This window comes from Nelumbo nucifera, chromosome 4 (genome assembly GCF_055504915.1).
Source record: "Nelumbo nucifera cultivar China Antique chromosome 4, China Antique-T2T, whole genome shotgun sequence".
In the NCBI taxonomy this organism is placed as follows: Eukaryota; Viridiplantae; Streptophyta; class Magnoliopsida; order Proteales; family Nelumbonaceae; genus Nelumbo; species Nelumbo nucifera.
In genome coordinates, this window is record NC_142652.1 from 55568025 (window position 1) to 55640113 (window position 72089).

At 40.5% G+C, this 72089-nt stretch overlaps 1 protein-coding gene across 2 annotated transcripts; it reads left to right on the forward strand.

Annotated features, from left to right (window-relative positions):
* Positions 1-12855: 12855 nt before the first annotated feature.
* LOC104610136 (hydroxyproline-rich glycoprotein family protein) lies at positions 12856-50626 on the forward strand. Of its 2 annotated transcripts, none has more exons than XM_010276624.2 (4): positions 12856-13959; positions 14051-14200; positions 32177-32362; positions 50181-50626. In XM_010276624.2, exons 1-4 carry the CDS (start codon positions 12928-12930, stop codon positions 50259-50261), a joined length of 1449 nt encoding a protein of 482 aa, XP_010274926.1. In that variant the 5' UTR covers positions 12856-12927; the 3' UTR covers positions 50262-50626. The 2 variants fall into 2 exon arrangements, with proteins under 2 accessions (XP_010274926.1, XP_088759179.1); XM_088903053.1 differs by lacking the exon at positions 50181-50626 and adding an exon at positions 48520-48715.
* Positions 50627-72089: the final 21463 nt, after the last annotated feature.

Genomic DNA, 72089 nt, shown 5'->3' on the forward strand with positions numbered 1-72089 from the left:
GGAGTGGAAAGGAAATGTGTGTTTATTCTCTAGCATCTTTGGAATAAGATAAACCAGAAAAGTTTTAATAATGCCTTAGTCCTCCTCTAATTGTTTTAGAAAAGGCATTTAATCCTCTCAAGAAAACCACAAGCATATTAACAATCCTAGTATGGATAAAATTGTTAAGATTTGGAAGACTATTTTGTGGCTATTGAGAATATGCAATAGCCTCTTTGTATTTGGGCACCCAAGTAAGGGTGAACTTGTACTTTCATCCACATTATAAACTTTTAGTTTATGGTGTGAATAGAAACTTGAGACACACCTTCATAACATTTTTTCTTTTTTCTTCTCCCTTCTTCTCCTCTTTTCTCTTCTTATTCCTTTGTTTTTAGGCTTAACCTTATATAACTTGGTATCATAGCTCATATGGATTCAGGATAAGCTTCTATTGGTGTTTATAACCCTATAAGCAATCTATTGACGTCAGGCCGCCACTGGATGATGTCAACAACATATACAAGTGGCAGCAACCATTCTTGAAATTGGTATGGTTCAAATCACCCTAACTTTATAGATATTTTGGTATGGGTTTCACCTTCATGCAAAACCTTTGTAATTTGTTACGAGTTTTCCAAAAGAAAATTTACAAAAAATTCAACTTCGAATTTAAGGTTGTTTTATCACCTTTAATGGAGTGTTTCTCCTTCAAACCAATTTTATCTAGCTCATTTTTATATTTCTAGGAAGATGGGAAGTGGTCCAATCATTTTTTGAACCCTAGAAATTTTTTGGGGTTTTTTCTTCTTCCTATATTTTTCCCCCTATACTATTCTTGGAGTTGTTGCCTTTTAGCCGTATGTTGGCTCTTCCTTTGGCCTTGTTGTGTGCTAGTAGTGCATTGGAACTCTTTGTGACTTTTAAAATTATTCTTAGTTAAGGAATGAAAGCTTTTAATTATGTTCACTTGGTTCCCAGAGTGCTTCCAAAAAATGTGTTTACCTTTAGTGGCATGATAACCACTTTGAAACTTAATAGAAGAAACTTCCCAGAATGGTCCCAATCAGCTAAGCTCATCATTGGGAGAAGAGGTAAGTGGGGTTTTATCACTAGAAAGGAAATCAAGCTTAAATTAGAAGACCTAAAGTTTGTTAAATGGGAGCAAGACAACTTGATGGTAATGTCATGGCTAATTTGCTCCATGCAACCACATATAGCCCACAACTATTTGTTCTTATCCACTACATAAAGGATATTAAGGATAGGGTCACGACTACCTATTCTTAAGCCAAAAACATTGCTCGAATTTATCAACTTTGTAGGGGAGGGAATTGTAGTTATATATCTCTCCTCCTAACAGTCCTTATGGGAATAAACAGATCATTTGGAGGCCTTAGAGTGGAATGATCCAAAAGATGGGGAGTAGTATAGAAATAGACTTGTTCATGGGTCGGGTAGCCCAATGGCCCGCACCCTAGTCGGGCTTGGACATGTAATTAGGCCTACGGGCCCAAAACACTAAGCCCGATTGTGTATCGGACCGAGCTTGGAATTTGTCAAAAAAGCCAGGCCCGAGCCCGACTAGGCCCAACTCATTTATATAATATTTATTATAATATATACATTAATAATTTAATATATACACTTTTTATTTTTTTCTTTATAATTTCTCTCTCTATTCAACCACTTCAGCAACGGAATGAGTTGTATACTTTGGGCTCGGTCCTTAAAAAAATCTGTTAATGCAAAGTGAAAGCCCGGCCCGAGCCTAGCCCAGCCCAGCCCATGAACAGGTCTATGTAGGAAATATGTTGAGAAGGAACATGTTAAACTCTAAATTTGACTTTACTCGACAATATATCCTAAATGCAAACATTGTTTCTCTTGCTGCTACCTACTCCCTAATGTAGGGTGAAGAGTGTAAGATAGCAACCATGGTTGAAAATTCTGCTTTCATGTCATCTAAGCCCAAGCAAAGCAATAATAAGTCTATAATCATTGAGATGTCTGATGATGTAATTTGTTAATATTGCAAGAAGCCCAAGCATACTAAGGATAAATGTTAGAAGCTTCATCCTCACTTGAAGCTTGAAAAGTTTAAGACATAAAAGAAGGGCAATGCACACTTGGTTGTAGTTGGTAATGATGTTTAGCCACATGTTCCTATTACTTCCTCTCAGGAGTCTTCTTATCTAATAGATAATTTGAGAGGCCTTTTGTTGCACTTGGAGAAGAATGGGACATCTTTTGGTTCTAGTAATCCTTCCAATGGATATACTAAGTTAGGTATTATACTTGCTTGCCTCTCCACTAATAACCCATGGATTGTCGACTCTGAGACTAGTGCCCACATAAATTGGTATGTTTTCCTCTTTTTCTTCCTACACATTGACCACTAGGAAAGGTAAAGTTACAATTGTTGACGGATCTCGGGCCCCTATCTCTGGTTTGGGTGAAGTTAAATTTGTCCACAACTTTTCCTTAAAATTTGCCCTTCATGTTCCCTAGTTGCATAACAATTTATTATTTGCCAATTCTCTTACTAAGTCTCATAACTATTTTATGACTTCCTACCCATTGTGTTTTTCAGGACCTGAGCATGGGGAGGACAATTGAAAGTGAACTCAAATTTGAGAGAGTCTACCTTTTTTATAAAGCTCTGGAACAAGGAATGTTATGTCAAGTTGAATCCTTTACAAGTAAAAAATTGTGTTTTTTGCAACTATGGCATTGTCGTCATGGTCATGTATTTTTGGTTTTGTTAAAATTTTGTTTCCAAAGTTGTTTGGGTCGGTATTAAACTTGAGTCCTAATTGTGAAGTTTGTCATTTGTCAAAACAATATGGAATCGCATATTTTGCAAGTAATAGAAGAAGCAATGTTGCCTTTCATTTGATCCACACTAATGTCTAGGGCCATATACTATTCCTTGTATGGAAGGTTACAAGTATTTCATTCTTTTCATTGATGATTATTCACGACACACCTTGCTCTACTTGAGGTGGAATCGGGATGAGGTTCCTAAAATTGTCCAAAATTTCATGAATATGGTGGAAACACAGTTTGAGAAGATAATTAAAATAATAAGATCTAATAATGCAAAAGAATACTTTGAAAACCAACGACAAGTATTTCTTGAAGAAAAGTGAATCATCCACTAGAGTTCATGCACTCCTATTCCAAAATAGAATGTGATTATTGAGAGAAAGAATAGGAACTTTGTTGAAGTTACTAGAGGGTTGTTGTTTCAAACTCATGTTCCCACTAGAGGTGTAAATCGGATCGGGCCGCCCGCGGCCCAGCACAGCATGACAGCCCACGGGCTGTGCCAGGCCTGGCACAATGGTCCGTCTCGTGCTAGGTCAGGGGTTCAAGGTCCACGGGCCGGCACGACACGGCATGACTGTTTGTACCATGCCGCCCGCGGCCCGCGTGCCGGCACGGCCTGTCACGGGCAGGCACAACACAGCCCGCAAGGCCCATTCGCAAACAAGTCGTTGCCCTCCCCCCCCCCCCTAATGGCTAGTTTCAACTTTTTGGGGTTTTTTACATAAATACCCCCCTAACAGCTATATAGGGGGGTATTTATGTATTTTGCTTATGGAGGGGAGAAAAATGACACAAATGCACCCCAACAGCTATATAACAAATAGTTTGGGGGGCTTTTTGGGTAAAGTTATAAATAACTTTACAATGACCAAAATACCCCTCCCAACAACTAAAAAATAGTTAGTTTTTAGGGTATTTTGGGCAATTAAATTATTTTCAATTCCTATAAATAGCCCTATGGCCCTATCCTCCACCATTCTTCTCATCACACCAATTCAACAATCAACACTCAACAATTCTCTTATTCTCTTAATCTCTTTAGTATTCCCTCTCTCAGTCTCTCATACATTCCCTACAATCTGAGTGAACTCTGATAATCTTATAGTCTAATTGGCTAATTGTCTGATTCTCCAAGTTAGCAATTTGGGAGGCTTGGAGCCTTGGACGTTGTCTCGTTGAAATCAAGTTGGGATTCTGAACCGACAATCCAGGATAAGTCCAATTAAATTAATTTTACTTTTTTAGAATTTGAAAAAAAAATGGCCAGCTCTTCCCAAAACCCCAAGTTTAGTAACCCAATTTGGAAAATATTTAAAATAGAGGATGTTTAGGGGAAGGGGAAAAGAGCAATTTGCCAAAAGTGTAGAAAAGACTTTAGCTATTGTAGCAAGGGTGGTAGTGGCCATTTGACTAGATATTTTCTCACACATGAGAAGGAAGAAAAAATAATCCACAATTTAAATGAATTGTTGAAATAATGGAAAATAAATTTTAAAAATATTGGGAGAAGTCGAAGAACATTTTTCGCCGCCAATCCCACCATGGCACATGATCCGTAATCTACTAACCCCTCTTGTTTCTACAGGCTACAGTTCCATCAGAGTCTTATTTAGTTGTTTTAGTGCAGGACCTGCAGGTACCACTGTACCAAGGTTGGCTAGATGCAATCATGAATCATGATGCATAATATACATTACAACTTTACGATTATAAGACAAAGGAGGGCATGATACTACTTCATACACCGGATATTTCACCTGAAGCAGATGATGAAAGTGTTTGTGAATGCTTTCATCATAATGTATATGTAAATTTTGTTTAAATTGTAAATTTTAACAAATAACCCATAAATTTTTATTTTTTTCAAATTTATTTGCCATTAATGTAATTTTGTATTTTCAATTTGTAACTATATTGTATTTTTTATATTTTATTAATTTATTCCAGTTTCATATTTCATTCATCCAAGTATGAAGTATGAAGTATCCAACCATTGTATATTTCAATATTTGTATGCTTTGTAATTTGTATCATTATTCATTCAAATTTAAATGAAATAAAATTCCTATTTGAATTCTTTTATACTTTTATTTATTCGGTAATCGTAAATTCGTATCTTGATATCCATTTAGTCTAGCCTGGTTTGGCACCGGCCCATGGCCTGCCCTGTGGCCCAGCCTGGCATTGCCTGTAGCACAGCTCGGCCCAGGCCTGCGGCACGGCACGAGCCCACACGGGCCTGGGCCGTGGGCCATGCCGAACTGACCCCCATAATTTTCACCAAGGAGGGCGGCACGGCCCGTGACGACTCACGGACTGCCCACGGGCAGTCCACTTTACACCTCTAGTTCCCACTCATTTTTGGGGAGATGCTATTGAGGCGTTTGTGTATCTCATTAACTTACTTCCATCAAGGAGCCTCAAACTTCAATCTCCTCATCAATTCTTTTTTTCTGATGAACTACCTTTCTTTCTCCCTCTTAGGGTTGTTGGTTGCCTTTACTTTGTTCATGATATGAGTCCCTTAGACACAAATTTGATCCTAAGTCTATCAGATGTGTTTTCTTTGGTTATTCTCCTATCCAAAAAGGGCCATCACTACTTTGATCCTTAATCTGAAATGAGATTTGTTTCTAAGGATGTTACATTCATAAAGTCCTCCACCTTTTTCCTGTCATCTCATCCTTCTCTTTAGGGGAGAATGTCAATGAAGACTGGATTCCCTTCTGTCTTCTTGTTTTGGACTCATCTTCTACTTCTAATCCATCTTCTATTACCATTCCTCCACCTCCTCCTCCCCCTCTTGTGTATCGTCCTCGGTCTTGGAAACAATTTTTTATTAGGTGGTAGAAAAAGGTGGCTCCTATTGCTGAATGTTCATCACAATTTGAACACCCAGACTCAAGTAACCTTGATTCTACTCTTCTTAAACTTACTGATGCTCCTATCATTGATCCTAACATTGATCTTCCATTGCCATCTACAAGAGAAAGATAAAATGCACCAACTATCCCATCACCAATTATGTCCTATCATTGATCCTAACCTTGATCTTCCAATGCCATCCGCAAGGGAAAGATAAAGTGCACCAACTATCCCATCACCAATTATGTTTCCTATGATGCTCTTTCACCCTCTTATTGTGCTTATATCTCAACTATCTCTTCTGTTTCTATTCTTCATAGTATTACAAAAGCAGTGCAATCACCTCATTTGAAGCAAGCTATAAATCTAAAAATGGATACCCTTATAAAGAACTTGACTTGGAGCTTATTTCTCTACCCAAGGATAAATCTATAGTTGGATGTAAGTGGGTGTATACAGTCAAACACAAGATTGATGGCTCTATTGAAAGATATAAGGCACAATTGGTAGCCATAGGGTATATCCAGACTTATGGCATTGATTATCAGGAATTGTTTGCTCTAGTGGCTAAAATGAGTTCTATCCATGTAATTTTGTCTCTTGTGGCACACTTCTCTTGGCTTTTATATCAAATGGATGTGAAAAATGCCACTCTTAATTGGGACCTACAGGAGGGAGTTTATATGGACTTGCCACCATGAGTGAGCCTTTCTAATAGTAAGGGAAATGTTTGTCGCTTAAAGAAGTCCTTGTATGGACTTAGGAAATCTCCTAGAACTTGATTTGATAGATTTAGAAGACCAATGTTGATAGTTGGGTTCTCTCAATCTCAGGCTGATCATACTTTGTTCATAAGAAGGCATGATGGTTGGGTGACTAAGCTGATAGTTTATCTAGACCATATTATTTTGATTGGAGATGACATCTCTAAAATTTCTTAGTTGAAATATTTTCTTGCCTCTAAGTTTGAAATCAAGGACCTTGGTAATCTTAAATACTTTTTTGGAATTGAAGTAGCAAGATCAAAGAAGGGTATTTTCATTTCTCAAAGAAAATATGTTTTTTGATTTGTTCCAAAATGTTGGAAATTTGGTGTTTAAATCAATTGGAACCCCAATTATTCCTAACCACAAGTTGATGCCATAGATGGTGATGTTCTTCCAGATAGAGAGGTCTATCAAAGATTGGTTGTCGTCTTCTCTATCTATGTTTGACAAGACCAGATATATCCTATTCAATCAGTGTGGTTAGTTAGTATATGCATGAGCCCAAAACCTCTCACATGCAAGCTGTCAATAGGATTCCACTTACCTGAAGTGTCTTGACAAAGGAATTTTATACTCCAATCATGTGCATTTGAAAATTGAGGTCTTCATAGATGCAGATTGGGCAGGGCCAATGGATGAGAGAATATCTACTTATAACTATTGTGCCTTAGTTGGGGGCAATGCGATATCTTGGAGGAGCAAGAAGCAATATTTTGTTGCTCACTCTAGTGCATAGGCAAAATACATGGCAATGGCTCATGGGGTTCCAGAGTTGCTGTAGTTGAATATCTTGATAACAGAAATGGAATTCCAACAAAAAATGCTATGAAACTTTACTATGACAATTAAGCAACTATAAATATTACTCATAATCATAATCAACATGATCACAAATCATATTGAAGTGGATAGGCATTTCATTTGAGAGAAAATTGATAATGGAGAATTTTGTTTGCCATTTGTAAGATTTGAGGATCAACTTGCTGACTGCTTACTAATGGTCCATTTGGTTGCTAAGAAAGAATGGGATGAGAAAGGATGAAATGAGAAGGGATGGGATGAGAAGGGAAAATTTATTTTTCCAATTTTGAATCATGTGTTTGATTGTTGATACAAAATATGTGAGAAAATTAATTTTTTTAGTGTTTGATTGGTGAGAACTGAAATTTTAACCAGGGAATGCTTTGAAAATCTTTATGCCATTTGAAGATTCAAATTACAAATTGGATCCTTCCTATTTTGCTAATGAAATTCCTGAATTCTGTTGCATTCTAAATGCTTCTTTCAACCAAAACGACAAATATCGACTTTGTATCTCTGCAACTCCACTCAACGATTGATGGTATCCCTTTGTGAGTTCCATTTAGGTGTACTATGGGATGCCTTTCGGGAGAAGAAGTAGGCCTTTTGATGGTTAATGGCAGTCATGACCATTAGTTTCAGCATCAGAATGGTGTACTACAAGATGCCTTTGGGGGACAGAAACCCAACCTTCAATCTCTACTTGAGTGTCACCTTCAACCCCTTATCAAAGCTTCACCTTCAATCTCTACTTGAGTCACAAAGATCTTTTTCCAGTGGGTCCCCACTCAACAAGCTATGACTTTAAACATTAGAAACAATGGCTTTTGGCCGGCAAATGACCATTTCTTCCCAACAGCACAAGGAGACCGGTGGCACAAAAAAATGGACTAAAAAATAGTCACTAGACATCAATGATCATGGATTTGGTCTTACCTTGGTCGGATATTGCCAGGAATGTTGTCGGAAGCTTGACCATTGTAGATGCAGGGAGGCGATGAGAGTTGACTATGGAACTTTAGTCGAAAGACTCGATACTTTTTTCCATAACTTTCTCTTTCTCATTGGATCACACCATTTCACCACGACCCCGTGTCCTTGATTTTGAGAAGTGGCATCACATAGTTTCCCATCTCATCTTGACAAACAAACCTGGGAAAAAAAGAATTTAATGGGAATATTCCTATTTTCCCATCCTAGTCACACAAACCAAACGTACCATAAAGGATTTCACAAGTTGAAGTTCGATAGTAACCTAGGCAAGCTGGGCATGAAAAATATTTATGCTTAGCTTGAGGGGTGTGTTTAGAATATGCAATATGATGAAAAGGCTTTTTTTATTTTTTATTTTTTTCATTTCCTCTCTATATTTGGGCGCCCAAGTAAGAGCAAATTTGTACTTCTAATAACATTATAAACTTTTAGTCTCTAGTATGAACAGTAACTTGAAACACATCTTCACAACATTTATTCTTCTTCTCTTCTTATCCCTTCTTCTTCTTCCATTGTTTTTAGGTTTCACCTTAAACAATAGTGTTAACCCTTGAACATGGAACAATAAAAACAAATTTTTATACTTCCTGTATTAGTAGTGGTATCTACTCAACAACCAGTATAGGAGAAACCAGCTTGGTGAAGTAGTTGACTTTAAAGCCAACAACATTAACACCACCATCAACATTGCCAAAGCTCGGGCTGCATGGGAAGCCCACAGCCTAGTGCTAAACTTTAAATATCACTCCAATATCATCAAGGGATACTCAAAGTTTGTGATATCCTCTTGCCTTCAACAAGTGCTAGGCTCACCATGGAGATTAAGGAACATCATTCATGATTTCCTAGAAATAAAGGATCTACTTGGTAAAGGCTTAATGCACAACAGACCTATTCACAGGCTTACCCCATTCAAATTTTGGAGAAAGCCAAGCCCGAGCTTAGCCCACAAACAAGTCTACTATATAGAAACGTGTACTACAAGTTGAATTAAGCTTTCATGAAGATAAATCAAACGTGTAAGGGTTTGTATTTCTTAATCGTTGTGATCTTCCTTGGTCTTTAGCTTTCATTTGTTCTAATTAGGGGTGAGAAAAATAAACCGAAAAATTGAACCGACCAAAAAAAGCGATCGAAATTGAACTGAAAACTCGGTTAACCGAATCGGTCGGTTTGGTTTTGATTAACCTTAAAAAACCAATGGTTAACCGAATCGACTGGTATGTTATATTTTACTTTATTATTTTTGAAAATCGAATAGGCTTCTCGGCGTTCTCGCTTTCTCTTTTAAAGTTTTAAGTACAATCCTTTCTCTTTTTGACTTTCTGTTGTTTTCACCTTTTTCATGATTTCCTATTGTAGTCTGCTACAACTAGCTAGTCAACTACAACTAGCTAGTCAACTTTTCAAATTTTCATGATTTCCTATTGTAGTCTTGTAGATCTAGTCTTCTATAGCAACGTGCATCCCCATGAAAACTGCAAATACCCTTTTCTAATCTTCCTCTCTTCGAATCAAATTAAACGCCTTTCCCTTTCTCTATCACTCTCAGTTCTCCATCTCTCATCTCTCTGGTTTTCTTCTTCCCAGACTGATCGACGGCCTCCGAGTCTCCGACTGATGACCTCTGGGCTCCGATCGATGACCTTTGAGTTTTCAATCTCTCGTCTCTCAATTCTCTCTCTATCTCTCTCAGAGTAAACACCATCCCCTTTCTCTCTCACTCTCAGTTGTTAGTCTCTCATCTCTCTAGTCTTCTTCTTCCCTAGACCGACCGGCGGCCTCTGAGTCTCCGACCGACGGCGTCCGAGTTCTCAGTTTCTCGTCTCTTACTTCTCTCTCTCATCTTTCTTCTTCTTCCCCAATGGGAAAAAATCCCAAATCGATCGACAACCTTTCTATTTTTTTTTTTAATTTTGAGTGCATAAAAAGCCAAAAAATTGAACCACAGTTAACTGGTTGCATCGGTTCGATTTCGGTTTGAATACTCAAAAAACCGATCAGGTTGGTTCGGTTCAAAAAATAACCCCACGAAACCGAACAGTGAGCACCCCTAATTCTAATGATTTGTGGTGATGTGCTACCTCTATCTTGTGTAGCTCCCTTTGGGATTTATAAAAAAGGTAAAATGTTGAGACCTCTCTTGAAGTTTGGTAATTACAATCACATCCCCTAAACTTTTTGACGTTGCAAGTAGGCCCTCTTTGTTACACTCCTCTAAAAGAGACATGAAAATATCCAAAATACCCATGTAGTTACTTTGGCCAAAATGTTTATTTTCCGAGTTTTCCTTACATATGAATCACTATCCCAAACTCTTCTAATCTCTTTTCTAAAATTGATTTATTTTCTGAATTTGCCCTTCATATCAATTGCTTGAAGGTAAAGCTACAACTTTAAATTCTCTTAAGTTCTCTTTTTTTTTTTGTTTTCATAAAGTTTGTATTGTGTTTTCAAGAGAAACCAGCTTTAATAGTAACTTCATGGGTATTTTGGACATTTTGTGTCTCTTTTTAGAGGACTTTAGGAATGTTGAACTGAAGGGATGAGAGATCCATCCTATGGACGCCCAAAAGATTGCAGAATAAGGGGCGAATTTCAAAAATTTTTCTCTCCCTTCAACTAGGAATCGTATTCCCCATTTAGAAAATCATATTTTCAAGGATCAATTCTGAACCATAAACTGAACCAGATCTGAACCAAAAGGAGTGAGAAGGATTATACTTGATACATAGAAGTAATATCTCCCAACGAAGGTGTTCACGCCCAAGGAATGATCCAAAGACTGCTCCCACTGAAGATGGCGCAGTGCAGGTGGAGCAGAATCAGCAGTGTTCTTCTCCAAGAACTCTGTCCTTCGCAAGAATCAGCAAGATGGTACGTGAGCACAGCTTCCTTTCAATCATTTCTCAAAGGACTGATGTCAAGATCCAATCTTGACTTCTCCCACAAGTGGAGATCGAACTGGCAAACAAGGCGGCAAGAACAGGGAGGCGGCAAGAGAGTATTTGTAGGGAGCAGAATTCTCTCTTCTTGATTTCAGCACTAAAGAAAACCTAATGATCTGTGTGTGTTTTAGGCTGCCGCCCCCTTCTTCTTTTATAATCTTAAAGGGATCAGCTCCTAATCAGATTAGGAGTTGCTAATCCAAATCACATTTGGGTTAGAAGTCCCTTTAAGTGATAAGGGATAATCCTTATCTTATCTAGAGATCAGATCAGCCATCTCCTAATCTGATTAGGAGGTTTCCAGATCTAAATCTTATTTAGATCTTGGACTCTCTAAGTGGATAGGGTCTAAGCCCAATCCTATTAGCTGATCCACTTCAGATTTCGCCCCTTTATTAACTAAATAAACAGTCCAGTTCGAAATGGGCTTTAGGCCCATTAAGCTTATGTGCTCATTTAACTCTCTTAACTGCTGCCCAGTTGGGCTTCCTTGTATGGCGTGAGACCCAAGCATTGATCTACACATCAGCCACATGGATTCGGCCCAGCCTTTGTTACAAGGCCTGGCCGAATACACTGTTAAAGACAATGCACCACCTGAAACCCATCAAATGGGCTCTACGGGCCCAACACTTACCCTAAGAGGTCCCTGGGCCAAGCCACCTTGTAACACCCTGGGATTGTGGGCAGATGCAAGATTAGCCCATCAGGTATTATCCTCAATGGTCTTACACTTAACCTCTCAGCCCATAATGATCATACACTGCCCGACAAGAGAGGACCTCTCCCTCGGCTGCAAGGAACAGTGTTGCACTCTCCACTCATATGGATCCCGGGAATTAAAACCTTCTTGCAAACATTTTAGAAACCATATATATACTTTTATATCTTATATAAAATATATTTTGTAAAACAAATCTCAACGGTTGAAATCAGCTGCCGGCAGTCTTGGTTTCCATCAGTGAGAGTGCATCCCCGATCATTACCTTTGTCCGACAAAGGGGCTGATCCTGTCACTATGATCACCCACTCAGATGAATTCTCAGACTGTCCCAACATACCCAGGTTTTGACCCCCGCTAAGGATCTCATTGATTGGTACATCAAAGATAGCCAATCCGACACTTAGTGCAGTATCATAATCAAGTCTAGGGGTCGGGTGTAACTTTCCAGTTTTGCCCATCAATCTCCAAGGTCCAGGGCAATACTGGAAATTTGGTCCAGTTCAAAGATTCAATTAATCCTACACTGTATGTGCCTAAGGTCTCACCCTGGCAGCTGAGACAGGCCACCCCAACCGACTTGGTGGCACTACAGTGTTAGCCTTGTCAGGATAGGTCTCCCCAGACCGACCCACTGACTGTGAACATTCTAAACTAACACGAGTCTCATTAAGTGTCCAGTTTAAGGGTATTACACAGAAACATACCAAGGGGACATGAATCAAATATGTATCTTTATTCATTTACAATAAACTCATAAAGTACATCATTCTGATTGAAGATAAGGACATACAAAACTGTCTAACATGAAGGGGGTGATTGCAATTACCAAACTTCAAGGAAGTTTTTGCAATGGTCCAAAATGTAAGGGGAAATTTCATCAATTTAAAGAAAATTGGGACGAGTATTTGAAACATCCCATAACTTAGGGGGTTATTAGAGTTAACTCAAAATTAAAACAAAGAAGAAAAAACCCTTGAGCAGTCGAGCATGCTCTTACAAAGTGAAATCCAACGCCACCATGAGAGGAAGCATAGGAGGAAGATTAGCGAGTAGCAGTAGCAGTAGCAGCGCCAAACAGTCCCTTTATCTTTCTTCCTCTGCTTTCTCCACATTTTCCGGCGGAGGCGGCAGGGGTCGAGGACGTGGTCGAGGTTCAGGTCCCTTCGACTCTCCAAGCTCCTCTCAGGTTTCCCCTCGGACCCCCGGAAAACCCGATACTACCGGTGCCGACGACGCCGAAGCTGACGATTCTTTCCTTCCTTCCGGCCTTGGTCATGGCAGAGGTAAACCAATTCCTTCGACCCCAATTCTCCCTTCATTTTCTTCATGGGTATCTGGCATGCGTCCTTCTGCTGGTCGTGGCGGCCGTTCTACCCAGCAGCAATCCGATTCACATCCATCCGAGCCTCAAGATTTTCAACCCAAGAAACCAATTTTCTTTTCTCGGGAAGATCCACAGGGGCCATTGACCCAGAATCCTCCTATTAGCGAACCTGGTCGAAGCCCGGGGGGGATTGTTCTTCCGTCAAGTCTTTCGTCGGGGTTACCTGGTGCCGGACGCGGAAAACCGCCAAAGCCATCGTTGGGCCCCAGTGAGACTTCTGTTAGCGAAGAAAATCGACATCTTCGGCCGAGAAGAGAGGGAGTTGCTGTTGGGTTGCAGGATAGGACTTCTCCAAGCCCGCCAAGGTTGAGCCGCGAAGACGCAGTTAAGAAGGCGGTCGGAATTTTGCGTAGAGGAGGAGATGGTATGGAAGAGGGGGGAAGAGGAAGAGGAACTAGAGGAAGAGGTGGTCGAGGACGTGGAGGAAGAGGAGTGCAAGGCTGGAGAGGAAGAGGTGGAAGGTCTGGCGGTCGATTCCGTGACTTGGAGGATAATTATGGAACTGGTCTTTATCTTGGTGACAATGCCGACGGGGAGAGGCTGGCTAATAGACTAGGAACGGAGAATATGGATAAGTTGGTTGAAGCATTTGAAGAGATGAGCTACAGTGTGCTTCCTTCACCAATGGATGATGCTTACTTGGATGCTGTCCATACAAATAATCTGGTCAGGATTCATTGTTTTGATCAAATGTGGTTTTAATTGATAAGTTGATGATAGTTGGGTTTTATTGATTGTGGATATTTCTTGCTTGCAGATAGAGTATGAGCCAGAGTATTTGATGGGGGACTTTGAGACAAACCCGGATATTGATGAGAAGCCTCCAATTCCTCTTAGGGATGCTTTAGAGAAGGTGAAACCATTCTTGATGGCTTATGAGGGAATTCAGAGTCAAGAAGAGTGGGAGGTTTGTATGTCCAATGTCCATGATGCATATTCCAACAAACTGGCCATGCCAATTCCTATTCTCTACTCCCGCAACTTTTACTTTTCTTTGTTTGGATTGATTGCATTCCTTTTATATGCCATAATTTTATCATTTTCTTATAATAGTTACTTTTACATTTTATTGTTCAATTTCCCATTGGCTTTCTGATCATGATATGTTCAATTTTGCATTTTTGTGTCTACTCAAAGGCTATTCTTTTTAACTATCAACTGTTCATGTGAAACAAGATCTTTCTATAATATATTCTCATGTTGCATAAATGCATTGTATTTGTTCACACTGTCTTTTTCTTTTCTGTTTTTATTTTTCTTTATCATATTTTACTTTTGGTTTTGTGCTTAACAGGAATCTAGATACCATTGGAAATGGCCAAATAATACATTTTATGCTCCTGAATATGCTGGTCTCTAATTTATAGAATTTGAACTTCATCTTCTTTTGAATGAATGTATAGTGAAATTTGAAGTTCAGATGCTAGAAGTGATGCCATAGATTTTTCTGCACTTTTATTCAAAATGGTTTGTTGGTATCCTTGTTTAAAGTGACATTCCTGTTCATATGACTATGCATTATGAATTGTTTCCAGTATCCTTTGATGTTTATTGTTTTTTCCTGTATGCTTTGTTGTTTTCAGTATGGATTGTCATTACACTCTTAGCATCATTTAATGGGCATTGTCAACATGTCCAGTTGTCATTGGCATACAACAAGATGGAATGAAAAAATAAAAAGAAAAAAGAGGAAGTTATAGTCTGGTCCTATTTGGGGAATATGATCATGGTCTCCTGTTAGTAGTTTGAAACATTTCTCTGCTAATGTTATTGCTGTATGCTAGCAATTTATTTACCCACTTTGATTTTGTGTTTGTAATTTGTATGATTATAGGTGAATTATCACATTTTTAAACTCCAGATGTTTGAAGCTAATTTCCTATCTATCCATCTGTCCAACTTCAAATCTTCAACCATCCAAGTTAACCCATTTCATACCCAAAGGACATTTGAACCAACCACTCTTCACATAATACAAAGGGAAGTTTTTTTTTTTTGATAAATGAATGGTATTTTATTCAAAGGAAACAAAATGATGTTACAATGCAGACTGCCCGAGGAGAGGCACGAGCTGGTACCTCTCCTCAACAACAACAATGTACTACATCAGACTCGGAAATGAAAGTTTACAAGGCTGCCCAGAATAAATTTTCCCTTGATACCCCTTACTTAGCTAACCCATCCGCTATGGTATTAGCTGTTCTACCCACCCATAGAGAATTTACAGTCATGTTCCTTGAAAACCAATTAACTTTCCTCATAATGTCCTTGTAGCACCAAATAACTGAATCTGGATTTTTTAACCAACCCACAACAACTTTGGAGTCTCCTTCAATAAGCAAATTCTGAACTCCTAACTGATCTGCAATCTGAATACCTTGTACCGCCGCTAGAAGCTCAGCTCTAATAGAGTCTCCTATACCCACGGAGCCTGAGAATAAAGCTAAGATATTGCTGTTTTTATCTCTCAGCACCCCTCCTATCCTTGAAAGACCTGGATTAACTTGTCTGCTACCATCGAAGTTCAGCTTTGTCCAGCCTTCAGAAGGAGGCACCCACACAGCTGGTACCCTGTTCTTCCTAGTACTGCTACTAGCCACAACTATCCAATTCCTCCAAATGTCATCAAAGGAATGTATTTTAAAGGAATCCAATGATCTCAGCCAATGGATTGCCTTGGTCAAAATACAATACTTTACAGTCTGAATATTTCTCTCATTATCTTGGAAAATCCTCGCATTTCTTTCTTCCCAAATTGTCCACAGAGCAGCAGCTCTAATGCTCCTTCACATTGTTTTACCATTTTTTGTGGGCCACACAAAGAAGGAAGGGTCAAAGAGCTGATCTACAGTTGTAGTCAAATCCCACCTGCACCCAAACAAGGCAAAGATCCAACCCAAATAGCATTAGAAAAAGAACAAGTTAAAAGTAAATGAGAGCAATCCTCACCATTAGCCCTGAAAAGTACAAACCAGTTAGGAGACAAACACATGGAAAGCCTTCTCTTCTGCAATAAGTTTGAAGTGTTGATTTCCTATTGAACACCTCCCAGCAGAAAATAATAATTTTAGGAGGTACAGGTCTAGACCAGATCTCCTTAGCTGGAAAAACCATCTGTCCCGAGGAAGAGCAAAAGGACTTAAAGGAGGCACACGTGAAGTAACCTTTTGGATTAGGGGACCAAAGTCTTACATCAGATCTGAGAGGGTCCAGAAAAACACTTCCAAGTAGTGACAAAAGGTTTGAAACACAAGAGAGTTCATGATCCCTCAAGCCCCTACGAAACCCAAAGTCCCAATTCAGAGAGGAAGGAGAAACAGATGTTGGAAGAAAGTGTGAGATTGCTTTATTATTGTAACAAGAAAGGGAATAAAGAGAAGGGAAACTGTCCTTGAGGGCAGAATTGCCCACCCAGATGTCTTCCCAAAATAAAACAAAAGTACCAGGATTGACATCATACCTGATAAAGTTGAGGAAAAAAGGGAGGATACTTTGAATTTCTTTCCAAGGAGTTGCCAGCGTGGCTCGACGGGATACACCAGCATCCCATCCATTTCCCGAACTGCCATGTATACTATCTATCACCTCATGCCACAACCTCTCCTGTTCTAAGGCCAAAGGAAAGTTTTCACCATTCGAACATATCAATTCCTTGAAATCCATCCAAGTCTAGGTTACTTGTGGATATTTCAGAAAGCATGAATTCCTAATTCTTAACATGAATTTTTGTCTCATCAATGTTGAAATCAAGGTTTGATACTTAAATATGTAGTTGTTCAGGTTACTCAAACATCTTCCTCTCTTGGTGATCTAAGAATGACTTCTGTACTACATAAAGATCCCTGTAAGCCTGACTTTTATTCCATTGATAATGCTCCTAATATGACCTGAAACCATACCATCTTCCAATCTAGGAGTTCAAAACCTCTAATAGAAAGTGCTAACGAAGGAGTTGTTCTTGCTAAACATCTTTGAGCATAGTTCCTTTCATCTAGTTCAAAACAAGCATGCATAAAAAATACCTATTTTTTTGCATGCTTGACCAATACACCAGAAGCCTTAAGACTGATGGAACACATTAAGCCAAGCCGTCTGACCTTTATGACTGTAATGCCACCATAGTTCTGTAGCCAAAATCTTGGTGGCTCTCACTCTGGTGGTAGGTTGCCCTTTCCATGACTGCTCTCGCTTTGGTGGCAGGTAACCCGTTCCCTTTGGTGGCATTCACTTCACTCTAGGTAGAGCTTTATATGATGGCTTTTACTCTTCTCCAGTATCCCTTTTTGTGATTTGAACTTGAGACATGGTGGTATGCTCTGATACCAATTTTTACGTGCTTAACCAATATGAAAAATGCCTTAAGACTGAGGGAACATGACAAACTAAGCTGGTTAACCTTTAGGACCTAATATATTCCCTTGATAATACCAAATGGGAAAGAAAGAAACTTTTATGTCCCCGGATTTTCACAAAAATTTCTTTGGTTGTTAACAGGAAATTGCTTCCTGATGAACATGTAGAAGGTTTTTTTTCTTTTCCCTTTAAGGGATCCATATCTACTGAAGTAGGATTAATTTAGAAATCTTCATCATTCTCAGTTTTGGGAATCACATTTGTTGATTCAGAAGACTCAGCAGCCTTTAACTTTTCTTCCACAGTCTGTTTGCCCTCGAGGGGTTCTGTGTCTTCTGTTTACTTAGTTTCCCTAATTGTACGCGTGTCCAACTCAAGGTTCAAAGTATCAATATCATTTTCTCTATGTTGGTCTTATCATATCGTATCTTAGAGTTACCGGTCTAAATAGAAGGAATTAGGACATCTCACCACTTTTAAAGGTTAATATCCCTCTTGTAGATGTCCTGACTCAATTCTTGAACTTTAATTTTTTCTATCTAAGCATTTTTTCTGTTTGAAATGCCTGATGTGCTAAAAATTGCATATCAAGCATGTTGATTCTTTGAACCATGGTTCAGCTCAGTAGTCTTGATACATAGGGAAGGTTCAGCTGGATCACCCATGTCTTTGGTTTCAACAGTTTCAATGCTTATTGGAAGGTTTTTCCTTTAAAGGATCCGTATCTACTGGATAAGGAATAATTGAGAAACCTTCACTGTCCTTGTTTCATGAAGTGCATTTGTTGGTGTAGAAGACTTGAGGGCCTATGATGTTTCTTTGACAGACTGGTGATCCTAGAGAGATGTTATGTCTTCTGTTACCTTTGTAGACTCCCCAATTGGGACATGGATATCCTACTTGTTAAAAGACTCCCCAATTGAGAAACCTTCACTGTCCTTGTTTCATGAAGTGCATTTGTTGGTGTAGAAGACTTGAGGGCCTATGATGTTTCTTTGACAGACTGGTGATCCTAGAGAGGTGCTATGTCTTCTGTTACCTTTGTAGACTCCCCAATTGGGACACGAATATCCTACTTGTTAAAAGACTGTTAGTATTACTCAGATTAGTACCACAGGGGTACTGTTGTAATTTCTTCCTTTCTTTTATTTGTTTATGTCGCCCTAATATAAATACTAAAAGCTGGTGCCGCCAGCCTCACTTTTGGCTCTCAAAATCTTTTTTCTCTCTTCTCTCTTCTCTCTTCCTTCTCTTCTTCTCATCTTCTGGACAATATGGTATCATAGCGGGACTATTAGATCCGGAAGGAGATTGAGCAAGTATTCTTTTTCTGTCTTCTCTCTTCACCAGCTACTGTTGGTTTTATTGAAGATCCTGAGTACAGAATCGGACTGTTCCAGAAGTAGGTTCACTCTATTTTTTTTTTTAATTTTTTTTTTCTGGTCGTGTACCAGGACAGAACCTGTAATAGGTTCACTTAACTGATCTGAGGTGATCAGCACCTCTTCTTTCCTTTTTTTGTGGGATCAGTTGATCCCTGTGATGATTTGTAGGTCGTTGATGACCTGTATATGCTTTGATAGCAGTTCTATAGTATGTTTGTAGGTCAGGAGATGACCTGTATGTACTGTAGCAGCAGTAGGCTTTTCTTCTTTGATGATTGAAGGGCTGTGATTGAACTGAAAGGTGGTTGTTTCTAGTTTCCTGGTGCAAAGACATTTTTTTAACAGTAATACAGTGTGTGAAGGGGGGAATTGTGTGGACTGGAGACAAAATTAAATATACATTGACTTTCTCGGGTGTTGGACTGTATTGTTTTAAGGTTTTGTGACTATTTTGGGTGTGACCTGAAACAGTTATCATGAGTGGTGAAGATTCTGCCACATTTGGTGTTTCCTCAATGCAGAGTGGACTGAGTGGGGTTATGGATTTATCCTTCCATATGGCTGCCATACCTCTTGATGGTTGAAATTACTTAGAATGGTCGAATGGGAGAATTAAAGAACCTAATTCTGGCAGTGCTGAATATGATAGATGGAACCAGGAAAACAACATGGTCATGTCTTGGCTTTTAGTCTCTATGCAACCTCAGGTGAGAAGAAATTTTTATGTGGGCTGAAATGGCTTATGAGATTTGGGAACAAGCAAAGTCAACCTATTCTGAATTGCGCTACCATGCAAAGATCTATCAATTCATCTACTTGCAAATAGGGGGAAAGGAGTCTGTTTGTGTACTATTCATACTTGACCTCCATTTGGAAGGAGTTGGATCATTATCAGAGTGTGGACTGGAAGTGTGATGAAGAAAAGCATACAAGTCCCTTGTTTCCCAACAGCGAGTATTTGCTTTTCTCCATGGCTTAAACCTCGTGTATGTATCCATTAGAGTCCAGATCCTAGGTAGCAGGTATCTTCCATCTGTCCAGGAGGTATATGCATTAGTACAGTCAGAGGAAAGTAGAAGAAATTTGATGAATAATTTTAGGGGGGATGCAGTTGTGTTGGCAGCGAAAGGGAATGTTGTTACAGGTGGGGGAAATCCCTTTAAGAAGGGGGACTTTCAAAAAAGGGTGGATGAGAAAGACAAATTATGGTGCACCCATTGCTAGAAGTCTCGACATACCTGTGATACATGTTGGGAACTTCATGGGAAGCCAAAATGGGAAAAACTTTAGCTGTTGGGGGGCAACAACTTAGGCTATTGAGAGAATTTCTAGAAATGCCACATTACCATGAGAATGGGTAAATTAGTAATTACATTTTAATTTATTTTGACTAAAAACCAAAGCATGGGCGTGAATAGGTGAACTGCCCAGGACGTGCCAAGCCTAGAGACTGTCTCAATAGCCTATGCTGTTGGGCCCCAACAACCAAAGTTAACTCGCCAAAATGGGCTCAAGAATTGAGTAAGAAACAAGGTTCAAATCTGAATAAGAAATCAAGATAGCAAGGACCAAGAAAGCTCATTATGACAAATATGGCTACTTAGGAGAATCAACCCCCTACTACTACTGTAACTTAGATACACACCTCTGGTTTTGACCCTAGGGATGATATCATTAATTCCTTTCGTGACCATTTAGAACTCTATGGTAGGGCAATTTGTCAGGTGGATGCTCCTCCTCCCTCAACCTCATTTGCGTCTACATCAAGTAATTCTGCCACAACTTTCCATGTACGTCTCGTTCCCCTGACTCTCCTTGGATAATTGATTCTGGAGCATCAAAACATATGACTGGTAAGTCCACTTACTTTCTGACCTATTATCTTCTTTGTGCAAGAGACAAGGTGAGACTAGCTGATGGGTCATACACTACCATAGCTAGTCAAGGAACCATTTTTCTTCCCTTTGGTCTTACCCTTTCTAATGTTTTACATGTTTCAAAGTTCCCTATTAACTTGTTCTTTGTTAGTAGTATCATTAACTCATTAAACTATTCTGTGACCTTTTTCCCTTCTTATTGTGTGACCTAGGATTTGGCCTCGAGGAAGACGATTGGTAGAGGACGTATGGTGGATGGACTCTACGTGCTAAAGAATAAGGCTGGTTTTACAGTCATAGAGTCTAAGAGTCAGTCCTGTAAGAGTCTGGTTTATTTATGGCATAGTCGTCTTGGTCATTTATCTTTTGAGTTTTTGAAATTGGTATTCCCAGAGTTGTTTAAGTTAGTGCCCATGTCAGAGTTTACATGTCAAACGTGTCAATTGAGTAAACATTGTAGAACTCATTTTTTTTCAAAGAATAATAAATCTAAATTTCCTTTCCATATTATTCATTCTGATGTTTGAGGCCCTGTTACTTTACCATTTGAGAGTGGCTACAAGTATTTTATTACCTTTATTGATGATTACTCCAGATACACATGGGACACCCATGTGAACTAGGGATGAAGTACCAAAAATTATCCAAACTTTCCAATGAATGATCTTCATCCAATTCCAAACTGAAATCCAAGTTTTCCAATCCGATAATGCCAAAGAATACTTTCATAATGATCTCACGGAATTCTTTGCTTTGCATGGATCACTTCATCGTAGCTCATGTGCCCGAACACCCCAACAAAATGGTGTTGCTGAAAGAAAGAACTGGCATTTTCTTGAAGTGGCTAGGGGGTTACTGATTCATATGAATGTCCCAAAACGTTTTTGGCTTGAGGTTGTCCTTTGTGCTGCTTATCTCATTAATCGTATGCCCTCTCACTAGTTAGAGTGCAAAGCCCCACATCAACTCCTTTTTCCCAAAGCTCCTTTCCTTTCTATTCCTCCACGTGTGTTTGGTTGTTGTTGCTTTGTTCAAAACCTGCTACCCACCCATGGAAAATTGGATCCTCGTGCTATTTTTTTTTTGGAAAAGGTAAAGTAATATTTATTGAGAAGGAATTACACACAGGAGGCTGAGTTCAGTCCCAGAACAGGCTGACTGATCTAATTAGCAATTACACAATCCATCAAGAGATAGAAAATAATACATCTGATACATTGCAATTTCTAAAATCAGCAGCCACAGACAACCAATAAATCAGCTTGCCCACTGACTTCTGAGTTAAGTCTTCCAGACTTAAAAACTTGTTATTGAAAATCCTTCTATTCCTCTCGGTCCAGTGCACCAAATTACAATAATTGGATTCATCTTCCATATAGTCTTCTTTTTCTTGCTCAAACCCATAATCTGCCAATAACACAACTCTTTTACCGACCTCGGCATCACCCAACAAACCTTCAAAGAGTTGAGGAAATGGTTCCACAACTGAGCAGAAAATGGGTAGTGGATGCACAAGTGATCAGTAGATTCAGCACTGCTCCCACATAAACTGCAAGACAAGTCCGAAACCTGAATTCCCCTTCTCACAAGGTTCTCCTTAGAAAGACATTTATTAAGAGCCATAGTCCAAACTAGGAAACTGGCTTTAGTCGGGACGTTGGGATTCTACACTTGCCGAATTGGGAAATCAGGAGCTCCCCTCCTACCAAGAATAACATCCAAAGATTTAACAGAAAACATCCCATCAGAATTCCACTTCCAAAGCTACTTATCCTCTGAACTATAATCCAACTCTTGGTTTTGAAGACAGGTCAAGAGATTTATATCCTCTTCCACCTCCCAATCAAAAAGATTCTTTCGAAATGAGGGAGACCAAAGAACTGAACCACCAGAAATACTATAACACTTTGCAACTGAGGCCTCTTGATCTGAAGCACACTGGAAGAGGAGTGGGAAGGACTCAGAAAGAGGATCATCTAAGCACCAAGGGTCCTTCCAGAATTTGGTCTTGTTACCATTACCAACCCTAACTGAGACCCCCAAGGCCAGAGCTGAAAAGTTCTTCATTATCCCTTTCCACAGAGAGTTACCCCAGATGGGAGGAGGGTCCCTAGTTCTCCAATTGCCCCAACTCACACCATATTTGCTGGCAATGAGAGATCTCCACCAAGCATCCGTTTTTACAACAAATCTCCAAATCCATTTACACTTGCATCTTCTTGGGGTACACCACAACTTAGAAGGGGTACTGGTGCTTTGATCCAGTCTCTCGGAAATATTACATTTCTATGGATGTCTCTTTCTTTGAGAGTGACCCTTTCTTCCTTGTTTCTCCTCAGGGGAGTGTAGGAGTGAGGAAAAACCGGTTCAGCTCCCTCCTCTTCCTGATCCTCCTATTCCTAAGAATGTGGCAGAAGTTTTTTGGTGCCTGAATGGACAAATGCTATGAAGGAAGAAATTAATGCTTTGCATAAAAATGGCACATGGGAATTGGTACCGCAGACATCTTATATTGTGATAACAAAGCAGCCATAAACATCGCTGCTAATCCAGTTCTGCATAATAGAACTAAACACATCGAAGTCAACAAACATTTTATCAGAGAAAAGGTTGTCAAAGGGGAAGTGTGTACCCCCTATGTATGTCAGTTCTGAAGACCAACTTGCAAACATCTTCACAAAGGGGTTACATCACTTGTGACATCATGATTTATGTGACAAGTTGGTCATGATTGATATCTATGTCCCAACTTGAGGGGGATTGTTAAAAGACTGTTAGTATACTCAGATTAGTACTGTAGGGGTACTGTTGTAATTTTTCCTTTCTTTTATTTGTTTATGTCGCCCTAATATAAATACTAAAAGCTGGCACCGCCAGCCTCACTTTTGGCTCTCAAATCTATTTTCTCTCTTCTCTCTTCTCTCTTCCTTCTCTTCTTCTTCTCATCTTCTGGAGAATACTACTCAATTGTCTTGATATCTTGGGAAGGGTCAGCTTGCTCACCCATCTCTTTGACATTGGTAGTCTCAATACTTTATCAATAGTAGGTTTTTCTGTTAAGAGGAACAGATTTCCAGTCTTGAATTCACCAATCTTGAACTTTGGCCTTTCAGTTATCTCCATCCTGTAAATCAACAGCTTTATTGTTTCAATCATTTCATTGAGTAGTGGTGATGTCACTATCCTGTGGAATCTCATAGGAGGGTTTTGATGTTGTAGCATGCTGGTTAAGCTGGTTACAGAGGGGAAGCGGTCTTTGGAAGTTTGCTAATGAAAGAAAGGAAATCAAATGGCTAACTAGGGGGGATGGACATCCAATTTCACTGGGTGAAAAGAACAGCAAATGCGTTTGCAGATGCTTTGGCAAAGCAGGGGGTGGGAAGGGATCAATTGTATTGGGCTGTATTGTGAGCTCTTATGTTGCTCTGTTGGAGAGAGTAAAGTCTTTTTAACTCTCTCTGGGTTGCTGTACCTATTTTTTATGAATCTAATGAAATTCTGTTATTGATAAAAAAATGTTGTAGCATGCTGAATAATCAACTATCCAACTTATGGAAGATACACTGTTTATCATGGCTATGGAAGGAGTTGCAGGAGATGGAGTCATGTCATGAACTGTGGCAACTGCATAAAGATTTGGTGAATTAAAAGAATCAAGATAAAAGAGGACAGCTAACATTCAAGGGATTGGACAAGATATTATAATGCTTGTTATTAAATTAAGTATAGCAATTAAGAACTTCGTCAACCTGCTATAGAGTATAGACATTAAATTATAAATGGAACTTTGGAACATAAAAATGAAGGACAAAAACAGGAACCAAGATGGGCGATACCCGTGTTGGATGTTGATAATGTATTACCATTAGCTAGGGTAATACTCTTAGAGTTAGAGATTGGGATAATGAAGTCAACACACCTAGAGACCTGGTCATATGATTTCAAGCTCTAGAAAATGCATGATCCAAATAGACGGCGTTAAAGTCTAGTTGACAGGGCCAATTCTGTCATTTGTCTTCTATTATTCTTTCCTATGTTGTTTCTTATGTAATATGTGTAATCTTGAACTCTATTGGGTATTAATAAATCAATGGTCAATCTCTACTGAAACCCTTCTCCTTATTTCTCTTCTCCCTTCTCTCTTCTTTCTTTCTTCTGCTTCTTCTTCTTCTTAACTGAGTTCTTTCTTTCATTTCCTCCTATTTTATTATTGTTTTACCTTATTTGTAAGGAAAATCACATGGTATCAGAGCTAAATTAGAGTCAGTGTTTCTGGTTCAAAATCTGGAGGATACAAGAGTTTGGTTTGCCTCTCCTGATGGATTTTTTTTTGTTACTTGTGCTTCCTTCTTTAATAAACTCTTACTTTCCAATCCTTTGGGGGAGACTTTTCCGGTGAAAGAGATATTTAGTGATGAATTTTTGGAGGAGCTGGAAGGTTTGGGGGGGGGGGATGTGGGAGGGGCCTTGGTGTATTGGAGTGTTCTTGAAATTCAGATCAATGTTTTAAAACACGGAGGCATGACGCGAGGCATTCCACTACCTAGAGGTGTGATGTGTAGTTTAGAACGCAAGAGCCGTAAGCCTCTCGAACACAAGGAGGCGTAAGCCTCCTTAAGAGGAGGGGGATCCCATTTTTTCTTTATTTTTAATAAAAATCTTTTATATTAAGAAGAATAAAGATGCATAACATTAGTTGAAAGGGGGGGGGGTCTTGTCGCTCGCTCGCCGAAGCGAAGCAAGACCCCCCTAACTCAAAAAAACAAATTGGGCTGCATCGAAAAGGGGGCGGGGGGGGGGGGGGGTCTAGGGGGCGAAGCCCCCCAGCCGAAGGGGCAGGGGGCAAACCACTTTCTTTCCCCTTATCTTTTCTTCCCTTCCCTTTCCTTTCCTTTTCTTTCCTTTTCTTTCCTTTTCTCGTTTTTTCTTCTCTTTCTTTTTCTTTCCCCTTCCCTTTCTTTTCTTTTCCTTTCCTTTCCTTTTTTTTCTTTTTTCTTTTTTTCTTTTGTCTTTTTATATCAGATGTGCATGAGGCGCATGAGGTGTATGCCTCTAGCACGCCTCATGAAAAAAGCGCAAGAGTTAGAGGTGTCAGCGCCTCCGGCATACGCCTTAGGGCATTTTGGGAGTGCCTCGCCTGGAGGCGCACCTCTAGGCGTACGTCTCCCACGCCTTTTAAAACACTGATTCAGATGTAATTCCTTTCAGGTGTCATTGCTATTGTTTTTCTATTTTAGTTGTTTTGTATGGTGAGGTGCCAGCTTGTCAGCACTTGGATTGTATTTCTTTCTTTTTTTAATGAAATTTCTCTTTTTACTCTTAAAAAAAATGCCTCCCATGCCTTTTAAAACACTGATTCAGATGTAATTCCTTTCAGATGTGATTGCTATTGTTTTTCTATTTTAGTTGTTTTGTATAGTGAGGTGCCAGCTCGTCAGCACTTGGATTGTATTTCTTTATTTTTTTAATGAAATTTCTCTTTTTACTCTTAAAAACAAACGCCTCCCACGCCTTTTAAAACACTGATTCAGATGTAATTCCTTTCAGATGTCATTGCTATTGTTTTTCTATTTTAGTTGTTTTGTATAGTGAGGTGCCAGCTTGTCAGCACTTGGATTGTATTTCTTTCTTTTTTTAATGAAATTTCTCTTTTTACTCTTCAAAAAATAAAAAAAAGGTTTGGAGTAAGCACATCCTGCCTAAAATTCAAGCTTTTTGTTAGGAGGTTTTCCTTGGAAAGATAAATACTTGTGATATGCTGCAGAAAAGAAGGTCAAATAAATGCCTTTCTCCAAATATGTGCTTCCTTTGTAAAGAAAGCAGTAAAACTATCTCCCATTTACTAATCTCCTGCCCTTTTGTTCATTTTTATTTGGGGATACTTTTGTTCTTCTTTGGGTGCAGGTGCCCCCCCTCCTAAGATGTGGTAAGTCTCTTTAGCTCAAGTTTTTTGAGGCAGCCAAAGGAAAGAGGGAGAGTTTTGTGGAAGACAGGTAGGGCAGCTTTGCTGTGGACAATTTGGGAAGAAAGAAATGGAAGAATCTTCAGTGGAAATAGCAGATCGGAGAAGGAACTATTAGAGTCAATAAAGATCAAAGCAGCACATTGGGTAAAAACAATGGAAAATTTTCAAGACTTTTTGATGAATGATATTGTAAGAACTTGGGCTGAAGTGGCACAATCAGCTAAGGTGAAAAAACAGGTCGGTTATGGAGTGGAAACCTCCACCAAGTAACACAATAAAGATGAATTTTGATAGGAGTTCTATGGGTAATCCAGGGATGAATTTTTTACTCTTCAAAAAAAAAAAAAACGCCTCCCGTGCCTTTTAAAACACTGATTCAGATGTAATTCCTTTCAGATGTCATTGCTATTGTTTTTCTATTTTAGTTGTTTTGTATAGTGAGGTGCCAGCTTGTCAGCACTTGGATTGTATTTCTTTCTTTTTTTTTAATGAAATTTCTCTTTTTATTCTTCAAAAAAAAAAAAAAGATTTGGAGTAAGCACATCCTGCCTAAACTTCAAGCTTTTTGCTAGGAGGTTTTCCTTGGAAAGATAAATACTTGTGATATGCTGCAGAAAAGAAGGCCAAATAAATGCCTCTCTCCAAATATGTGCTTCCTTTGTAAAGAAAGCGGTAAAACTATCTCCCATTTACTAATCTCCTGCCCTTTTGTTCATTTTCATTTGGGGATAGTTTTGTTCTTCTTTGGGTGGAGGTGCCCCCTCTGCTAAGATGTGGCAAGTCTCTTTAGCTCAAGTTTTTTGAGGCAGCCAAAGGAAAGAGGGAGAGTTTTGTGGAAGACAGTTAGGGCAGCTTTGCTGTGGACAGTTTGGGAAGAAAGAAATGGAAGAATCTTCAGTGGAAATAGCAGATCGAAGAAGGAACTATTAGTGTCAATAAAGATCAAAGCAGCACATTGGGTAAAAACAATGGAAAGTTTTCAAGACTTCTCAATGAATGATATTAAAAGAACTTGGGCTGAAGTGGCACAATCAGCTAAGGTGAAAAACAGGTCGGTTATGGAGTGGAAACCTCCACCAGGTAACACAATAAAGATGAATTTTGATAGGAGTTCTATGGGTAATCCAGGGCTGGCAGGTGTGGGGGGTGTTTTCAGAGATTCATCAGGAAGGGTGATGGCTATGTACTCAGGACCTATCAGTGTTGGTGATTCTCTGAAAGATGAATTGATAGCCTTATTACAAAATCTTAGATTAGAAAAGCAACCCAGATTCTGTGTTTTGGAAGTAGAGGGGGACTTAAAATTGATCACTTGGGTAAAAGGCATTTGCATGGCCCCGTGGATGTATAGGCACATTTTCAGAGAAATAGAAGTTCTGTCAAGGGAGTTAAGCATCTATAATTGCATTAGAAGAACTGCAAATGGAATGGCTGATTCATTAGCAAAACAAGGGGTTAATAGAGTTAGCTTATTTTGGGCCTTAGTTTGAATGATGTGTAACTTGGATTAATAGACTATACCTGACTGTACCAAACTCTTCATATAATTAATGAAACATTTCTACTTTACTGATAAAAAAAACACATGGTATCAACCCGATTGGTGTTTAATGCCCTTTTGGACTTCTCCTATAGAGAACTTCTCTACACATCAAAGGAAAGAAAAAGGACTGGTCACCCTTTAGCTAAGAATGCTTCCATGCCTTGGGTTGCAGTTGCTCATGTGTTCTTGGTGGTTTTCTAAGCACTGTCTAATCAGCAAGTCGAAGAGGGGCAGGATTGATGGTTTGATTGGTTGCAGTGTCTTTCAATCAGTTTGTGGTGGTAGAGTGATGTGTTTGGGTGCGGAAAAAGTGTTATTTTGTGTTTATATGGTCAGTTCATGGTTCCGGTGAGTAACCCACTGTTTTTGGTGTTGAGAAAACTAGGTGTATTGGGTGTTCAGAGGTGATTAGTTGTAAGAAGACTGAAGAATCATTTGTTTTAGTAGTTGATCACCGCTTAAGTATTTGAAGACTTATGGCTGCATCAACTAGTGATTCCAAATCTGCTGTTGTGTTAGAATATGATATTATGAATACTCAATTGACTACGAAGCTTAATGGTACAAATTGTGTACCATGGGCCAAATCAGTTCAAGTGTTTTTGATTGGTTGAGGTAAGCTGGTATATATTAAGGAAGATAAGTCGAAGAGTGGGTTTGATGGGTTCAATGAATGGGTGCAAGAGATTGCATAGGTTATGACATCACTATGGAAATAGTATGGAAAATCAAATTAGTATAAATCTTATGTTTCTTGACACAACTAAAAAAATTTTGGATCATGCCAAATAGTTGTATTCTGGACAAGACAATGTAACAAGAATCTATGAATTGTATCAAGAATACTTCACCCTTCAACAAGGTGATAAGATTGTAGATGAGTATTATGCAGCCCTGAAGAACTTGAAAAATGAACTGAATGTCTATCAGCCTTTACCTTACAGATTAAAAGGTTCAACAAGAACAGAGAGAACACTTGAATGCTGCAAGGTTCTTGTTTGGATTGTGGGCAGAATTTGAACCTATCTAGGCTCAGGTTTTGGGTAGTAATAATCTCCTAAATCTATTGGTCATGGGTTTATAGACAATTATGGTGGAGGTAGAGAAAGAGGAAGTATCAGAGGAGGTGGTAGAAGTGGTGGTGAACGTAGGATAGTTTGTGAGTGTTCTCATTGTGGTTGTGAAAGCCATACAATTAATTTTTGCTATGGTTTGCATGGCCCACTATCTATTTGGGCAAACCATGCTGCAGTAGGGGATAATCTTTGCTACAATACCTCCACAATTGAGACACCTGTTCAAGGAGGTGGTGAGGACAAGGAGTTGATTTCTATTACGTGTGAGGAGTATGATAGACTTCACTAATCCTCTTCTTCTGATACTACTATTCTTGCTACATCAAGTATAGCTTACTTTGCCTCCAAAGGTCACATGATTGGATCTTTAGACCTGTTTATGTATTCGTCTTCTCCCTCCACACCTCAAAATGTTACTTAGCTAATGCTACTACATCTACTACTGGTACTAGTAATGTGTCTTTTGGTTCTATTACTTTACATTTTTTCTTTTGTGTACCCAAATTTCCCTTCATTCTTCTATCTATAAGTAAACTTGACCTCTTAATTGTTTTAGTCACCTTTTATCCCTCTTATTGTGTTTTTTAAGACCTCAAGATGGGGAAGTTGATTGGTGGCGGGTGTGAAATTGGAGGACTGTGCTACCTAGATGACAATGATTTTTTTTTGATAAGTAGAAAGAAAAATTCACTAAAAAAAGAAAACAAACGAATACAACCTAGGACGGTGTTGAGAGAACACCTCCAAAGGATCTAAAAGAAACAATAAGTAGCCAAAACCCAGCAAAAGGCCCCCATAACAAACAGACCCCAAACATCAAGCAGCCCAACTAGCCCATGAACAAATAAACAACAGACAAAAACCCGCGAGTAGAACAAAAAGTAGCCTCAACAACAAGCCAGCTGAGCCCAACAACCATGGACCTCCAAGTCTCACCCTCTCAACTGCATCACTACCCAGTACCCACATCTTCCTTTACTCTTCATCAACGGAATCTGACTCCTTTCCTTCTCCTTCCTCCCAATTCTCACCCCCTTCCCCAACTATGCTTCTCTTGTTCTTTTCCTGCCTTCTATTTTGTTCAAATTGCTCGATTGCCTTCCTCACCACTGCTTCTCCCCCTAAAAAGAAAAGGGCAAGAGACTTCCCAACTGCTACTTGTTTATCAACTAGTTTATCAATATTGACTCTTTTCTCAATGCTGACATCCTCAGTAGCTTTATTCCCTCCTATCTCCTTCTCCCCTCTCTGTTTTCCTCTCCAATCATTTCCTAGTCACTTCCTTTTCTCTTTGTATTCCTCTCTAATCATCCATTCCTAGATGTCCTTCCTCTTCCCCAATAGATATTGGAAGCTTTTCAAAGTAATTTGCTTGAAATCTTTTACCATTTTTGCCCTTAGGAACATAGCTGAATCCTCCCTCATCCTTCTTCCTCCCTTGAATGACCTTCCACAAGTAGGAAACCTCTCTGGTATCCACGTTTCAGTTGGACATCACAAACAACCTTTGGAGGAGACGAGAATAGACCATTCTTGCCATCTATAGGATATGACGCAACAAAGGTCATGTGCTCTATAGCCTTGTCATTTTGGTTATAAACTTCTTTTGAAGCGCCTGACCCCTTCGGCCTAACTCAACAACCCAAGAGATTGGATCCGTCTCGCCCATTCATTCTTAGCACCGCCTCTTCATCTTCCTTATTTTGAACCTGGCAAACCTTGTTTGGTGATTTGCAAAGTTCAGACATGATTCCCCTCCCTTGTTCTTGAACTTCTCCCCCCTCTCTCCTCATCTTCTGCTTGTAAACACACATGCCACATCATCATCTTCCTTAGGCAAATCAGTGATTCTCCATAGCAACGCTTCAGCTTCTGACGCGATCCAAACTCTGTGCAAACAACCATCCGCCTACAACTCCACTGACCTTGGAATGAACTTAGGACGGACCTCCGATAATCTCATTCCTGTAGCATGAAGATCCTGAACATCCAAATCAACCAGCTTTCCCCCAATGGCCTTTGCAATATTTTCGAATACTCCTTCCTCCCAAAGTTTGAAAGGAAGAGCCAGACAATGTTTTAAAATGTGGAGGTGTGGCGTGAAGCATTCCACTACCTAGAGGCTTGAGGCATAGTTTAAAATGTAAGAGGCATAAGCCTCCTGAACACAAGGAGGCATAGGCCTACTTAAGAGGAGGGGGGATGAGGAGGAAGGAAGGAGCAGAGGAAGGGGGATCTCATTTTTTCTTTATTTTTAATAAAAATCTTTTATATTAAGAAGAATGAAGATGTGTATCACTAGTTAAAAGGGGGGGGGGTCTTGTCGAAGCAGAGGCGAGTGAGCCGAAGCGGAGCCATTTTATTCGTCCTTGTTATTTTATTTTATTAATTTTTTGCACAAAGTGGCCACTTTGAGACCCGAACCTGCGTTCTCATTCTTGCCAGCCTGAGATTTTGTACCATTGCACCAAGCAATTGTCCCTGGACTTGCTTATAAATTCTAATGTAGACTAGTGGCTTCTATGTAGAAAACTTTTAAATGTCATTTGGTTCAACCTTACAAGTCAATGTACCAAACTACCCTACTTGCTAAGTAATTTATGATAATATGGTTATGGCATGCAAAGCTTTTCTTTTTTTCATTCTTTTTGTAGTTAGCTTAATTAATTTCTCCCCTTTAACAGGAAATTATGAAGGAAACAATGGAGAAACTACCATATATGAAGGAGCTTATTGATATCTACAGTGGTCCTGATAGGGTAACTGGAAAGCAACAACAACAGGAGTTGGAAAGAGTTGCAAAAACTCTCCCTGAAAATGTGCCATCATCGGTAAAGTGTTTCACTGACCGTGCTGTTCTGTCTCTTCAGGTTTGCTCTCATCCTTGTACATTCCCAGAATATCTGCTGACTATGCATATTGTTCATTGGGAGGTTGCTTTACTTCCCAACTCCAAATCCAAGAGCTTGAGAGGCTGGATGGATCAACTATTGACATGGTCGACCTGGTGTAACTGTTTGATCCAGCTAGGTTCTGTTTAACAAAATTGTTAAATTATTTCAAGTCATAAAAGCAAGGCCTGGCAACATGGGTGTTAACGTAGAGCTGGTTGATAGTAGACTAGATTGATGGGTAACCTTGCTTTAAAAACCAGCTAAGTATTCTCCGAATTTAGGGGAGAATTTAGAGAATTGTTGCTGGTTTTCTTCTAGTAGCAAAAATTTACCAGAAAATAACAAAGAAAAAAAGAAATCATGTGTTTCTCCTATACTAATTTCAAGAGAAAAAGTGAGCATCCACTGAGGAAAAAAAATTAACTCATTTGGTTCTGTTGTTATGGAAAGATTTATGCGTTACCTTTCGAAAAAAGGGATTTATATGTATTTATTTAACTCAAAGCTTTTACTGAAATAGAAATTTGGTATTTACTAAAAGTGCACTTGACTCCTAATTAGAATCCCAGAAACTTCCAATAATAGAAACTTAGAAAATCAAAGTAGCAGTTGGCTCAAACTAATAGTTTCCTAGACAAAATAGAAACTACCAACTATGAACATTCCAAAAAACAAGGAAGAAACAATAACTTGTTTTAAAACATATAAATAGAAAACATCTATTTAGACACTGTTAGCATCAAAATTTGGGCACAACCATTGATTCCTTCATCTTTCATATGTTTTAGTAGCTTTGGGGTTTAAAACTCTCCAGAAGTTGATTTGTTGTATTCTTTATTGCTATACTACTGAAGGCTGAACTGTCTCAGTTACCCCCTCTGAAAAGAATTCACCCTTAATTTCTCTGTCATGCTCCTTGTAATAAGTAAGTGAAAGATGCTTCAGATTGTGACAGTGATTTGCAAATGTGTTGATCCTTGCTAGAACCTCACAAGACCAATGCTTATTTAGAGGGTGTTCAACGACATGGTTTTGTTTTTGTTTTTTTATCAATAACAGGAATTCATTAAATTAATAAGAATTAGTTAAAGCACTCCAGAGAGAGATAAAAGGTGTAACTCTCTCCAAGAGGACAACAAAAAACAAAACAACTTATAATACAGCCCAAAACATTTGGTCCCTTCCCACCCCCTGCTTTGCCAAAGCATCTGCAAATGCATTTGCTGTTCTCTTCACCCACTGAAATTCGATTGCCCTCACTACTACCATCAAAATTTACCTTTATAACACCACAGCCTGGTGGTGACCACACAGGACAAACAGAAGAGCAAGCAGGAGCAGAATTAGCCACCTCCATCTAGCTGTTCAACAACATATCCATAGAAATATCATTAAACAGGTCCAAGGATTTTAGCCAGTGCACCACCCTAACTGTTATTACTTCAAAATACTTTCATTTTTCAATTTCAGAAAAAGTTCTGGAGTTCCTTTCCTGCCATAGAGTCCAGCAAATAGCATCCCTCACACACCTCCACATAATCCTTTCCCTTTTCTTTGGCCATCGAAGGAACAAAGAGCTAAACAACCTTTGAATATTTGGCGGTGGGGTCTACCTGCAACCAAAAAGGGAAAGAAACCAGTCCTAAATAACAACAACAAAAGGGTAGGGGTTTTCACCATTAGCCTTGCAAAGAATGCACCAATTCAGAGATGAGCACCAAAAAAGCCTTTTTCTTTGTAGTAAGTCACACGTATTACACCTTTCTAGGAAGGCTTCCCAACAAAAGGCTCGAATTAGCTCACCTGAAACTTCCTTTACTGGAAAATTTTGTGCAAAGTTACTAGCAAAGGCAAGAGGGACTTAAAGAAGAAAGCACAAGAGGTCCCGGAGGGAGCTAGGGTCCACAGTCTCTTATCCCTCTCAAAGGGATCCAACACCACCCCATTTAAAATCTGAACCAAATTCATGACATTTTCTACTTCTTCATCCCTTAGGCCTCTTCTAAACCCCAAATCCCAATCAAACCCGAAGTGAGACTGAGAAGGAACTAGAAAACTAGACACAACCTTGCCTTTATACTAGGAGAGGGAAAACAAGGAAGGGAATTGGTCTCTCAAAGGTACATCACCCACCCAAATGTGCTTCCAAAATTTTACTTGATTCCTAGAGCAGAGGTCATACCTGATGTGCTACAGAAAAGAAGGAAGAATGGTATGTATAGATTTCCAAGGAGAGGCTCCAATAGATCTTGCCAAATTCCCAATGTCCCAGCCATCATTTGCCTGACCATGAATACTCAGAATTACCCTAGCCCACAACTTATCCTTCTTACCTTCCAAGCTCCACAGCCATTTCCCCAAAAGAGCTTCATTTTCTTCCTAATGTTACCTGATCCTAACCCTCCCTCAGCCCCGCTTTTAGAGACCATTTCCCAATTCACCCTATGATCCTTCCTCTCCTCCCTTGGTTCCCACGACATGGTTTTGTTTTTGATAAGAAAAACAACTCCCATGTCAGCAAAAACAATATAATTTTGCTGATGTGGCAGCTGTTTTTGTTTTCAAAACAAAACAAACCATGTTGTCGATCACCTCCTTAGGTTTTGGAAAGTGTTGAAAGAGTTGCTTTACTTGTGTTTATTTTCATTATTTATAACAGTATTTTCATAAATGGCAGCAATATTGTTATTTTGATTTATCATGAGAGAAGAAAACCAGTCCAAGAATTTCCTACTTGTATAATAAGAAAAATGAGAAGGGAGAAGGGAGAAAGAGCTGTTCAAGAGAAAGAAGAAGTTGGAAGAAAAGAGGAAGAGAAGAGAAGAGAAGAGAAAAACATCCCTCTCTCACTCCTTTAGTCTCCTTATATATGTGCTGGATTAATTTAAAGGAGAAATTACATGGGTCCCTTGGTTAGGCGGCTGACCCAATAAACATAAGAACAATGTGTTAAGGGCCCATAAAGACAGCTCATTATAGTAGAAATAAAACAATAAACAGCTGAACTAAAGCAAGGCCCATTCAGCCACCAAACTAAGGTCATTTGACCTAATCTCTCTACATTCTCCCTCAAGCTGAGCATAGATGTCAATCATGCCCAACTTGCTTATATAGTGTTGGAGCTTTGCCTTAGGTACTCCCTTGGTCAAGTTGTCTGCCAGTTGTTCCTTTGAAGAGATGAAAGGGAGGCACACTTCTCTCGAGGCCACTCTCTCTTGTATGAAGTGTTTGTCCACTTCAATGTGTTTGGTCCTATCATGTTGAATTGAGTTATGAGCAATGTCAATGGTACCTTGATAATCACAATACAATATACACATTAGCGGCCTTCATAATAAATTCCCATCTCTTCTAAGAGAGATTTGAAACACAACAACTCTAATACCCCATGAGCCATAGCCCTATTCTGCCTCAACTAAAGATCGGGCAACAACAGATTGCTTCTTATTCCTCTAGGAGACTATTTCCATCCACCATGACACAATAACCTGATGTGGATCTTCTGTCATCTATATTGCTTACCTAGTCAGCATCTGTATACGCTTCTAACTTCATTTGTCCATGCTTAGTAAAGAGTATACCTTTCCCAAGAGTACCCTTAAGATAACACAACATTTTCGCAGCAGCCATATATGTCTCTAGGAGCATGCGTAAACTGGCTAATCACACTCACAACATAGGAAATGTCTGGCCGTGTCATACACAGGTATAGAATCTTCCCCAACAATCTTTAAAACACTCCCTTGTCTTTCAAGAGCGCCCAGTCATCAACGAGAGCTTATGATTCACATCAATAGTTGTGGAAGTAGGCTTGGCCCCAAGTTTCCTAGTCTTAGTTAGAAAGTCCAACACATACTTTCTTTGGGAGATGAAAAGTTCCTCTTAGACCTAGCAACCTCAATGACCAAGAAGTACCACAACTCCCCCAAATCTTTATCTCAAATTCAGAGTTATGGAAGTATTTGTGATCATGAGTTTCATGTGCATCACTACCTGTGACAACAATGTCATCCATATACACAATAAGGAAGGTAACATGAGAAGCTCTCCTCTTCACAAATAGAGTGTGATCTAATTGTCTCTATGTGTAACCAAACTGAACAAGTGCAGTCCTGAATCTATCAAATCAAGCACGAGGAGATTGCTTAAGTCCATAAAGAGATTTTTTCAGTTTATGCACCTTATCTTGCATCTCCTTACCAAACATTCCAGGGGGAAGGGACATATACACCTCTTTTGTCAAGTCACCATTCAAGAAGTCATTTTTGACATAAAACTAGTATAGAGGCCAATCATAATTTATTGCCAAAGACAAGACCTGAGTAATCAATCCCATAGACTTGAGTATACCCCTTAGGCAACAAGGTGGACTTTATACCTCTTAATCTGTCCACTAGCATGGTACTTTATGGTATAAACCCATTTACAAACAACAAGCTCCTTTCTAGTAGTCCCAAGTATTGTTATTACGAAGTGCTTCTATCTCAGTTCTCATAGCATCCCTCCATTCTGGCTTGGATAAGGCTTCTAATACATTCTTAGGGACAAGTTGGGCTAAAATGGAGGCTAAGAAGGAATAGTCGGAAGGGAACAAAAAACTGTAAGAAAGGTGTTTAAAATGAATTGAGTAGTACATTTCCTTTTAGCTTTTCTTACAATAATGGGTAGGTCAAGGTTTGGGAATGAGGGTATTGGTTATGGTTCTACAGGACTTGTCCTCTCTTCAGTGATTGGAAGTTGCAGAGGCTTACTTGGAGATGGAGGAACAAGTTGTCCATATCTTAGTCCTTGACGTTGGTACCACCTCTGAAGTATAGGAGGCGTAGTGAACACAAAAGGACTAGGAGGAAGAAAAGGAGGTGAAAGAATGGAGGAGCCAGAAGGTTCAACTACTAGAGCTAAAGGAGCTGAAGGAGACTAATACAAGAGCCAATAGGAGCTGGTAAAGGTGGGGAAGAAGCAAACAACTCACTAGAGGGCTCTCCCTCAGAAGAACGACTATAAAAAGGGGTTGACTCTGCAAAAGTGGCATCCATAGAAACAAAATGGGTGCCACTACTAGGATCAAAGCAATAATAACCCTTCTGTGTGGAGGCATACCCTAAAAAAATGCACTTCCTAGCAACGTTCTGAAAATCGTAATCGTATCGTAAATCTTAAAGGGGTTTGAATTGAATCGTATCATGAATGTATCGTAAATCGTAAGATTTTTTCTTATTTTTTCAAAAGTCAAAAACTCTAAAATATACCTAAATCTCTCTCCAAAAAAAAAAAAGAAAAAAATAAAAAAGGACTTTGCACAAGCTTTCTAACCCATAAACAACTTATAACTATATAGTAATGATAGACTTATAGTTACACTAGTGTCAATAAGTAGCAATATCTTTAATTATCTTGGTATGAAATATGGGTGAACCATAATTTTTTAAAAGGAACCATAACTATATAGTATAGAGTCTTGTTTCTATTGTTTTAAATTTTTACTTTCAACTTTCAAGTGTTTAACAAAGTAACAAACTAAGCCCATCAAGTCATCAATTAGTAATTATCCATACAATTTATAAATAGTGAGACAAACACTACAAATGAAAGTTATACAACTAAAGAAATTATTTTCTCTGAAGATAATTTATATAAAGAGATATCATATGTATAGAACTAGGGATGAGTTTTAATTCCATTCTAAAAAAAATCAAATTTTAAAGTTTAAGTACAAGTGCTTCATAAATCATAATCTAAGTTCAAGGAGGAAGGAAAATATAAACAAGGGAAAAATGAAGAGAAGAAAGAATGGGGCAGAGTCATTGTTTTAATAAGTATAATGAAAGAAAGAAAACAAATGAACCCTGTTTTCATGTTAGAAAAGGGTGAAAAAATAGAATATATCCCTGGTTTTTCATAAAAAATGAGTGGAAATAATAGAATGCAACATGTTTTAACATTAGCAAAAAGGAAAAAAGGAAGCTATTTTTGCACAATAGAAAGCAATCTGTTTTAACCTACAAAGTGCAAATACATCTCTGTTTTTGCATAATACAGTTTTATTTTATGTGTAAAAAAGAATGAAAAATGGAGATGAATCCTGTTTTGTGATTAGAAAAGGGTGAGGCGAATATATCAGGGCTAAAGCCCTATTTTTATGAAAGAAAACAAGTAAAAATATTGGGGAAAAGCCCCTGTTTATGCATGGAAAAAGGGTGAAAAGTAAAAGGGCAGAGCAAAAAGGATGCTTTTAGTAACTTCCACAATGTGTCTGTTCTTTCTCTAATTCTCTCCACTACCTCATTTTGTTTTGGTGTGCGAGCACAAGAGTTTTGGTGAACAACTCCAAACTTCTCAAAATAAGAGTGGTGAATGTAGAGAGGATGGGCCGAATGGCCCATAGGCTGTTTATTCTTTCTTACCTTTTATATTCCTTTCTGTAATGGGCCTTATTCTGGGCCCATCATTTCTATGTTATGTTCTTTTAATTTCTTGCCCAACTAAGGGCCTCCTTGTAATTATTCAAGTTTAACTTAATAAAATAGTGTTTAGGTGTAGGAGAAGAGAGTAAGGTTCGAAACTCTCATTCTCTGAACCCTTATTGCCGCCATCTTCTTCTTCACCTTCTACTCCATAGAAGAAGCGTTTTCTGCTGTTTCTTTTTGATTTCTGCATCTATTCTAAACGGTCCCCCATTCCTAAGGACTGTTTTTCTTCTTGGTATCAAAGCAGGCCTGAACTTGGCTTGGGCTCTCATGTGGGTGTAGTCCAGTCGACTACATGAGAGTGTTCTAGGGCTGGAAGCTTCAGCTTGTGTGCCTGATTCTTGGAGGTCATTGGAGATTGAAGAAAGTGCCCAAGATTCAAATCTCTTGGAGAGTGGTTCGGTGACCAGGAAGAATCAGAGAAAACATGTCGGTTTCTGATTTGGAGCTTAAGTCAGAGATTGTAAGTTGTGCTCAGTTATTTCTGGGTTATTTTTTTTTTTTTGTTCTAGATTGTTGAAGTGTCCGAAGGTTCTTTGAAAACTGTACAACTATTCGGCTGTTTTTAATCTGGTTTAACCTAGAGATTTCTGGGTTGTTTTCATTCCTTTTCTAGACTGTCAAGTTGTCGAAATACCTTTGGATTCAGTGCTGCGGGTTGTTGCTTCCTTGAGTTGGTTTTTGGGCACCTGTACAGACTGTTCCTGAGCTGTTTTTTACCTTTGACAGTGGGGTCTTCTCTGCTGCCCACACTGTGTTTGTAAAAAGGCCTCTTCATCAATACGGATTGTTCTTTGCTCTTTTTGGGGTACTTTTTGGTAAGTACATGGAATTTGTGTTTAGAAAAGGAGCTTGGACTGGGTGCACAGTGTTTGGAGGTTTTCTGATTATTTCTTGAAGGTCGAACCAATCTCTTTAGTGTCTCGTGTAGTCAACAAGGTGCTGCTTCAGTCTTGGTTCTCACAGCTTCCGGGTGTGATTTGGTTTTGTGTATTGCTGCTTTGAGGCTGGTTTAACACAACCCTTGCTCATCCTCATTCAGTACTTTTGTTGAAGTTGGTCGAAATCTTATTTGAAGTGTTTAAAGGGATGGACTCCTCAGAGGTTGAAAATAAGAATGTTGCTGAATTTGGGCAAGTTCAGGGGGCTCCAGTTGATCCTTTATTGGCTGTGACCACAGGGCAGAAGATAAGAGCAAGGAATCTGTAGCCTTGACGGTTTCCTTGCCAAAAATAGAGGCAAGAGAACCATCGGCTAAGGTGATTTTATCACGTCCAGGAAGCAAATCATATGAAACGAACAAGGTAGAAAGATTGGTCATGTGATCAGAAGCACCTGAATCGATAATCCAAGGGATCTTGAGATTACTTGATATGGATGCATGGTTGGCAGAGGCCCTTATACCTGAATGAGCAAATGCAGAAGAGGTTGAATTCCCCGAAGGGTTGGAAGAAGAAGTCACACCCTCTAGATGACTGATCATCTTCCCAAACTTTTCATATTCTACTTTCATGGCTGCTAACTGTGCACAAGCAGATATCTCTTCAGTATGGTACTTATCACTATCTCACAGTCAATAAAGAATCAACTGGAGTTCCCTGAACTTGTCCAAATTCAGCAACATTCTTACTCTCAATCTCTAAGGAGTCCAACATGTAAACACTTCAAATAGGGTTTCAGTCAACTTCTACTAGTGTACTGAATGAGGATGAGCTAGGACTGTGTTAAATCAGCCTCAAACACAGCAATACACAAAGGCCAAACCACACCTAGAACTTGTGAGAACCAAGCCTGGCAGCAGCACCTTGTTGTCTACACGAGACACTAAATGGCTCGGTTCAGCCTTCAAGAAGTAATCAACAGACCTCCAAGCACTGTGCACCCAATTGAAGTACCTTTTCTAATCAGGGATTCTCGGTATTCACCAACAAGTGCCCTAAAAAGAGCAAAAAATAGTCCATAGTGATTAGGGGGCCTTTTTACGAACACTGTGTGGGCAGCAGAGAAGACCCCACTGTCAACAAGTGAGAAACACCTTAGGAGCAGTCCGTATAGGTCCAAAAAACAACCAAACAAAAGCAAGAACTCGCACCACTGAATCCAAAGAGGTTTCGACAGCTTAACAATCCAAAAAAGGGAGAAAACCAACCCAGAAATCTCTGGGTTAAACCAGATTAACCACAGCCGAACAGCTGTACAGTTTCAAGGGAACTTCGAACACTTCAATAGTCCCCAAAACAGAAATATAACTCAGGAATAACTGAGTGCAACTTACAATCTCATCAATCTTTGATTTGAGCTCCAAATCAGGAACCGAACAGTCCTTTTCTCTGATTCTTCCTGGTCACCGAACCACTCTCCAAGAGATTAGAGTCTTGGGCACCCTCCAATTACTTCCAAGAATCAAGCGAACAAGCTGAAGCTTCCAGCCCTAGAACACCCTCATGTAGTCGGTTGGACTACACCCACATGAGAGCCAAGCCCAGTTCAGGCCTACTCTGATACCAAGAAGAAAAACAGTCATTGAGAGTGTGGGACTGTTTAGGATAGATGTAGAAATCAAAAGGAATCAAAAACTGCAGAGAAGATTGCTTCTATTGAGTAGAAGATGAAGAGGGAGATGGCAACAAAGAGGGTTAGAGTATGAGAGGTTCGAACTTCACTCTCCCTCTAACACCCTAACACTATTTCATTAAGTTAGTTTTGAATAATTACAAGGGGGGCCCTTGATTGGGCAAGAAATTACAAGAACATAACATAGAAGAGGATGGGCCTAGAATAAGGCCCATTACAGAAAGGAACATAAACAGTAAGAAAGAATAACAGCCTATGGGCCATTCGACCCATCTTCTCTACAGGGTTTAAGTCTCCCTTCAGTCTCCTTCATCCGGACAAGGACCTTTTTCCTATTCCTCTTCATGTCTTTGGCTGCACCTGTTATGTACATATTCCAAGTGTCCAAAGGCATAAATTTGAACCAAAAGCCCACAAATGTATCTTCCTTGGTTATTCCCCCACACAGAAGGGTTACTGTTGTTTTGATCCGAAGACTGGCAGTTGGTATGTCTCAATGGATGTCACCTTTGATGAGCTTTCTCCCTTTTATGGTTCCTCCCTAGAAGGACATTGTCCAAAGGGGGAGGATTTGTCACAGGTGTTTGCTTTTCCTCTTCCTGTTCCAGTTGAGTCTTTTGATGAGTCTATTTCTCCTTCAAATGAATCAAGGGAGGATCAGTCATTCCATTCTTCCTGTCCCAGTGTTCTTCCCCTTTTACCTCGTCGTCCTATCTTCAATCCCAAGGTGTATCAAAGGCAAAGATCCAGAAATGAGCAGGTTGTTTCTCCTACAACTCATGAGCCTCATGCACTTCCAGTTACAGATAAAGACAACAGGTACTGTTTCAGCCCCCTTGGGGCCATCTTTCCCTGATCTTGATATTCCCATTGCTGTTAGGAAAGGAAAACGGAAGTGTACTGCACATTGCATTTCCAAATACCTTTCTTATAGTCTGCTTCCCCCTTTATACTTTGCCTCTCTCCCTTCTGTTGCCTTTAACCCTATTCCCAGGTTTGTTGCAGAAGCTCTAAATATTCCAGAATGGAGGGATGCTATGAGATCCGAAGTTGATGCCCTACACAAGAATGACACTTGGGATGTGGTTGATTTGCCTGAAGGGAAGGATCCAGTTGGTTGCAAGTGGGCCTTTACCATCAAATATCAGGCTGATGGCACCATTGAGAGGTACAAGGCCAGGCTGGTTGCAAAAGGCTATACACAGACATATGGGATTGATTATCTTGAGACCTTTGCACTTGTTGCCAAGATGACATCTGTGAGGGTTCTTCTATCTTTAGCTGCTCACTCTGACTGGCATCTTTTTCAATTGGATGTAAAGAATGCATTTCTGAATGGTGAATTACATGAGGAGGTTTATATGTCTCTTCCTCCAGGGATGTATGGAACGGATATGAAAGGAAAGGTATGCAGGCTGAAGAAATCTCTTTATGGACTAAAACAATCCACTAGAGCATGATTTGAGAGATTTAGAACTGCCCTTGTTAACTTTGACTATGTACAGACACAGTCTGATCATACTCTTTTTGTGAAGAGGAGTGGACCTCTGGCAGTATACCTCATTGTGTATGTAGATGATATTGTTGTGACTGGTAATGATGTTTCAGGAATTCATGATCTCAAATCTTTTCTCCATACAGAGTTTGAGATAAAAGATTTGGGGGAATTGAGATACTTCCTTGGCATAGAAGTTGCTAGATCCAAGGATGGGATTCTTATCTCCCAAAGGAAGTATGTTCTTGACTTGCTCTCTGAAACAGGGAAGATGGGTGCTAGACCAGTTGCTACTCCTATTGATGCAAATAATAAACTCTCTGCTTCAGATGGAACATTGTTAGAAGACAAAGGAGTCTTCCATGGAAAACTTCTGTACCTATGCATGACTCAGCCAGACATTGCTTATGCTGTCAGTTGCATAAGCCAATTCATGCTCCCCGAGACACTCATATGGCAGTAGCAGAGCGAATTCTATGTTATTTGAAGGGCTCTCCAGGAAAGGGAATTCTGTTTGCCAAGCATGGTCATATGAAACTTGAAGCCTATACTGATGCTGACTGGGCTGGAAACATTGATGACAGAAGATCTACTTATGGCTTTTTGTTGGGAAGTATTCCATGGGAAAGTAAACACTTTAGACAACCTACAAAAGAGAAGACCTTTTCTCTGTATTTCTCCTAATTGGTGTATCCTCTGTAGAGCTCACGGTGAGGATTGTTACCATCTACTAGTATCTTGTCCCTTTTCTGACCTTTGGGCTTGGCTACTTTCGTTGTTTGGGGGTAGTTGGAGTCTACCAGCAGAAGTTCACATGCTCTTCAACCATTCTACCTTTTATTGGCCTACAAAAATAGGGAGAATTATGTGGAGATGTGCTCGTGTTGCTTTGACTTGGACTCTTTGGGAAGAAAGGAATCTCATAATTTTTCAAGGAAAGGAACAACCAAGATTTGAAAGACTGTGTGTTAAACAGGGCAATACATTGGCTGAAGACCTTGGAAATCTTCCATCAATTCTCCTTTAATGACCTTTGGAGAAATTGGTCAGCAGTAGCAAGGTGCTCATCTTTAAAGGACAAATCAATTACAAGCTGGTCTCTTCCACCCGAAGGCTCAATTAAGTTGAACTTTGATGGAAGCAGCATGGGTAATCCAGGATTATCCGGAGTGGGGGGTGCTTTGAGAAATGAGAAGGGAGAGATTTTGTTGCTCTACTCAGGTCCCTTGGGAATTGGGAACTCCATCAGGGCAGAACTCTTAGCTGCTGTACAAGGGGTGCAATTTGCAAACCAGCTGGGGGTACAACACGTAATAATCGAGGGGGATTCCAAAGTGGTGGTGGGTTGGTTAAAAAATTCTGAAGAGGCTATGTGGCGATACAAGAATGAAATGAAGAAATTTAGTTGGTTGACAAGGAATATGTTGGTCACTGTACAGTGGGTGGGGAGATCAGCAAATACTTTGTCAGATGTGTTAGCTAAGCAAGGGGTAAATAGGGAAGAATTATTTTGGGCTCAGTTGTGATTATTGTTTTTCTTTGGGATGATGTATGAACTCACTCTAAAGTTGCTTCTGAATCAATAAACTTATTATTATTCATCAAAAAAATATTTTTTCTTGGAGAAGCAAGAAACAATCGATTGTTGCTCGATCTTCAGCAGAAGCAGAATATAGAGCCATGGCACATGGAGTTTCTGAACTATTGTGGCTAAAATCATTGATGGAGGAACTGGGGGTTGAGCATGACAAGCCAATGATGTTATACTGTGATAATCAGGCCGCCATCAACATTGCTCATAACTCAGTGCAACATGATAGAACTAAGCATATTTAAGTCGATAGACACTTTGTTCGAGAAAGAGTCTCTTCGGGTGAAGTATGTCTTCCTTTCATCACCTCTGAAGGACAGTTAGCAGATTTTCTCGCCAAGGGCATTCCCAAGGCAAAACTTCAGCATGATACTGGCAAGCTTGGCATGATTGACATCTATGCTCAGCTTGAGGGGGAGTGTAGAGAGGATGGGCCGAATGGCCCATAGGTTGTTTATTCTTTCTTACCTTTTATATTCCTTTCTGTAATGGGCCTTATTCTGGGCCCGTCCTTTCTATGTTATGTTCTTTTAATTCCTTGCCCAACTAAGGGCCTCCTTGTAATTATTCAAGTTTAACTTAATAAAATAGTGTTAAGGTGTAGGAGAAGAGAGTAAGGTTCGAAACTCTCATTCTCTGAACCCTTATTGCCGCCATCTTCTTCTTCACCTTCTACTCCATAGAAGAAGCATTTTCTGCTGTTTCTTTTTGATTTCTGCATCTATTCTAAACAGTCTCCCATTCCTAAGGACTGTTTTTCTTCTGTGAACAACTCCAAACTTCTCAAAATAAGAGGCAAGATGCTTCTCAAGATATTCCTTAGCATTGTTTGATCAAAATATTTTGATTTCGGGTGTCAAACTGGGTAAGCATAAATTCATTAAATTGTTGAACACGTTTAGGCACTTCAGCACATGAACGCATAAGATACAATCAAGTGTAGTGAGAGAAGTCATCAATGAACAAAATAAAATATTTATAGCCTCCCATCCAAGGTAAATGTTAAGGCCCCACACACATCAGAGTGAACAATGTTAAAAGGAAAAAAATGGATTTTTTATTACTCGTTGGATAAGAGTTTTTACAATGTTTTGAAAACTCGCAGGTCACACAATGTAGACTGGATAGATTGACTCCTCCAAACAATGCAGGAAGCAATGTAGACTCGATAGATTGACTCCTTCAAACAATAAGAAGGAATTAAAGTTACATTGCAGTTCAGAGATTTAGTCAAGTTACTAACTGAAAGTAAGTTGGTATTAAGTTTAGGTACATGAAGCATAGAAGTCAAAGGGAGTCTGAGGTTCTGAGGTCGTCATATGGTCAGAAGCACCAAAATCTAATATCCAGGGGATCCTACAATTACCTGAAGTAGAGGCCTGATTTGCAGTAGCACGAATACCTGAGTGAGCATAGGTGAGGTGCTGTTGTTAGTTGCTATTGTGTGGAGTGGAAGCTGAAGTAAACTTTAGATGACTGATGATGTGGCCATATTTCTCATTTCAGCCCTGACGGCTGCAAGCTATTCCCCTACAGTCTTCTCATCACATTGCCCCTCCTCATCATCAGAGGAGGTGGCTACATTAGCCTTGCCTCCTTTCCCATTCCTTCTCTTTCTGTCATTGTTATTATTCTTGAATCTGGGGGTAGGAGCTGTGGATGTAACTTCCAACTTCAGCTCTTTGATAAATTTCCTTCCTTGTCACAATTTTCCTCCATTTCAACTCTTTCCACCACTTCACCCTCCTTAATCCCATCTGAAAATTTAAGAATTTCTTTCTCAGAGTTTATGGTCGAATCCATGGCACCATATTTTTCTTGTGATGCCATCGAGCTTGGTTCTCCAAGATCACACCCAACCTCTAGGGGCGTCAAATCTGTAACCTTGGGGTTAGAGGAACCACAAATCCCTTTGAGATCCCTATTATCTTGAAATCAAGTTCTTGCCACATAGACTTCAATATTGAGAAATACACAGCTAATGGCTTCTCCCCCTATATCAAATTATTCACATCATTCTTCAATTTGTAGGCCCTAGCAACATTTAACTTCTGTGAGTAGGTCTCCTTAACAATATCCCATACTTCCTTAGCAGTCTCTAACCACAAGTAGTGTTGACTAATGAGGTTGCATAGAGTTCACCATCCTACAACAATTTAATTATCCTGCATCCACTTCTCATAGGTAGGATCCATCCTCCTTGGGTTGTCTTACTCCTAGTAATATACCCCCATTCTCCTCTACTACAAAATGAATACAAACACGAATTTTTATTGAGACTGCTCCACAAGATTCTCTACAGATCCTTGACCATATCTGGAGTTTGTAGGGTATTTTGTCTCACCTCCAGTATGCTCTTTTGATCAAATGGAGGCAAACGAATATCAAAATAAGATACTATTAATCAAGAAAACACTAACTTGGGATTTTCTGTAGCAGAAAACTAGGGTTTCATAGCACCTGACAAAATGGGAGAGAGAGAGCTTGTGCCGCTTGTACTAGGGACTCTAGAAACTTCTCTAGTTAGAGTCGATCTCCAAATGGGTCAATAAACTCCCTTTTAAACCCTAAGCACCAGCTTCAAATTGTCTCTAAACCCCTTAGTCCAATTTCTACAGTCAGCTAGGGTTAGTAGTATTTGATTTCTATTTGTCAAAGATTAGTAGTAATTGATTTCTCCTGATACTTCTAGGCAAATATGGAAACAAGTGAAGTGTTTCTTTAGCCTACAAGGAGACAAGTCCCTTGAGGAGTATTATTATGAAATGGTGGGTCTTTGACTTTTTGTGAGGAGCTTAATATTTATTAGCCAATAACTGATGTTACTGTATGGAACAGCAGGGAGAAGACTTTTAAGTTGCAAGTTTATATCTAGAGTTAAGTCAGAGTATGAACAAGTTTTGGTCTCAAATCTTGGGCAACCTTGAATTACCTTGTCTGAAGGAGGTGTTTTCTTGACATCAGAGGGCTAGATTGTTAGATTCTTATTTTACACCCACGATTAGTTTATTTAGTCTAGCAGTTTCTGGGAACATTAATCATGGGAGCTGTGCTGGTCACACAGCATATGGTGGACATGGCCATTTAGGCCTTTTGGTGATCAAGGAGATTATATATAAGAAGGGCTAGTTGTGGACGTTTGCACTCATTGTGGTTTAGTGGGCCATACTATCAGCTATTGCAAAGACTTGCATAGAGTATGTTTTTGTACCCATTGCAATTGTGAGGGTCACAGGATTGATTATTGTAGACTGCTTAAGAGATTAAGGAGTTTTGCCAACCAAGTTTCCTTTCATGATGGCACATCATTTACTTCAGCACAGTTATTTTCCCCATCCACCTAGCCAGGAGGTGAGACAATGAAAATTTCCATAGAGGAATAATGGAATATGCCAAAACTTCTATTGGCGAAACAACCTTTTACTTTGCTACTATGGCACAATCATGTATTGGCTCCACCTGTCTTCTTTCTACCAAATATCCATGGGCCATTGACCTTTTCACTTTTTATATTTAGTTCAGTCCTTTGTCTTCCTCCTTGCACTGTGTAACCCTTCTCAATGGTACTTCATTACATGTTCTTGGGGTAGGATAGATCAGCCCCACTCCTCACTGCCTTCCTCCTACTTGTGGTCCAACCCTGATGGTCCAAGGAGAATGATGAGTTGAACCAAGGGGAGGTGGAGAGGAAAGTTGGCTGAACCCCCAGAGGGTCTGCCTACATACCTTCCAGTGAGGAATCAGGCCATTGTAGTTCACCAGTTCTAGAATTCCAGTGGGAGGGAGATGGTACTGTCAATGGGAGGTCGGGGAGGCTGAGAGAGGTTGCAGAAGAGGGTTCAGGATCTCGGATCTGAGATCTGAGAGAGAGTCTCAGGTGGGATAGAAAGCTCACATGGTCTGACAGTATGAATGCCTTGTTGATTCTCTCGGGGATCCCCTATTTATAGATTTTCCTTCGGAAGTTCCTGTTTCTGGAAAGTTACTTTTTGAGTTTGTTATGCAGTTATTTGATCGCTTGGATTGGTTGGGGTGTCACCACATGTCCATGTGGTTACCTCAATACTAAGCAATATCATGATTGGATCTTGCGGTTGGGCTTGCGATCTCGCGACATTTGCTATCTTGCAGATTGATTGAGTCCTCAAGGAGAATGCGATGAGAGGCACGATGTGATGAGTGTGATGCGATGGGTTTTACTTGAGTGGTGCCAGCTGTACTCTTTAGCTAATGTTATCAATGAAAGTTACCATTTCCTATAAAAAAAAAAGAAAAACTCCATCTTTCTGTTTAATATCTTTGAAATATATATTCCTTTAAATCTATAGCTTCCTTTTGTAAAATGTAAAAATGGTTCATTATTGAATAAATGATGGTCCTGGCTAAATGGGGTCTTTGAGGGGGGGGAGACTGGAAATGATTTTGGTTTTTTGCACACACTGGCTGCATTGGACTCAATACCATTACTCTTAAAGTCCTTCCTTTTTCTTCAGAGTTGGGTACTTGAAACTTGTTCCCTGTTCATGAGAAGGATAAAGGGAGGAGTTGTAGTCTTTCTTTTCCTCAGCAAAGAAGCCTCTTTCTGGCTGTGCAGGTTATTAATTGAGGTTGTTTCATTGTTGGGATCAAAGAAGCTGTGAGATCACATGTGAGGGTTAAAAAGAACCTATTTGTGAGCTTGGCACTCCCACCGGTGTGGGGGGGGGTCTCTCTTACTGTTCTTGGGTATCTTTTTTTGGCTCTTTTTTAGATACTTTATCTTTTCATCTTTTCACTAAATGGTTTACAGTTGCCACAAGGAAAAGAATTAAAAACTATGAAGAACAACTAACGATGTGATTCATTTTTGTAAATATCAAACAAGAAAAGAACCTATTTGTTGAGCTAAGCACCCAGGGGGTTGTTGGGGGTTTTCTCTTTTCATGTTATTTTCTTAGGCATCGTTTTCATCTTTTCACTAATTTTCAGTTGCCACAAGAAAAAAGAATTAAAGTTTCTAAAGAACAACTAAGATGGAAGAAAAAGATGCAATTCATTTAAGAAAAGAACCTATTTGTTTCTACCCCATCCCCACTCACCCCGTCCCCTGGGCACTTGGCTCACAAACAAGTAAGATAGAAGTATGCAATTCATTTAAGAAAGAACATTATTAATTTTTTTAGTTGGTACAAGAAAAAAAGAATTAGAAAATCTAAAGAACAACCAAGAGAGGAAAGATTTGATTCATTTTCGCAAATAAGAAAAGAACTTGTTCATGAGCTTACAGCTAAGCACAAGGGGGAGGGGTGGGGGTAGTGGTTCTCTCTTGCTGTGTTATATACTTGGACATTCTGTTCATCTTTTCACTAAATGATTTTCCACAAAAATGAAGAACTAAAAATTCTAGAGAACAACTAAGATTAAACAAATATGTGATTTACTTTTGCAAATATCAAAATAAGATCACTTAATCTAGCTAAAATGGTGAATTTTCTAATGAATAAATTAGGGGCAAAAATAGCCCTGTTAAGAACCAATTTTTCTTTAGATACAACTGCAAAACGTTGCTTTCTGATTATACTGATAGTTTAGCTGTTTTTGGATCCTTTTGAATGCCATTTTTATGTCTCGTTTATTTAGGTTTAAATATAGGAAGCATAACCCTTTCTAAATTGGTTGGCGATGCAGAGCAACCCAGGCTGGGGGTTTGACAAGAAATGCCAATTCATGGATAAGCTTGTTTGGGAGGTTTCTCAGCATTACAAATAGCATAATAACGTGTTGTTACAAGTTTGTGAAAAATCTTCCATCCTCAGAATCCCGTACAGTGAATTTTGGAATGTCAACCTTGGGTACAAGGGATTATTTTCATCTGATTTGAGGTCATCCTTTTCTTTTACCTTTTAAATGCCAAGTTACTAATGGGCACTCCTACTTGGGAAAGTTTGGTGGGTTTATATTGTTATCACTTCATTCTGTCAGATGCTATGCTTTATCTAATGTTAACTCTTGGTCACTGATCTTCCCATTACCAAATTCTGTCTTTGGCCAAGGCAGACGGATCTTTTGTTTGACTGGACTGCATGGTAACTTTACCAACCTAATAACTTAAGTTGCTGACATTTTTATACCTATTTTTGGTGGACGTATGTTGTCTTAGCTTGAAAGAGGTTTTATTTTCAAGGTTATTTCATTTACCAAAGAATTGAGGAGATTAAATTTGAAATGCACAAAGTATATTAGGCATTGAAACTCTCTCTCTCTGGATAATTTATGCAATAAAAAAGGTACGATGGTAATGGTTGCACCTTGTAACGCAAGGAAAGAGATTTGGTTTATCTAACCCAAGGAAAGGTTTTCATTTCATTATTTAGTGATATAAAAAACTTGGTTTTCATTTCATGATTTCATCCAAGGTTCAAAGTATGGAAATTCTAAGAGATTCATAAAGGCAATTTTCAGAGGCATTTTGGGTTACGTATGGATACGGTGTAAAATTAGGATGTGTCTGGGTATCTTAGGGAAATGTAAAAACCTGTATAATATATATCTTGGGCTGTTGGTTGATGCATTATTAAGCTATTGTATGATATGCATGTCCCAAATCCCAATATGTTGATTGTACTGTATTTTTTTTTCTACCAAAAAATATTAAAAGTATGTTTTTCTCATGTGTTTGTATCTTATAGTTATTTCAACCCTAACCTTCAGGGAGGCCGGTTTAAGGCTCCTCTACCCCGTGAACAGGTCAGACCCCCCGATACACCCACTATAGGGGCGTATCGGTGGGGTCCCGGAACGATACATATCAGCCAATACATGTTGCAACACTTTGAACTTGATGACATGTATAGAATTTTTATTCATCGGAATTTTAATTTTGAGCTACCCAACCACAATACTAAGCAATATCATGATTGGATCTTACCTCAATATTAACCAATACTAAGCAATGCGTATCTCGTGACAGGGAGTGCTCTCCCTGTCCCCGCCAACAAGGATGAAAATTTTTCCATCTTTGTCCCCACAGGGAAAAATCATCCTCGTCTCTACCCCATTCGGGGCAGATTCTCATGGGGATCGGGGAAATGGGGAAAATTGTCATCCCTAAGCCTGATAAACAACCATATCTAAAATTATTTATTGTTATTTTTATATTGTAAAAATCCTATTAAAAGTAATATATAAAATATAGATGATTATTAATTATTATATAAAACAATTATATACTCTTACATTTTTGTATTATTTATCTTTAACTTAACAAATCTTATGTATCACACAGATCTCCGCTAGTTTAATATATATACCCACACACACTTTCCTAGAGCCATGCTTCATCAAGATTCTAGGAGGTTTATTTTCAGGCTTAAATCTCTCCCTCTACCTCAGTCTCTCCATCTATTGCTACTTTTTCTCTCCCTTACTGAATTGTTATTTTTTAATTCTTAAAGACAAGAATTTTTGTCAATCACGAGGATAACAATTACTTCCATACATATTCAGCCAGCGGTTCTATCAACACTTGGAAGAGAGGTCGATCCAATAGTCAGAAACAAAAGAATTTCCATCAGACAGTTAATAAATTTTAAATATAAAAAGTATAGATATTTATATATATGCACAAACATCAGAAGAAAGTAAATACCCAAAAAAACATCAAAAGAAAGTAATGTATATGAAGCGGACTGTCACGCCCAAGAACAAATAATGGAACCCTCTTTGCTTTAAAAAAATAAATAAAACAAAGCTTTAAAAAAAAATAGTGTAAGCCTCTTTCACTCATCCTCATTGTCGCTGTAGTGCAAGGGAACTTTCAATTGCAAGATACACCGCGAAAATAATCACTTTAAGATATTTGAGTATTTGGTTCTGATTCTTCTAGCTTTATTCAGACTATTCTGTTGAAGGTCACTTACTTTTCTTTTTATTCTTCCATAGGCTTATTTATACAATTTTCATTTTTCTGTTCAATCCGTTATCTTTCAAGTTTATTGTTGAGAATTTTTTGGGTTGATATTTGATATAACGGGGTTCTATGATTTGTAGGAAATTTGATAGGGCATTAGGTCAGTCAGAATGGTTGAATTTGGGATTTTTGTGATCTTCTCAAACCCTAGAATTTGATTTTTTTTTTTTTAAGGAACGACTTTTTTTGTGGAATTAATTTTTAGGTTTTGGCTTTGCAGGGGAGAATTTGCAAAGTAAGGTTTTTAAGATAAGTGATAACTTGATGGATAAAGTCACTGCATTCGGGCAAAGCCTAAAGATTGAAGGAGCTAAGAGGTTGATCTTGTTTGGCCATTTCAAGTCTTTTGAAATTCTTCTTTCCAGTGGTGATACTAGTTAGATGGATCTATATTCTATATTATGACTCATATGTTTTTTTTTTTTATTTAATATTAAAATGAATTTCATATATGAGCTTCCTATGCCGTCCATGCTTCTGCAGCATTAATAGAAGAATAACCCAACCACTATTGAATTTCATATAAATTTCATATATTAATGCCTCTACAGCATTAATATATGAATTTCATATATTTGGCTACGAACTTCGGCGAGTTCTCAACCACTATTAAGGGGAATTCCAATCTAGTTATCTCAAAGGTCTGATACGAGGATTCTAATCTAGTTAAAAATGTCAGGTCTGATCCCTCCTTGGAATCTCAAGTTGGCAGATGAAGGAAAAGATGGAAGGTAGAGTTTGCTACAGGCATGTGTATCGGGAGGCAAACCAAGCGGCAGAGTGGCTGGTGAACAAGGCTCATTCTTTGTCTAGTGGTGCCGTTTCTCTCAATCTGTGTTCCCTTCCTAGTGATTTAGCTTCTATTCGTTTTGGTGATTTTGTGGGGCGTGCTACCCTCGTCTTGTGTAGCACCTTTTGTTTCTATAAAAAAATGAATTTCATATATGGGGTTGGTTAGGGGTGTCAACGGCATTCAAAAATCCGAATTCGAATTTGATATCTGATGTAATTAGTTCGAATTTGAACAATTTGAACGATAAAAACAGTCAAATTCGAATATATGTTTTGTACCGATTAAGTAATCGAATCGATTTTGAATACATGTTGATTCGATTTGATAATTATCTGAATTCGATTATTATAATAATATAATATAATATATTGTTCTAACATTCCTTTTATAAAAGAAAGATACATGTCTTAAAAGTTATAACTTCGGTCAAGTGTCTTTAACTTTTTATATTATATATTGTTATATACTCTTATTTTAATATGAGAAATAAAAAAAAGAACTAATTGCTTCTGCCATGATAAGATCACTCGATTCAGACTTATTTTCATTAGTTGACAAGTGATAAAAGTGCATTAATTCCTTCAACCTGCTTCGTCTCATCTCCCCCCATTTCCCTCCCTTGTATCTCTCATTTTTTCATTCCCCTGCATTGACTTCTTCCTTTGCATTTGGTTTTGCTGATTTTCATGGAAGAGATTAAAAAAAAAAAAAAAAAGAATAGCGCATACTGAAAGCAAAGATCATGTATTAATGAAGCAAAAGAGAGTTTCACAGTAGATGAATAGCACAATTACAGGTATCATCCATTTGTATTATGGTAAACGAAAAAAACGTTGCAGTCTTTCCCTCTTCTCCTCTTTCTCTTCCTCTCTCTCTCTCTACCTCTCTTGCTTTCTCCTTGTTCTTTGTCCGTCTTCTTTGTTGTTTGTTCCATATTTTATTAGGTTTTTTGTTTTTCTTTTCTATTTTTTCCCTTGTTCGTTTGTCTTCTTCATTTACAGAAACAATGTATATCCTTTGTTCATTCAAAGAAAACAATCTAAGACTTTCTCCATAATTCATTCAAAGGAAAAAAGAGGGCTCATTCTTGGATTTCAAGAATTAGAATGTAATCCATCGATTTTGAATTAATTGAATATTTGATTATTCTATTATCTACTCGAATTTGAATTAAGTTTTTAATTTTTAATATCTATTGAATTCGAATAATCAGTTTTATAATCGAATTCAAATTCAAATATGACGTGATTCAATTCGAATCACTCCATTTACAGGCCTAGGGTTGGTTTGTTGTACCTTGAAGGGAGGATCTTTTGTCTGCTTGTGATTAACTAATTACCAATTGAGAGCTGGCTCATTACTGTGCTAGCTGGTTTGTTTCAGCGTTGATGCGGAATTGAATCCCACAACCAGCATTTGGGTAAAAAGGGGTAAGGGGGAAGTTATTAATGGTGCATGGCACCTAATACAAAAAAAAAAAGGAAAAAAGAAAGGAGGAAAACAATTACAAGCTTCATAAACAACATATAGGAAACAAAAGATATGGTTGAATTTTGCAATTAAGGAGAAGAAGTTGAAGATTGATTATATAACACATCCATGGAGAAATTAAAAAAGAAAAACGTGAAAATGAGAAAAGAATAATGTCAACAAGCACACAGTGTTATTACCTTTTTAATCTCACTTTGTTGTTGTTACGTAGGAAAGAAGAAGAGAAGAAGAGAGAAAAGAGAGAATAAGAAAGAAGAGAGATTTGAGAGTGATGTAGCGCAATCCGGTCACTCCTAACTGACACTCGCGTGGCTCCTGAGAGACACCTGAGATGAAGAAGAAGAAGAAGAATCCCTTGGGGGTCTGCCCGGCGGGGATACTCCGATGCTTAAGTCAGTACTCGGTAGAAGCAAGGAGAAGGCAAAGGGCTAAGAGTGCAGATAGCGCGTTACCACTATACTCAAGAGATCAGAAGTTCAAGAAGAAGTTTCTCCTCTGCCATGAGGGCTTTTATAGGGGTGTTCGTGTCAGGTCGGGCATAACCGCCACTGGGCTCCTGTCATAGCCGTTACCTGCCAGGGCTGCGCAGGTGGCCATTGTGACGTACCTCTCGCCCAGGTGAGTGACACGTCCCCAAATTGGCAGGCACGCCTCCGCCTGCTGAGAGACGTGGATGCAGACTGTCGAAAAGACAGGGACTGCGCCGTCAGTAAGGAAAGTGGCGCAGTCTGATCGGTACGGCCTGTCAGATAGAAGCTTCCTGAGGAGCGCTCATGCGGCTCGTTCCCGAGCTACTTGGCAGCGAGCTCGGGATGCTTCAGGATCACCCTTAGTAAAATTGGTCCCCGGGATGACTTATCTGTTTGGGGGCTCGGGCGAGCTAGTTTCCCTAGCTTGCGAGCTAAAATTGCCTCGGAATATCCCTTTCGGGGTAGCTCGGGGAACCCAGAGCTCGCGTTGTGGCGAGCCCCTTCTCTTGCGAGCTATGGTGTAGCGAGCTGCTCTATGGGCTCGTTACTTCTTCGTGCGGAGCCACGATGTTGAGCTATTACCTATGCTGAGTTAGGTCAACGTGTCACCGTTTCGTAGGTCGGGTCAAATCATCCTCCATCAATTGCCCCCCACTCCTCGAGGTGAGAGTGTAACCTTAGCGCGAGGAGTTCATGAAGTGCGATGGGTTGATTTGACCGAAATTCAAACTTGATTGACCACTCACATTAAATGCATTTGCGGGAATCAGGAGATTTTCTGACTTTTCGGATTCTAAAAACGTGCTGAAGTGGCTCTTAACTCTGGGCATCGTGCGGCCGTCATTACCTTAATCACGAAAGACGTGCTGCCAATCACTTTCGGTTTTCAGAAGGTGGGCGGTCAGTGCGCCTGTGAGCCGTTGGATCTGTTTTAATCTGGGACGTCGATTCAGGGGTGTGGAGGCCATAAATCGGAGGGCCCTCTGGGCCTCACTTTCTTTCACGCCATCTTGTTGTCTTCGGATTCTGAGGTCACACACTCATCTAATCTGCCCAGAGTTCCTCAGTTTACTTCATTTCGTCTCTTTTGGTGAGTCTCAATCGCTGTCAACCATGTCTGGGTACCCGTACCACACCTACCACAGGGGCGATAACTAGGACGACGATGCTCCCTCGAGCTCGGGAGGAGGTTGGGATCAGGTCCCGGAGGCTCGGGAGGCCTCCGGTGATGTAGCGTCTACCTCTTGGGGGAGGGAGCCTGACACTTTTGGCCCTTCCTCTATGACGGCAGAGAGACTTAGGTCTCTAATTCGCTACTTTCGCCTCCCTGGGGACCTGGCCTACAGTCTCCCCACTGGCAACTTCCCTTGGGAGCATGGTCCCAATGAAATAGTCATCTTTCAGGAACAGCTCGAGGCTGGCCTGCGTCTCCCCCTGCACCCCTTGATAGTGGAGGTGCTAAACCATTTTAACATCACCATAGACCAGCTCCATCCCAATGCCATTCGGAATATGGTTGGGACTATATCTTTGTGCTATGAGTACTGCCTTCCCTTGAACCTTGAAATTTTTGTTTCTATTCTCTGTATAAAGAATGCCGCTCCCGGGGTTCCATCGGAGAGGCGCTTTTACTACCTCTCCCCGCCGCGGCTATAAGTTCTTGTATGAGCTACTGAATAAGATTCCTGCTTGGAAGCGGGATTACTTTGTAGTCTGTAATCCCGAGGGATGGCCCTTCCCAACTTCTTGGAGGGGCGCCATCCAAGATCCTGGGGCCGAGCTGGACCTCGAAATCCGGAAAATGATGCTGTCCTGGGCATCGATAGGCTTCCTCTGTTCGGACTACTTGGTCGAGGAGAAGCTCGTGCAGGCTGGCCTAACCCGGGTAGGTTGTCCTTTTATGTCGCGTAGTTTTTGCCTTGACACATGATTTATTCTTACCGAACTAACACTGATTTCTTCTTGGCAGCCATCATGTCAGGCATCGACTCGTGCAGTCTACTCTCGAGCAACCAGAGGCGCAAAGTGAAGAGGTCGCGCCCTGATCGAACTCCCCCCTCAGGGGGCGCTGAGTTCAGTTTTGCCGCTCCAGTTTTGTCCTCCCCTCCGCCTGAGATCCCGGCACCTCTGCCCGAGGGGACTAGTGGGGCCGGTGTTGGGGGGGACAAGCTCCCTCAGCAGGGGGTAGCTCCCAGTAACCCCCTCTAGCCATTCCCTTACCCCCCGTTCTCGGTGGGGAACTGAGAAGGGGTGAACGACTACCTTGTGGCCCGTCGGAGGAGCCGAAAGGCGGTCAACAATGACGAGGTCGCTCACTGGGGGAATATGGAACCCAAAGCACTTGCCGCCTCCCACTGCATGGTGGTAAGTAGTCCCTCTTTCCCTCTCATCCTTTCTTTTCTTTTGCTGTTTTCTGACCTTACTCTCTCGTTCGGCAGGTGAACACCGCCATCCATGCCATGGCCCTCCAAACTAACATCCACTCCGACGACGCTCGTAATCAGAGGACCCTCGTTCAGAAGCTCCAGGGCGAGCTCGACCAGGCCCGAGGCGAGCTCCTTTATACTCGCAAGGGGAGCGAGGCCCAGGTGCTGCTCGTTCGTGACCAGGAGGCGCAGATCACCAGGCTTTCCGAAGAGAGCGCGCGCTACAGGGAGGAGTCGTCGAGGGTGGCTGCGGAGAGGGAGCTCCTTCGCCAACAGGTTCGGGACTTGGAGTCTACACTTTTGGACCGAACTCGGAAATTCGACTCCATGGTGGAGGCCAAGGGGGAGAAGGCAGTATGGGACTTCAGGGACTCCCAGGAGTATCACGACCTCCAAGTGGAGTATGGCTCGATCTCGTACCGCTCCGGATTCAAGATTTGCCGCTGGTTGGTCCAAAAGAAGTTCTCTGGGCTCAACCTTGACGGCATCACCATGAAGGGTGTCGAGGTCTTAGTTAGCTCGGTGTTTTAGCCCTTGGGCTGAGGAGGTGACTTATGGTCTGCCCTTGAAGTTTGCCCATGCCATAGAGGCGACTGGGTCTTGTTGCGCCGAGGTCGCGTTAGCTCGGCATTTCGGCCCTTAGGCTTTGAGAATGACTCATGGTCTACTTAATAGCTACAGGTAATACTGCCTCAAATTGACAATATTCCATGCTCGAGGTACTTGTTTCCCCTCAAGGGTTTCGAACTCGTATGTTCCTTCCCCGAGCACCCGTTTCACTCGGTAGGGTCCTTCCCAATTCGGTGTGAGCTTGCCAGCACCGGGCTCAGTCACCATAACTTTACGAAGGACCAGGTCGCCGATGCGGAGGTTCCGCTTCTTGACCCTTGCGTTATAGTACCGAACTACTCTTTGCTAGTAAGCTGCGGTCTTGATATATGCAAGGTCCCTTACTTCGTCGAGTAGGTCGAGGTTGGTACGTAGCTCGTCTTCATTTGCCTTGTCGTCATATGCTTCCAGTCGTAGCGAGGGAACCTCAATCTCAGCTGGGATGACTACCTCGGTGCCGTAGGTGAGGTTGAAGGGAGTCTCTTCTGTGGCGGTCTTCGTTGTGGTTCGATAAGCCCATAGAACATTGGGTAGCTCGTCTGCCCATAATCCTTTAGCTCGGTCTAGTCGTGCCTTCAATCCACGGAGGACGGCTCTGTTCGTGACTTCTGCCTGACCATTTGCTTGAGGTTGTGTGACTAAAGTAAAATTCTGTCGGATTCTCATGTCTTGGCACCAGTCTTGGAATTTGATATCCTCGAACTGCTTGCCGTTGTCGGAAATCAATACCCAAGGTAATCCGAAGCAGCACACGATGTTCTTCCAAAAGAAGTTTTGGACATTTCGGGTTGTGATCGTTACAAGGGGTTCGACTTCTACCCACTTGGTGAAGTAGTCCACTGCTACTACTAAAAACTTCCTCCCAAGTGCCCGCCGCACAACCCCTCATGAGTGTCATGGAGTACGAGCTCGGCTTTGGTAGGCCGCAAGCAACGCAGATAGGGAAGAGTGTAGGATCTCCTGTACAGTCGTTCGTCTATCATGACGTATTTGGCTGCTTGGCACTGCACCCTTCTGGCTGCATTGCGATCTACAGGGAGGGTCCCGTGTAACAGGAAGCTCACGAGTGGGTCAATCCAGCTCGGCTCTACTTGAACAATGGGAGCGACCTCCTCTGCCCCCCCCGAGAATGCTAGGCCGAGGCAAGTCCTCTATGTACACGGTTCTCATGGTGATGTCGCTGGTGCTGGCTAGTCTGGACAGGGCGTTGGCCTCAGCGTTCTCCGACCTTGGGATTTGCCTGATTAAGTGTGACTGGAAGTTGAGTAGGGCCTCCCTGACTTTGGTCAAGTAGGCAATCATGGTTGGCTCGCGAGCTTCGTACTCGCCAATGACCTGGTTGACCACGAGCTGGGAGTCGCTTCAAATAACGATGTGCTTGGCTTTTACTTCTCTGGCTAGAGCTAGTCCAGCTATCAATGCCTCGTACTCCGCTTCATTGTTAGATGCCGCGAACTCGAAGCGTAGCGCGTACTCCAGTTTTGTGCCACCTGGGCCGTGCATAACTATTCCGGCTCCACTGCCCTGTTGGTTGGAGGAGCCATCTACGTGAAGGATCCAGGGCTCTTCATCCCAGCTCGCATTTGGCCGAACTAGGAGAGATGCCACACTGGCTGCTACCTCACGGTGCTCGGACTCGATCGGCCTGGGAGCTTCGGGCTCACCCGAGCTGGGGGCCTCGCGCTCAACCGGCCTGGGGACTTCGGAGCTGGATGTGCACTCGGCGATGAAATTCGCTAAGGCTTGGGCCTTAATGGCAGTTCACGGCTTATACTGGAGGTCGTACTCGCTGAGCTCAACGGCCCACTTCGTCAACCGACCAGAGACCTCGGGCTTAAGTAAGACTTGCCTCAGAGGCTTGTGAGTGAGAACGATAACAGTGTGAGCCTGGAAGTACGGGTGGAGCTTCCGATCAGCAATTACCAGTGCGTACGCTAGCTTTTCTATCTCTGAGTATCTTGTCTCTGCTCCCTACAATACTTTACTAACATAATAGATGGGTCGTTGAACCCGATCTACTTCTTTTATTAGTACCGAACTGACCACTTCGTCGCTTGCCGAGAGGTACAGTTCTAAAATATTGCCCTCTTCGGGCCGGGCTAAAATCGGCACACTAGTGAGGTATTTCTTGAGCTCGTCAAACGCGAGCTGACAGTCTTGGGTCCACTCGAACCCTTTGCTCTTAATTGCCTTAAAGAACGGCAGACAGCGGTCCGCCGATTTGGACATGAAGTGGCTCAGGGCGGCTATGCGGCCATTCAACCTCTGAACCTCCTTCAACTTCTGGGGTGGTCTCATATCTAAAATGGCCTTAACTTTGTTCGGGTTGGCCTCAATGCCGCGTCGGTTGACGATGTATCCTAGGAACTTGCCCGAGGTCACACCAAAAACACATTTGTTTGGGTTCAATCTCATATTAAAGTTGGGCAGAATTTTGAAAACAGAATGCAAATCTTGTATTAACTCATGTGAGAATTGGGTTTTGACGACCATGTCGTCTGCATAGCATTCTACTTTTCTGCCGATTAATGGCACAAACAATTTATTTACAAGCCTTTGAAAGGTTGCCCCTGCGTTTCTCAACCCGAAGGGCATAACCTTGTAACAGTACAGACCGAACTCCGTGATGAAGGCAGTCTTTTCTTCGTTTGTCGGGTCCATCTTGATTTGGTTATAGCCCGAATAGGCGTCCAAGAAACTTAGCAACTCGTGCCCTGAGGTTGTGTCCACCAAGCGGTCAATCCTGGGGAGCGGGAAGCAGTCTTTTGGGCAACCCCGGTTTAGGTCGGTATAGTCGACGCACATGCGCCACTTGCCATTGGCCTTCTTTACCAGGACGGGGTTGGCTACCCAGCTCGGTAATGGACTTCTCTTATGAAGTCAGCTGCGAGGAGCTTCTCGACCTCCTCGTCGACTGCTTTCCACCACTCTGGGGCTAGGTTGCATTTCTTCTGTCTAACGGGCCTAACTATAGGATCAGTATTCAGCTTGTGAGTTATAAGGTCGGGGTCTATACTGGGCATCTCTGTCGCGGACCATGCAAAAATATCAAATTTTGAAGTAAGAAACTTATCAGTTTGGATCGTAGAGGTTCCTGGATGGAAGCACCGATCTGAAGCGTCCGAGCTAGATCTGCCGCTGAGGTCGGGACTGCGACTGTTTCTTCTATGGGCACGGCTCGTTCTTCGCCTTGCTCCGTAGGGCGCTCCAGTTCGAGGTCGTCGGCCACCTTGGTCTTTCCCTTCGGAGCGGCGACATAGCACTTACAGGACTCGAGCTGGTCGCCCCGCTCTACCCCCACATCGAAGTCTGTAGGGAACTTCATAGCCAGATGGTAAGTGGAGACTACCGCCCGTAGGATATTGGTGATCGGTCGACCTATTATGGCATTGTACGGGGAGGGGGTCGCGACCACCAGGAAGTCGTGGTTGAGTCTGACTACGCAGGGCCATGTGCCAACTTCAGCGGAGTATCGGGCCTTGAGGGCTGAGGTGACATGGGCCTGGCGAGCTGAGGTCCTCCCGACCTGACTGCCCGTGGCGAGGTCAGGGCGGCTGGTCTTTCTTGTCTGCCGTGGGTGGAGGCCTGGCTCCTTGGAGGGTTCTGGGGGGCCTCTCCTTGGCAAGATGGGTGCTCCTCCTGTCAGCGAGACCTAGCTCGCTGCGAGACTGGGTGCCGAGGGGGAAGCTGCGATTGCTGAAGTTGAGGTTGAGGTAACTGGGGAAACTGCTGCTAATATTGACACTGAGAGACCTGGTGCAACACATGTTGTTGATAGAGCTGAAGTTGCTAGAACTGTTGCATTTGGGCTTGCATGGCCCGCATGCACTGCATCAAGTCCTCCAGTTGGTTCGGGCTGGCCGCTGGGGACACGACCGAAGGTTCGGTGAACGTCACTCCGACTGTAGCAGGGAGTGGCGCGACGATGGGTGCCACTGCAAGAGGCACATTCAAGCTGGGAATTCTGTCCATCGAAAGGGGGATGGTGAATTGTCCGATGCAGACAGTAGGAAGTTGGGGTTGTTCCCTGGAGTTATCCATTTTCGTGCTTTGTCCGATGTTGCTGGAGGAAGCCATGAGTGTTGGGTTTTTGGATAGTAAAGAGACGTGAAGGTTTGGAGAAAGGCTTTTCGAAGCATTTCCCACAGACGGCGCCAAATGATGTAGCGCAATCCAGTCACTCCTAGTTGGCACTCGCGTGGCTCTTAAGAGACACCTGAGATGAAGAAGAAGAAGAAGAATCCCTTAGGGGTCTGCCTGGCGGGGATACTCTGATGCTTAAGTCAGTACTCGGTAGAAGCAAGGAGAAGGCAAAGGGCTAAGAGTGCAGATAGCGCGTTACCACTATACTCAAGAGATCAGAAGTTAAAGAAGAAGTTTCTCCTCTACCGTGAGGGCTTTTATAGGGGTGTTCGTGTCAGGTCGGGCATAACCGCCATTGGGCTCCTATCACAGCCGTTACCTGCCAGAGCTGCGCAGGTGGTCGTTGTGACGTACCTCTCGCCCGGGTGAGTGACACGTCCCCAAATTGGTAGGCACGCCTCCGCTTATCGAGAGACGTGGACGCAGACTGTCGAAAAGGCAGGGACTGCGCCGTCAGTAAGGAAAGTGGCGCAGTCTGATCGGTATGGCCTGTCAGATAGAAGCTTCCTGAGGAGCACTCATGCGGCTCGTTCCCGAGCTACTTGGCAGCGAGCTCGGGATGCTTCAGGATCAGCCTTAGTAAAATTGGTCCCCGGGATGACTTATCTGTTTGGGGGCTCGGGCGAGCTAGTTTTTCTAGCTCGCGAGTTAAAATTGTCTCGGAATATCTCTTTCTGGGTAGCTCGGGGAACCCGGAGCTCGCGTTGTGGTGAGCCCCTTCTCTTGCAAGCTATGGTGTAGCGAGCTGCTCTATGGGCTCGTTACTTCTTTGTGCGGAGCCACGATGTTGAGTTGTTACCTGTGCTGAGTCAGGTCCACGTGTCATCGTTTCGTAGGTCGAGTCAAATCATCCTCCATCAGAGAGCAAAAAGTGTTGCTGGCAGCGTCAACTATTGGTATTTATACTAGGGTGACAAAATATAAAAAAAATAAAAGGAGAAATTACAATAGTACCCCTGTGGTACTATACTTAAAAGAATTAACAGTGTTTAACACTCCCCCTCAAGTTGGGACATAGATGTCAATCATGCCCAATTTGTCACATAAATCATGATGTCGTGAGTGATGTAACCCTTTTGTCAAGATGTCTGCATGTTGATCTTCAAAGCTAACATAAGGAGTGCACATTTCCCCTGTGACGACCTTTTTTTTGATAAAGCGTTTGTCGACTTCGATGTGTTTAGTTCTATCATGCAACACTGGGTTAGTAGCAATGTTTATGGCTGCTTTGTTATCACAGTATAGGGTAATAGGTCCGTCAAATGGAAAGCCCAACTCACTCAACAAATTTTTTAGCCACATAATTTTAGCCACTTCATGGGACATAGCTTGATATTTAGCTTCAACACTAGATCTAGCTACCACACTCTACTTTTACTTCTCTAGGTAACTAGATCCCCTCCCACAAAGGTACAATAGCTGCTAGTTGACTTTCTATCATTTAGGGATCCTGCCCAATCTGCATCAATATACACTTCAACTTTCAAATACCCGTGCTTTTGGAACAACAAGCATGCACTTGGGAACTTCTTAAGATATCTAAGAAATCTTTTTGCTTCTTCAAGGTGGGTAGTTTTAGGGGCATGCATGAACTGGTTAAGAACACCCACTACATCAGCAATGTCTGGTCGAGTCTTAGAAAGATATAACAACCTTCCTACAAGTCTCTGGAATTGTTTCACGTCCTTGATGGGTTCACCTTGACAATCACCTAATTTGCTGTTAGGATCAATAGGAGAACCAACTGGCTTCACTCCCAATTTTCCTGTATCCTGGAGTAGATTTAGAACATACTTTCTTTGGGAAATGAAGATACCCTTTTGTGAGTGGGCCACTTCAATCCCAAGGAAGTATCATAGAGGACCTAGATCTTTTACTTCAAACTGGGTAGCAAGAAAATTCTTCAACTTTTGAATTTCATCCTTCCAATCACCAGTGATAACTATATCATCAACATATACTATCAGTGTTGCAATTTTTCCTTCCCCTCTTTTCACAAACAATGTGTGATTAGATTGGCACTACTTGTATCCTCTTTGTTGAATTGCTACATGGAACCTATTGAACTAGGCTCTCAGTGACTGTTTCATCCCGTATAATGATTTCTTTAACCTGCACACTTGCTGTTCATTACCTTGAGCTCGAAACCTAGGGGGTTGTACCATGTATACTTCCTCTTCAAGGTCAACATTCAAAAAGGCATTCTTGATGTCAAGTTGATGAAGGTCCCAGTCAAGATTAGCAGCTAGGGAGAAAAGAACCATAATAGAGTTCATCTTAGCAATCGGTGCAAACGTTTGTGCATAATCTACTTCATACACTTATGTAAACCCCTTTGCCACTAAATGAGCTTTATACCGCTCCACTATGCCATCAACCCGATGTTTTACTATGAAAACCCATTTACATCCAATTGGATCTTTCCCTTCAGGAAGATTTACTAGTTCCCATGTACCATTTTTATGTAAAGCATTAATTTCTTCCTTCATAGCATCTGTCTATTTAGGCACCGAAAGAGCTTCTGCCACATTCTTAGGGATAGAAACATTGTCAATGGAAGAAAGAAAGGCCCAAAAGGAGGGTGAAATGTTTTCATAGGAAACAAAGTGGGAAATGGGGTGTTTAGTGGTGCAAGATCTAACACCTTTCCGGTGTGCAATAGGAAGGTCAAGTCATTAGAAATAAAAGTATCAATAACAATAGGGTCAGAAACATCAATAGGAACCAAGGTACCTAATTGGGTATGATCTGCCCCTGGAGAGTTTGATGGCATTAGTGATACAACTTCTAGGTGCTCCACAACTCTTGAGCATGGTTGGCCTTTGTGAAGGCGAAAGAAGACACGAAAGGGAGGAGGATCAAGAAGAGGAGGGAGCTGAACCAGTTTCTCATTCCTACACTTCCCCTGAGGAGAAACAAGGAAGAAAGGCTCACTCTCAAAAAAGGAGACATCCATAAAAACATAAAACCTCTGAGAGATAGGATCAAAGCATCGGTATCCCTTCTGAGTGAGAGAATACCCCAAGAAGATGCAAGGAATAACATAATGATCCAATTTTCCATGAGTGGATGACATATTTTGAGCAAAATAATGACAATCAAACACACGTGGAGGAATAAAAAGAAGGGGAGCTTTAGGAAAAGGAAGTTGATGTGGGGCTTTGCACTCTAACAAACGAAAGGGCATATGGTTGATGAGATAGGTAGCACAAAGGACAACCTCAAGCCAAAAGCATTTCAGAACATTCATATGAATTAGTAACCCCCGAGCCACTTCAATGAGGTGTTGGTTCTTTCTTTCAGCAACACCATTTTGTTGTGGTGTTTGGGCACAAGAGATACAGTGAAGTAAAAAAACTCTATGGGATTACTATAAAAATATTCTTTGGCATTATCTGATTGAAAATTTTGGATTTTAGTTTGAAATTGGGTGAAGATCATCTGCTGAAAATCTTGAATAATTTTGGGTACTTCATCCTTGGTTTGCATAGGATATACCCATGTATATCTGGAGTAATCATCGATAATGGTAATAAAATACTTGTAGCTACTCTCGGATGGTAAAGTAATAAGGCCCTAAACACCAAAATGAACAATGTGGAAAGGAAATTCAAATTTATTATTCTTTGAAGAAAAATGAGTTCTACACTACTTACTCAATTGACAAGTTTGACAAGTAAATTCTGATACTGACACTGACTTAGACAACTCTAGAAACACCATTTTTAAAGACTCAAAAGATAAATGACCAAGACGACTATGACATAAATAGACTTGACTCTTACAAGACTGGCTCTTAGATTTTGTAATTGTAAGACCAGCCTTATTCTCCAGCATGTAGAGCTTATCCACCATACATCCTCTACCAATTGTCTTCCCCGAGGCCAGATCTTAGATCACACAGTAAGAAGGGAAAAAGGTCATTGAGTAGTCATGTGTTTAGGTGCTCCAAAATCAATGATCCAAGGAGTGTCAGGAGAATGGGATGCTACATGGAAAGCTGTGACAGAGTTACCTGATGCAGACGCAAATGATGTGGAGGGAGGAACATCCATCTGACGAATTGCTCTACCATAGAGCTCTAAATGGTTACGGGAGGAATTAATAATATCCTCCCTTGGGTCAGATCTACAGACATGTGTCTGAGTCACAATAGTAATGAGGGGTTGATCCTCTTGAGTAGCCATGTTTGCCATAGTGTGCTTTTTTGTACCTTGCTATCCTGACTTTTTATTCAGATCTGAACCTTACTTCATACTCAAATCTTGAGCCCATTTCAGCTTCCCATGAAGATCCCAACATGTATCTCGGGTGTGTCAGGGTTTCTAGCAATGAGTATACCACAGTTTGTCTTTGTCATCCACCATTTTTTGAAAGTCCCCCTTCTTAAAGGTATTTCTTCCACCTGTAGTAACACTTCCTTTCATTGTCAACACAATTGCATCCCCTTCAAAATTGTTCATCAAATTTCTTATACTTTCTTCTTATTGTACTAGAGCATAAACTTCCTTGACTAGTGGAAGACCCTTGCTACCCAGGATCTAGACTTTGATAGATTCATATGCATGATTCAGGCCATGGATAAAAGCAAACACTCTTTGTTGGGAAACAAGTTTCTTGTACAATTTTGCATCTTCATCACACTTCTAATCTACACTCTGATAATGATCTAACTCCTTCTAGACAAAGGTCAAGTCTGAATAGTACATAGAAAGACACTTCTCCTCCTGTTTACAAGTGGACGATTCTGCCTATAACTAGTAAATTTTTGCATAGTGACGCAACTCAGAATATGTTGATTTTGCTTGTTCCTAGATCTCATTTGCCATTTTAGCCCACATAAAATTCCTTCTTATTTGAGGTTGCATAGACACTAAAAGCTAGGACATGACCATGCTATTTTCTTGGTTCCATCTGTCATATTCAACATTCCTAGAATTGTGTTCTTTGATTCTCCCATTTATATATCCTATCTTTCCCCTTGCAATAATTTATAACTTGATCCCTCTTGACCAATCTAAATAATTTAAGCCATTGAGGGGAATAACAGCTATGGGAAAGGATAGGTCCGCACCCCTACTCATTCCATTCTGCATTGAGGAAACACCGGGTGTAGCAGAATCTTCACCGCTCATGGTTACAGATTCAAAAAGGCTCTTAAAGTGGGCACAAAGTCTTTAAAAAAAGTCTAAAACCAAGGGAGAAAGGAACCCCTTTTTTTGTTAAACACAAGTGTTGTTATAGCACTAACAGGTCATCCCCTAACCTACAGAATCAAAACTAGTTATTGTCGTAGTGCATACAGGTCATCTCGTGACCTACGTAGGCCTATAAACGGTATCCAAAAATTCAAATTCGAATTTGAATTCGAGATTCAATTTAAACAAATCGAATTTGAATGATTCGAAAGGAATAAACAGTCAAATTTGAATACAATTTTTGTACTGATTATTTAATCGGATTGAATTCGAATATATATTGATTTGATTCGATAATAAATATTGTAGTATAAATATATTATATTTTAATTTGACTGTTGTAGTACACCTTTTTAGACACACACAACCCAAAGCGTCATTTGTATTACTTATTACAAAAGACAAATATGATTCATTTACCGAGATACCAAAAGCTTTTCAAAAACTTTTTCATCTTTTTCATTTACCGAGATACCAAAAGCCTTTCAACTTCTTCTCCCCTCTTTCTCCTCCCTCTCCATCTCTTCAATTCTCACATTCAATCAAAAGTTTTCTGCAACACCTTTCCTTTTGGCGCTTAGAATGAAAATGTTTAGAGAGAAAGTAAGGAGAATTGGCTTCAATCAAAGACGAAAGGCGAAATGGCTTATGAAGATTAAACTTCAACTTCTGTCGATTAGGGCTATTATCCAAGATTTCTTGCTCCTCCTTTGTTCTCTCTCCTTTTCTATCTCCTGTTTCTTCTTTCTTCTGGATTATGGGTTTTTTTGTCTATTTTCATTCTTGTCTTAGATTTTTTTAGGCCTTTTTTGCATTATTAACAAGTGATGATTTTATTTTTTGAGTTTTTTTTTTGTTGTTAACATGCGATGGTTGTTTCTCCTTTTTGGTTTTTAGATTTACAATTTAAACATGCAAAATCAGTTATAATCGAATATTCGACATTTTAATCAAAATCGAATCCGATTGGGATTTCTAAATATTCAACGGATTTTGAATCAAATTCGAATCACTTATGATGTAATTGGAATCTAATTTGAACATGGCCTGATTCGATTCAAATTCGCTCCGTTTACAGGCCTAGACCTACGCATCGAACAGAGATGTTGTTAAAGCATGTACAAGTCACTCTCTAACCTTCAAGTTCACCATAAAAACTGCTACCATAGCACACAAAAGGTCTTCACAGACCTACAATTTTTTTATAGGGATCAGTCAACCCCACAAAATGGAAAGAAAGAGGTGTTGATCACCTCACATCCAACCAGTAGACATAGTATAGGTTCTTTTCTAGCGCACGACCAGAAAAAAGATGAGAGAGATTACTTTAGTGCGTGAGAAAACTAGATCTTCGATCACCTGAATAGTAGATGTGGATGACAGATCTGGAAATCTAGTGCGAAGGAAATAGCTCACTCGATCTCTCCTTTCAGATCTAATAGTCACGCTCTGATACCATGTTATGCAGGACAGAAGAAGAGAGGAAGAGAGAAAAGAGAGAGAGAGGAAGAAGAAAGAAGAGAGATTGAGAGCAAAAAGCATTGCTAGTGGCGCCAGCTATTTATGTATTTATGAAGGCTAATGAGCTCATACTTGTTCTTCTTTGTCTATTATTGTTCCTGTTGCTTCTTTTTCAATTTTTTTGCGATTATATTTTTCTCTGCCATTATCTTTTATTGTTCTTCTTCACAAATGAGCTAGAATCTCATTTCTTCTTTTTTTTTCTTAATTTGCTCATAAATAAATTTAAACAGAATGTTGTTTGCCCTATAGGCCATTGTCCATCAAAGTAGCCAATCATCTGGCCAGTTAAAGAACCATGGTGTTGTATGGTCACATATTTAGCCATGAACATGTTTTAGGGTCCATTTGGTTCATATAGTGAATTAGAATTGGAATTGGAATCTGAATCGGAATGGTCCATTCCCATAGTCTGTTTGGTTCAGACAGGAATGAGAATGAGAATTGGAATCAACAGGAATGGGATTTCATTCCCAAGGGAGGGGCAGGGAATGGCCATTCCCTCAAATGGGGGAATGCCATTCTAGTAGGAATGGGAATGGGATTCCGATTCGTCTCAACCAAATAGTTGGGCCCATTCGGATTCCGATTCCAGACCCCTATTCCCATGAACCAAATAGGGTCTTAGATTTGGCAATCAATTGCATTCACTGTTTTTGAACCATCATTGATCCGGACAGTCAAAACTTCAGCCCGAAAACCGTTCAAGCAAGCAGTTCCGTTTCACCCTTAACCCGTTTCTGGGCCAAAACCGTTGACTTGGTCAAAGAACCACTGACTCGGGCAGTTGAACCATCACCCTTAACCCGGACAGTCAAAACTTCAGCCCGAAAACCATCCAAGCAAGCGGTTCCGTTTCACCCTTAACCCGTTTCTAGGTGAAAACCATTGACTTGGTCAAAGAACCACTGACCCGGGCAGTTGAACCATCACCCTTAACCCGGACAGTCAGAACTTCAGCCCGAAAACTGTCCAAGCAACCGGTTCCGTTTCACCCTTAACCCGTTTCTGGGCCAAAACCGTTGACTTGGTCAAAGAACCACTGACCCCAGTTGAACCGTCAACCCGTTTGACCCAGACTGCAGGTACAGCAGAAAGAGAGAAGAACGATCTCAGATCTAAGATCCAAACATAGATCTCCCCTTTGTTGTTCAAATTGGACTAATTAGGACTCCCCTGTTGGGTGATGTCATCAGGCATAGATCTCCCCTTTGTTAACAGTCCGTCAAGAACCATTTGCATGGGACTATCACATGATGCTGATTTTTTTAAAACCCAAATTTGCCCCTTGATGAACCTCTGGCCATGATTAATAGCTCAAAATATTGGAAATAGAAAACCAACATTATTGTTAGCTTATGTCTGCTCGTTTCCTTTTATTCCCCTTACCTTTTTGCCAGAACAAATAACCTAAAACGTACTTGCTTGAATCCATAGGGTTCTTCCAAGAAACATTGTCTTTGTTTTCTTTTCACACTTTAAGATCCTCTGTTCTCCATCTTCATAGCACTGTATAGTCTCATACTCCTCTATTTTCCATGGGTTTTCCTAGACCATGTCTTCTCTCCTGTCTTAATTGGAATTTTCTATCAACCTTGCTTGGATTATAGGAACAGTTCAAAGTATTTTAGTTTTGTTCCTAATACATTTGTCTTTACCCCGTTCTTGGAAACCAACTTGAAGGCGCCATAGATGTCAAATACAAAAAACAAAAAATGGAGAAGAGAAGAATGAGGTGAATGAAAAGGAAGAGACTCGTCAAATGGGTATGACAGATTGTTGTCACTTTACCACCTAGAATCTGACATAGGCAATTCATCGGAGGGAGAACTCCCAGAGATTAATTGAGATATCTCTAGATGCTAAGTGTAGTCCAATTGTTTACATTGAAGAGGATAATCTGAGGCCCCGTTCGTTTTTCGGTAAGTTATTTAGGGTAAGTTTTTTTTGGGAAATACTTACCTACGTAAGTGTATTTATCTATGTTCTTTGATTTCCTAAGTAAAAAAGAAAAAAAAAAGAAAATGACCATTCTAGTCATATTAAATGGGGCATTTTTATCCCATTCAAGTGTTAGAATATTTCCCCCCATGTGGAAAAGTTATTTACCCTCCTAAGAGATGTATCACTTATCCATACCTAGGAAATTAAACTTTCCCTGGCCCCCACATTAGTATGAAAAAAGAAGATGAGATTTTTGGTCAATGGGAACCAAAAAAATAAAAAACGCCCCCTGATTGAAATCGACATTTCTCCTATTGGAGCTTGAAAGGAAGTGCTGGTTTTTTTTTTTTTTTCTAGCTAGCGTCAAATTCAATTAACACAGGTTAATTAAATATAGAAATCCATATTTGAATTTCCAACTTCAAGGGTAGATGAAGAAGTTTTCAAAATGGTGATGACTACCTCAGCATGTGGAATTGGAATTTTCAACCAACAAAAGACATTCCAACCCTCTACCAATTTGATCTGACACCACACATTTCACTACAAGACTGGGACCCGCCATGTATGAGACATGCTGTGTAAGATCATGTTGGTAGGTCATTGAAATGACTTTTGTTAGCAGTGATCCGGACTCCAGTATGTGAGTCATTGTTGATGTTATCTGTTGTTTTACTAGCTAAGGCAAATCCAAAAGCGGATGGCCAGATACAACTCTTATATTTGCCCATTTTAGCTCTGTAATGCAGTTCAATTTGCATAGTATTAGATCTGAACACTTGATCTGCGGTAGTGGTCATGTATACATTACAAATACTGCAAAAATATTTTCTTCGGTTCCTTGGGCTCACTAAAACTGAATCTACTTGTTGCAAGGCCTCCATTTTGAAAATTTGAAGAATTAAAAGGGCAATAAAGACCTTTTGATGATTCCGTTTCACATAAATCTAACATGAGAGGTCCTAATCCAATTTGACAAAAGAGTAGAGGTTTTCAGTATTTACAAGAAAACTTAAGGGAGGTTTAAGTCATT

Coding starts and splice junctions, on each gene's coding strand:
- LOC104610136 (XM_010276624.2), top strand. CDS start 12,928: ATGAGAGGAAGCATAGGAGGAAGATTAGCGAGTAGCAGTAGCAGTAGC. Junction 13,960..14,050: donor CTGTCCATACAAATAATCTG/GTCAGGATTCAT, acceptor TCTTGCTTGCAG/ATAGAGTATGAGCCAGAGTA. Junction 32,363..50,180: donor GTGCTGTTCTGTCTCTTCAG/GTTTGCTCTCAT, acceptor TTGGCGATGCAG/AGCAACCCAGGCTGGGGGTT.